The sequence below is a fragment of the Peromyscus californicus genome, unplaced genomic scaffold (assembly GCF_007827085.1).
Source record: "Peromyscus californicus insignis strain IS unplaced genomic scaffold, ASM782708v3 Scaffold_17__1_contigs__length_78620276, whole genome shotgun sequence".
NCBI lineage: Eukaryota > Metazoa > Chordata > Mammalia > Rodentia > Cricetidae > Peromyscus > Peromyscus californicus.
In genome coordinates this window covers 49,290,069-49,359,372 of record NW_026294469.1, presented here as the reverse complement: position 1 = coordinate 49,359,372, position 69,304 = coordinate 49,290,069, and the positions used below count along the sequence as shown (strand labels likewise).

Below are 69,304 nucleotides of genomic sequence, written 5' to 3'. Positions count from 1 at the left end.
TGATTTTTGTTTGTTTTGTTTTGTTTTTCGAGATAGGGCTTCTCTGTGTTGTTTTGGTGCCTGTCCTGGATCTCGCTCTGCAGACCAGGCTGGCCTCCAACTCACAGAGATCCGCCTGGCTCTGCCTCCTGAGTGCTGGGATTAAAGGTGTGCACCACTGCCACCTGGCTTAGTGCTCATGATTTTAACAATGCTGAAGTTTTCGACTTTGAAATGTATCAGTGCCACTTGCCAAAGCACTACTGTCTCAAGTCTCCTTCACTCCTGGTTACTACTACATGCTGCCTCAGCCCCTTCTCTGGGGATCCTCCCAACATCCCCTTGGTCCAACCTCTATAAGACTAATATGACCTCAGAAAGCATTTGTGCACAGGCGTGCATGTGCGCACACACACACACACACACACACACACACACACACACACACACACACACACGGCTATAGTTATTACCTGGTTGCCTGGATCCCCTACTTCCTACTGTTTGTTGTTACGTTCACCCTGGAGGAACCCTGACTCACATGCACAAGAGAAGAAGTGCACAAGGTTAGTCATAGCATTGATGTTTTCCCCAGAAGCAGCTCCAACAACCACAATAGCCAAACCATTATAAATAACCTGCCTTCTTCGGATGGGAGACATGGGCCCCAGCTGCTTCCTGCTGTCAGCTTACACATGCTCTTTTGGGATTCAGGGCAGATGGAAGGCAGCAGTCCGTCTTTCAGGGGGCCCCCAGTCCCAGGCTGAACAAAAAGTCCTAAGAGCTCTCTCTGGGCTGGTGCTATGTGCCGTAGGGTTACATCTTAATTTGTCACTTGGCTTAGCAGTTAACTACTCCTGGTGTTGCTTTGAGGAGAGGAGAAGACAGGACATGCCCAAGGCCACATGTTGAGCTGGGACTTGATCTGTTGACTCGAGAGCCTAAGCTCTTCTTCACCACTGTGAGTTCTTAGGGTTCAGGACTGTTTTTGCTTGGGACCCCAGCATGTAGCACAGAGTCTGACCCATGGAAGAAAGATCCAATAAATCAGGCCCTGATCCCTGAAGTCTGGACCAGGCGTCACTTTGGCTCCAAGTTCCTTTGTTCCCCGACATGAACCTGGATGTGAGAAATGCACCTTCATTGAGATCCCCCCAAATCTGTTTGTTGTTTTCTGACAGGGCCTTGCTACGGAGCCCAGGATGACCTAGGATTTACTGTGTAGACTCGGCTGGCCTCAAACTCATAATCCTCCTGCCTTGGTCTCTTAAATGCTTCACTATTCTAAATATTTAAACGCAAAGAATGTGTCTTCGTTAATTTTCCCTTTTGTTCTTGGTTCAGATGTATTTGTGAAGCACAGAGGTAAGCTTGTGAGAAATGACAGTGACCAGACATGGTCCCTGCTTTCTGGAGCCCTCATCTTACGCTAGGTGACCCCCACCATGAAGCCACATTCCCAAGGAACTGTACACTGCAAGAAAGTGGCTCTTCCATGTAGCAAAATGGAGCCCAGATACTCAGCACTGAAGGACTTGGGTGTCTTGACACTGTGTGCCCCTTACTTGACCTTTCACCTGAGAACAAATTTATTTTTGCTCTTAGAAGAGAGGTATGGCTGTGGGAAGTGCAGTGCGCTCCTTTATTTGTTTGGCTTTGCTAATTTAATCTCTTTAACAAATAAAAATGTAATATGTTTGCCCAAATGCCGACAGGCTCTTCCTGAGTTGTTATTCTTATATTTTCCAGAATTAGAAGCCAGCATGACTGCTAGTGACCCACTGCCCCTGGTAGCAGAGGACAAGAAGGCTGAGGGATGATGGTGGAAACGTCAGTTCCCCTCCTCAAGGCTCCTTCTCCACATTTAAAAAAACGAGGGAGCTGAACGTGCTGATAAAGATGACTTCCGCATCCACTGTCTCTTTTGACATTTGTGATATCCTGGGCTGAAGGTAATTGGAGTCCTGTTTTCTTTTTTTGTTTGGTTGGGTTTTGTTGTTGTTGCTGCTGAAGCAGGGTGTCTGAGTCACTGTTCTATTGTGGTGAAGAGACACCATGACCAAGGCAACTCTTATAAAAGAAAACACTTAATTGCTTGCAGTTTCAGAGGGTTAGTCGGTTATCCTGATGTGGAGCGTGGCAGTACTCATGGTGCTGGGGGAGTAGCTGAAAGCTACATCATGATCCACAGACAGAGAGAGCCTGGGCCTGGTATGGGTTTTTAAAACCTCAAAGTCCACCCCTGAATGACATTTCCTCCAACAAGACTGCACTCCTAATCCTTCTAATCGTTCAAACAGTTCCATTCCCTGGTCACTACGAATTCAAATTTATGAGCCTACAGGGTCTCACTATGTAGACCAGGCTGTCCTAAAACTCACAGAAATCTGCCTATCTCTGCCTCCCAAGTGCTGGGGTTAAAGGTGTATGCCACTTAGCTAGCCCTATTTTCTTGGTAAGGAAAAGCAGAAAAGACAGTGGAGTCCCAGTGAGCCAAGGAAAAGAAGGAAGAGGAAGGACTGTAATCCAGCCTCTTGTCCTCCCTGGGATTTCTCAACTTGAATAATGTACCTTAGAGCTCTCTTTGAAGAGTTCTCTCAGAGCATGTTCAGGGATCTTAAAGATCTCAGACCCAAATCTGAGTACCTACTCTGTGTGACATAGTACCCATTAGTATGAATAATTTTACCTTGTTATGTATCCATTCAAAGGAAGAACCTGGCTGGAGGCGTAGGTAGCACTGTGGGTTGTCATGCAACTGTGCTGGGTTTGGACTCTAGCACCCAGGTACCAACCCTGCATGGTCTTGCATCTCTGTGAGGCGCAGAGACAGAACCATCAGTGGAGCTTGCTGGCTGCAAACCTGTCTGGGGACAAAACAAAACAAAGAGGCAGCCCCAGGTTCAGGGAGAGACACTCCCTCAAAGAAGTAAGGTGAAGAACAATAAATAACCTCTGGCCTCTGCACACATTAGCATTAGCAGATGCATACACATATGCACATAAACTACACACACACTCACACACTCATACACTCACACATACTCACATACACACTCATACACTCACATACACTCTCACTCACACACACATACAGTCACACACACTCATACACACATATGCACACACATACACACACTCACATACATACAGTAACACACACACACACACACACACACACACACACACATACACACACACTTGCTCAATTTGATTAGCATCAAAATCTCAATTTATGCCAGGTGTAGTGGTGCATGCCTTTAATCCCAGCACTTAGGAGGCAGATCTCTGTGAGTTTGAGGCCAGCCTGGTCTACAGAGCAAGATCCAGGACAGGCACCAAAACTACACAGAGAAACCTTGTCTCAAAAAACCAAAAAAAGGGCTGGAGAGATGGCTCAGAGGTTAAGAGCACCAACTGCTCTTCCAGAGGTCCTGAGTTCAATTCCCAGCACCCACATGGTGGTTCACAACCATCTGTAATGAGATTTGGCACCCGCTTCTGTATACATAATAAATAAATAAATCTTTAAAAAAATCTCCTTTTAAAAAACAAAAACAAAAACAAAAACAAAAAAACCAAAAAAAAAATTCACTCCACTTCACTGTGGGGAGGGGTCTATCAATGTCAGACTCTGGTGCTAATATGATTGTAATAGAAACACCAACACGATTTCCATATCACATGACCAAGGGATGTTTTATATATAAGGTAGATTGTCAAAGTGATCCAAAAATATGATACCTAATTGTTCCAGATTATCACTGAAGGAAATTTAAAAATTAAAATCTTGAAGAACTTGTGGGGAGCTCCCCCTCCCCATGCTGAGATTCTGTCTTGCAGCTTCACATTGCCCCAAGCCCCTCCTCAACCCAACAGTTTTCAAGTTTCCCTGGTAACCATCGCTGGTGGAAATGACAATGAAGCTGTTCAGCTGCCTGGTTCTCCGAGTTCCCCCATTATGGCTCCATGCCAGGGTCAAGAAGGCCTGGATTTATCCATCTACACTGACATGCTGAAAGAGGAAGAAACTCTGGAGGCCAGGGATGAGTCGAGAAACACAGAATATAAAAGCTTAAACCTGGGTGGGCATCAGGCGCCCCGTCCACCACCCATCCACTCATCCAGTCGTCATTTTCTGATGCCTATTGTATTCAAGTTACTAAATTCAGAAAAGACAAGAGGGGAAAAAATAAGCAAGGTTTACCATGGATCTATAATGCTCCCCATCGATGTTATAGATGTACATGTATAAAATCTCTGGCAACACTGCTTCCTGCTGGGGAGCTGGGGGCCAACATGAGAGGCAGGAGGTCACTTTTCTCTGCACCCACTTATGCATAGGTATTATGACACAAGCTTCCATTTTAAACAACTTTCCTCACTACCGTGAAGCGTTCTGGTTCCTTTGAGTAGGCTGACCACTTAGAGGTGGTGGCAGCAGGCTGATTTGGGGACAGTAAACCTATTGACCACAGAATCTGTAACATTGTCCAAGAGGCTGCTGACCCTAGAGGCTTCTGTCTACCCTATCCCCAATATGGTGTGCGCTGTGCCCAGAATGAACTACTTCAGAGGTGACAGAGGTTTGTGAGGGCTAGCCTGGATAGGAATGAAAGTGACTGAGCATGTGTGCGCTTTTCTTTCCCCAGACAAATATTTTCCTTGGAGCCACCCGATACTGTCTCAAGTGTGCCACCGCAGGTGACCAAGCAGTTTGAGCATGTGGGTTCTGTAGAGGTTATGAGCACACCCTTCCTCCTAGCTTGCTTTCCAGAGAGGTCAGCAATGCCTGTCCAAACAGGTCTGTGTCTCCTGAGCTGAGTTCAGAAGGGACCCATGGACCTAGCAGGGCCCGTCAGGATGGGGATGTTGCACCAGATGGCTCTCTCAAGAGTAGCAGCTTCTCTCAAGGCTTTGTGTAAGTCCTGCTTTCTGTGGAGGTGTCAGAGTTCCCTCGACCTCCCTTTTACAGCCTCTTAACATCCTTGGGAGCTGGAGGCTGTACCTGTCTCTGGCCCATTAGTCAGGAAGCTGAAGCCCGGGGGGATACAACTCATCCAAGCTCCCTTGCCTGTAACTCACTCAGCTTCACCCCTCACCATACCATGCTGCTGTCGACCGGCCTCAGCTTCATGAGGATCACAATATCTCACACGAGGACATTCATGGGGCTGAAGAGAAGGCTCAGTAATTAAGAACACGGGCTGCTCTTCCAGAGGACCTAGGTTCAATTCCCAGAAGCCACAAAGCAAGTCACAACAATCTACACCTCTCGTTCCAGGGTATCTGACACCCTCTTCTGGCTTCTGAGGTACCAGGCATACATGTAGTGTACAGACATACATACATGCAGACAAAAACCCTTATATTTTTTTTAAAGAAGACGCTAATGCTTTGTGCATAAAAACAAGCAATAGCTGGACAGTGGTGGCACACCCCTTTAATCCCAGCACTCAGGAGGCAGAGGCAGGCAGAGGTAGGCAGGATCTCTGAGTTTGAGGCCAGTGTGATCTACAGAGTGAGTTCTAGAACAGCTAGGTCTACACAAAGAAACTGTGTCTTGAAAAACCAAAAGAAAAAAGAAAAGAAAGAAAGGAAAGAAGAAAGGAAGGAAGGAAGGAAGGAAGGAAGGAAGGAAGGAAGGAAGGAAGGAAGATGAGGTCTTATGTAACCCAGTCTGGCCTTGCACTTCTGTTTTTGAATTGCATCCCCATGCCTGTCTTGTTACTAGTCTTCCTTCCTTCCTTCCTTCCTTCCTTCCTTCCTTTCTTTCTTTCTTTCTTTCTTTCTTTCTTTCTTTCTTTCTTTCTTTCTTCCATTCATTCATTTATTTATGGTGAGACAGGGTCTCTCTACATAGCCCTGACTGTCCTAGAACTCCCTACATAGTCCAGGTTGGCCTTGAACTCACAGAGATCTGCCTGCCTCTGCCTTCCGAGTGCTGGGATTAAAGGTGTGCACCACTCAGACATTCATAGTGGTGCATGCCTTTAATCTCAGCACTTGGAAGGCAAAGGCAGGTGGATCTCTGAGTTCGAGGCCAGCCTGCTCTACAGAATGAGTTCTAGGACAGCCAGAACTGTTACATGGAGAAACTCTGTCTCAAAAAACCAACCAAACAAACAAACAAAAAACAAACAAACAAACAACAACAAAAACTTGAGTGGATGAGAACCACATCTGTCATCTCAACACTTGGAAGGTAGAGGTAGGGATTTCAAAGCCCAGCCTGAACCACATGAAACCCTGTTTCAAAAAAAAAAAAAATCCACAAGAATCATAATCATTTGGCCTCATCAGAGTGTCAAACAGTTTGAAACCTGTCAAATGCCAGCAGAAGCAGCTGGGCCACACAAGTCCTCTCCAGGTCCATAAAAGACACATGTAGGGAGTAGTCACAGTGGGGTGGTTTTTATTGTGGGAAATTAAAAATGACTTCAATGCTTACGCACAGAAGGATGGATTAGTAAACCGTGTCTCACACACAATGCAATCAACTGGATACTGGGAATAAATAATTTGCCGGAGCTCTGCACATCACCACAGATAAATTTCAAACATAATGTGGGGTGAAAATGAGAGGACTGTATGTATTATAACATTTACCAAAAAATTGAAAAGAATCTGAAAGCAATACTGTCTCTGTTTCATGAGCACACCCATAAGCAGCATGAGTGTGAATCCACCTACAGGAATGATTCCTTCACTCTCAGAGAAAGGAGTCAGTGAGCCTCTCTGGGCAGGAGAGAAGGGAATGAGCAAGAAGGTCCTGGTTACCTTTAACATCTTGTTTCGTAATCTGGACCATGGGGATCTGTCAGCTGCCTCGCTGTTACTATTGTTTTATTCAAAATATGTCAAGTATCTCATGATTTAAAATGCAGCCGGGAGCAGGACAGTTGTCTTAAGGTTAACTGACTTCAGGGCCACTGATCATTGTTAGAAAGTTCCCCCGGTGCTGGCCGTAGTAGCTCACACCTTTTCTCCCAGCGCTCCGGAGGCAGAGGCTGGTGAATCAGGCCAGCCTGGTCTACATAGTCAGTTCCAGGACAGCCAGAGCTACATAGTGAGGCCCTGTCTCAAACAAACAAAGCAAAACAAAAACAACTAATAAAAAAGAGAAAAAGGGAAGGAAGGAAGGAAGGAAGGAAGGAAGGAAGGAAGGAAGGAAGGAAGTTAGTTCCTCCTAGAATCTGCCACCTATTTCTTAGTCTGGATTCTGTACTGTAAAAATCCCATGTGAACCCCAGTCTGAGTGGTCTACATACACTGATACACTGACCCTTGTCTTTGGTAGGCTGGCAGTCACTATGAGGAAGCTATACCTTTTAGCCACTGTCTCCACTGGCACCCCCAAAGACCCCTTTTCCCATCACCACTTCTCACTACCCCTCTGGCCTCTTCAGCAGATGGCTGAGAAAGTCCTTGACCAACCCAGATGCCAGAAAAATGGAAATAAACCCCATTTGCCAGAGGAACGCTCTGTGTCTGGGTAACTGCTATTGACTTGCTGGGTTCAATAAATGACACAACCTCTCTGATCTTCTTCTTGTCCATGGGAGAGATATGCTGATGATCGCAGTGGTTCCAAACCCAGAAGCCTCCAGATTGCCTAGGGGGCTGCTAAAAATACAGATGCAGGGGGGCCCGGGATGGGAATCGCTGCGGTGGAACTTCGAAATTGCATTTCCCCTGGGTGGCTCGGCGATTCCACACAACAGCCAAGCCTGGGAATCATTAGACAGTCGTTCCAGGTTGGATGCGCCTGCGTTCAGGAAAACACTGTCTACCTGCTTCCTCTCCTCAGCCCCAGTGCTTCTCCGCGGCTCTGTTCATCATCACCCTGAATAGCTTATGCCAAGCAGGGTGCTGAGTGAGAATGAGGGAGCAGATGAGCTTCCAGAATGCAGCCCCTTTGAGCCTCCCACTCCCTGGTAACCGCAGGGAAGCTGAGAAAGAAGGCGGAGGGGAATCAGCACTCAGCCCTCCACGCACACAGGTGGAGGAGGGTCTGGGGTGGGGGCGCAGCAGGTACAGCTGCTAAGCTCCTGCCCTTCTGCACCAGGGCCAGCATCCTAGCTCCTCAGACAGCTCCTCCCTGCTCTTCCACTCCCACCAAAGGCAGACATCCCTGCAGATCAGTCCCTGAGGATCACAGCATCCAGAAGCTGAAGGCAGACCCATGATGATCGCAGCCATTCACTGCTGGCTTTCCATCTGCACTATCATTTAATTGGTACTTTCTTTTATATTGAATCACTGGGTTTTCTTTTTTTTTTTTATTTGAATGCCTATTTAGCCCCATCCTAAGCAATAATATCTGCAAAATAACAGGTTTGATGTGCTGGTTCTTTTTTGTCTAATACGCATTAAAATAAATACATAATGACTTCCATTTAAATGTGTCCATCTATTTCTCTCCTGAATCCGCATTGTGTATTACCAAGCTTTCAGAAACACTGAACTAGCCCAACCCAGTCACTGCTTAGAGATGCAAACAAACCAAGGTCCCAGGGAAGAGACCCAGTTTACCAGAGGTCATGGCCTTGGGGTTGAACCTTGTATATCCGCAGCCATCCGTGTTGGAGAGAGGACTAGACAGACCCTAGTGACCTTGACCTTTCAGAGACCTTTCTTTGGTTGTGTACTGCCCCCTCCTGGCTAGTCCTTTGATAGCATGTGTCTGGAAAGGAGCGCCAGGAGGAAGGGGGCTTCCTCTCCTGACCAAGCAGAGATGACAGACAGGGCCAAGGTGGGAAGCTTGGGGCCTCAGAGAAAACGCTGTGGAAGAAGTGACACTTACATTTGGCTTCGAAGTGGAAAGAAGAAACAGTGCAACTTCAAGGAGGAAAATGGCAGTTCTACCCAAATGGGATGAAGGGAGTGAGATGTTCTGAACACAACCTGTTCTCAGGATCTGGGTGCTGGTGCAGTTGGGAAGACACACACCAGAGAGTGACTGTTAAGAAGCTGAGACCCAGCTGCAGGGATGAGATGGCTCAGTGGTTAAGAGCATGTATTGCTCTTACAGGGGGCCTGAGTTTAGCTCCCTGCACTCACATCCTGCAGCTCCCAACTGCCTATAACCCTAGCTCTAGTGGGATCTGACGCCCTCTCCTGGCCTCCTTGGGCACTGCACCAATGTGAACAAACAGACCACGCACACCTATGTACATAATCAAAAATCAGAAGAAGGAGGAGGAAAAGGAGGAGGGGGAGGAGGGAGAAGGAAGAAGGGGAGGAAGTAGCAGAGGGGAGGAAGGGGGGAGGAGGAAGAGAAGCAGCAGCAGCTGGGACTTTGGGCCGACAATATGGCTCAGCAGGTAAGGGCATTTACTGCCAAGCTTGAGAACCGGAGTTTTTTTTTGTTTGTTTGTTTGTTTTTTGTTTTGTTTTGTTTTGTTTTTTTGGTTTTTCAAGACAGGGTTTCTCTGTGTAGCTTTGCGCCTTTTCCTGGAACTCACTTGGTAGCCCAGGCTGGCCTCGAACTCACAGAGATCCACCTGGCTCTACCTCCTGAGTGCTGGGATTAAAGGCGTGCCCCACCACCGCCCGGCCTGAGAACCGGAGTTTTATACCCAGAACCTACTGAAAGGCCGCCAGGAGCGGAGCCGCGGGCAGCGCAGGCCGGGCCGCATCCCCGTCCCCGCGCCAGCCGCCCGCGCCCGCCATGCGCGCCCCGCAGCCGCCCGCGCGCCCGGGCCCCGCGTCGTAGCGCGGCGGGCGGAGACCGCAGGCTCCCAGCCCGGGCCCGCCGTGTCCTCGAGCCCGATCGGCGCCGCTGCCCGGCGCCAGCGCCCGGTGCCGCCGCCGGCGAGGGTGGTGCGGGCCGCGACCCGGGCGCCCGGGGCCCTGCGGGATGGAGCAGGCCAAGGGCCGGGGACCCTCCGGGCGGTGCAGACTGGGGCCCGGGTGCCCCCGGGGTGGCGCCGCTTAAGGACTTGGGGACCCTGTGGGGGTGGCGCGGCCTGAGGACTGGGGAGCCCTGCAGGGAGGTGCAGGCCGGGACCCCGGGACTCTTCTGGGGTGGTGCGGAGGGGCCCCAGCATGCTTGCTGCGCCTGACGCCATCTTGAGCAGGGCCTGAGGAGTACGGGGAGGGTTCAGTTGGAGGACATGGGCGCAGGAACGAGCGGGGTGTCTGCGGTTGGCCACCTGGCCCCAGAACAGGGAACTGGAGGGTCGGAGGGACAGTTTGTACCCTAGATAAGAGCCAAGTCAGCAGGCCTGTCGAGCTCGGGAAAAACCACGAGCTGTCCTGAGTTTGAACCTGGCCTCATATGAGTCGTCCAATCAGAACCCTGTAAACCATGGCCTCATATGAGTCGTCCAATCAGAACCCTGTAAAACATGGCCTCATATGAGTCGTCCAATCAGAACCCTGTAAAATATGCTTCTTGCTTCTGTACCCGCCCTTCTGCTGCCCGACCCTATAAAAACCCTCCACTCCAGCCCGTCGGTGGCCAGTCTCTTCAGTCTCTGGAGGGACTGTGTTGCCCCGGGTACCCGTGTTCCGGAATAAAGCCTCTTGCTGTTTGCATCTGACTTGTGGTCTCGGTGTGATCTCTGGGCGAGGGTCTCTCCAGAGGGAAGACTACCTTCGGGAGTCTTTCACTACATGGTGGAAGGATAGTATCAACTCAAAAGTAGCTGTCCTTTAACATACACATAAGGCTCGCTCTCTCTCTCTCTCTCTCTCTCTCTCTCACACACACACACACACACACACACACATACACACACACACACACACACACACTAAATAAGTTGGCCCATGCTTCTAATCCCAGCACTTAGGAGATAAAAGCAGGAGAATAAGAAGCCCAAGATTATCCTTGGCTGCACATCAAGTTTGAGCTCCATGAGACCCTGTCTCTAAAAAAAAAAAAAAAAAAAACCCAGCAGCTGTGACCTGAGCCTGTGGCCAATAGCTCTGATGGGGAAGTCTGATAAGCAGAGATGTGCTGTGAGGCCATTTGTGTGGAGGAGGGAAGGGAAGAGGAAGAAAAGCAGCAAGAAAGGAGAAGAGAAGACAAGCGCCCAAGGGAAAAGGCCAACTGGTCTACCTCTGCTCCTTACCTGCCAAGGACCTTGCCCAATCACTTTCCATCACTAGGCCTGGTTACTTAACCATAAAAGGATGGAGCTAGCTAGGTGCTCTCCATAGACCCTTTCTAATTACCTTCAAAAGAAAACCACACACACACACACACAAAAAAAAAAAAAAAAAAAAAAAGAAAGAAAGAAATCATGCTGAGGAGACCTCGCTTTGGGCAATTAAATTGGTTCAACCTATTAAAATAGAATATGTGTCTACCTGTTGCCCAGTGATTACATCTGCAGAATTAAGACTTCAGTCCAAGCCTGGCAATGGTGGCACATGCCTTTAATCCCAGGAGAGGCAGAGGCAGGTGGATCTCTATGAGTTCTGAGTTCGAGGCCAGACTGGTCTACAGAGTGAGTTCCTGGGCAGTCAGAGCTACATGGAGAAACCATGTCTCGGGGGAAAAAAACCCAAAAACTTCAGTCTATAAGTATGTATTTCTTGCTCTTCATTTTTAGGTTAATCATACAGCCTATGTCCCACTTCATTATCTGTGTCTATGGTCCAACCTGGGTCAGGTTAACAGGCCATGGCAGCTGGCAGCTGCCCAAATCCTGCTATGTACCACCAGCAGTGGCCAAGGCCTCCACCTCTCACTTCTTCATCAGCTAGCAGGGTGGTAACCAGTTCAGATGTTTTCTATGGTGCTAAACTGATGAGTGCTTATCAGCCTGGAGGTCTAGCTCTGGCTCACCGAATGTGCTTCACAAAAATGAGCCCCCTTTGAGTCCACTTCTGAGCCTATGCAGACCTCAGTGTCAGGAGAAATGGGATCTGACATATTATTATGTAAAACAGAGGGTCACAGGGTTCTGTGTATACTGTGAACATCCTAAGTAATAAAAGAAGGAAAGGAGGGACAGAGGGAGAGAAAGAACAGGACTCGAGTCAAAGGGAGGCTGTATTTGTGGGAACAGAGCAGGGATGTGCTGGACCGGAAGGACTGCAGTGTGAGGCAGGGCCCGCCCTCGGAGGGTGGGGGTGTTGGCAGAGGCGGTTAACTGTCTTGGATACTTTTTGGAGTTGCTTAACCTGCTACTTTAGTAACAACTTAATGACCTTCAAAAGCTTTCTCTGGATTGAAAACCAACAAACAGAAATTGCTGTCCTGTGAGAGAAGGAGCTGGGAAAACTACGTGCCAAAGTGATGCGAGGCAGGGAGAACCTGGAGGACGGAGAAAGGGGGCTGTCTTTTGAGTTGGCCTAATGACAGGCACAACCTTCTCAGATAGGCCCCTCTAGGGAGTTCAGCACAACAGCCTTTGTTCACAGATCCATTTAACACAAGGTCGTTTTGGAGGACCAGAGAGGACAAGAGACTGGCCTAAGGCCCCACAGCAGAATTTGGTCATAAAAGCTCTTTAGTGGTCCCTGGTCCTGCTACCTCTCCTCTGTGCCACAGAAACATTCCTGCTGGGAACAGGATAGAGAGCCCCACCTGCTGAATGAACTTTCTTTCTTTCTCTTGTTTTTTTTTTCCAGAGCTGAGGACCGAACCCAGGGCCTTGCACTTGCTAGGCAAGCACTCTACCACTGAGCTAAACCCCCAACCCCTTTCTCTTGTTTTTCTCTTCTTAAAAAAAATATTATTATGCTGGGCATAGGGGTGCACACTTTTAATCTCAGCACTTGGATGAAGAGGCAGGCAGATCTCTGTGAGTTTGAGGCTAGCCTGGTCTACATCGTGAGTTCCAGGACAGCCAGTGCTACATAGTGAGACCTTGTCTCAAATTAATTAATTAAAAATTAAACGATTACTGTTATTTTAAATTATGTATATATGTATTGGGTATGTGCCCACGAGTGGAGGTGCCCAAGGAGGCCAGAAGAGGCTACTGGCTTCCCTGAGCTGAAATTACAGGCAGTGATGAGCCACCTGATGTCGGTGCTGTGACTCAAACCCAGGTCCCCTGCAAGACCAGTGAGTGCTCTTAGCCACTAAGCCATCCATCCCTCCAGTCCAGTTTTCCTTCTTTTCCTGACCTGCCTGGGAACCTGAGGTGACTAAGGCAGGCTGCTTTGCCCAAGGACACTTAAGTTGAGTGCTCTGGAAGCTTCTAGCTTCTTCCGTGAACAAAGTCAACTTTTCCTAACTGGTAGAGAAACGCTCCAAGGCAAATGCTTTTAATGCACATCTTTGTTTGCTTTTGCCTTAACCGTTGCCATGTTATGTATTATGGGTTTTAATTTTGTGCCTGGGTCCTCGGGCAACTCACTGAAGGATATGATTTAGAAAATCCGGGAAATAAAGAAGTTGTCCTCCGAAGAGGCATCTGACAATGAATTTTATTTGGACAAAACAAAACAACCTGCCACCAGACTGAGGTATTAGAGCGTCCTGGTTTAGTGTAGGTTTGGTTTGTTTTAATTTAATACTAGCTCTCCATTCCTTCCAGGGTCAGCTGGGGATACACACTCGGCTCCTTCTCTGCTCACACTCCTGCTGGTAAAAGGCACCCTGACCTCTTCTCAAGGCACATGCCACGACTGACCAGAACATACTGTGCGCAGCCACCCAGCTGGGGTGGGGGGCAGGTCCTTGTGGTGGGACAGCATCACAAGGCCCTTTTAAGGGTGTTTTCTTTATCATTTGGGGTGAGAATGCCCTGGAGGAGGAGAAACCTGTGAGGAGAGGGTAGTACAGGTCTTTGAATCTTGTCTGCTCATCCTTCACGCTCATCATGCACCCAGCTGTGCAAGCAAGCAGACTCCCCGGGCATCATTCACCCAGCTGTCAGCTTTCTTAGGTCCTGGTCTCTAGTTCCCCAGACCTAAGGTGGCCCCAGTCTCTAAAGGCTGAATTCCTAAAAACTGGCCCTTCCCATCCCTCCCTCCTTCGTCAGCTTAGTTCTTACGGCACTCTGGTCTTTTGGGAACACCTTAGACGTCCACACCCTTTTGTTTTCTGGCCATTTGACAAAACCCTAGCCCTGGATACACCCTCTGAGTCCGTTCCTCGCCTGAGTCTGGACAGCTGAGCCCTGGCCACAGAAATTGTTCGGCAAGACGGGTTAGGACACAGCACGCTGGCCTCTATCAGCCCAATGGGGTCATCAAATCCAGCAGGCTACCCAGGATCTTGTGGGTAAGTTGCTTGATGCTCTGAATGATTACTCTCCCTCCTTCCAACTCCTCACCACCTCCTCTTCACTCTCGGCAGACCTTGCCTCCCACTTCCAAGAGAAAAATAGAAGTTCAAGATGAGATCTCCCTTAACATCCCACTGCAAACCTACATCCACATGTGCACCCATTCTCTCCAGGCTCCCCCTTTGGGGTTCTATTGAAGTCCTGCCTCCCCCTCTCTCAGACCAGCCCTCCACCCACAGCCTGATCCCTCCCTCCCACACGCCCTCAAACATCACTTCCCAGTTCTTTCCCCAGCTTTTCCACCAAAAATGCCGCCCTCATCTCTCTCCCTTGGGTCTGCATCAGTTTTTAAACCAGCTTAGGTCTCTTCCAACTCAAAACACACCTCCTCAAATACACACACACACACACACACACACACACACACACACACACACACACACATACACACTTCTTTTCTCCCCTCCACACAAAACTTCCCAAGTCAGTCTTCCATGATGCTAATCTGACCAAGTGTGATCCATGTCCATCTCCTCTGGCATCTCAGGGCACTCCCCACCATTTCACATTATTGAAACTCCTCACTATTGTTAAGGGCCTTTTTTGTTTTGTTTTGTTTTTGCTTTTGTTCTTTGAGACAGGGTTTCTCTGTGTAGCTTTGGAGCCTTTCCTGGAACTCACTCTGTAGACCAGGCTGGCCTCCAACTCACAGAGATCCGCCTGGCTCTGCCTCCTGAGTGCTGGGATTAAAGGCGTGCGCCACCACTGCCTGGCTTGTTAAGGGCCTTTCTAAACATTTCTGCTTAGAATTCTATTCCCCCTCATGACAACCACTGGAGGTAGAAATGGTAATTATCTCCACTTCACAGATAAACTAAGGCACAGAGAAGTTATAGAACTTTCAAGCCCACTTACTAAGAAACAAAGCCAAATTTTTAAACCCAGATAGTGTGACTTCTGTGTGGCTTTCAGACACTATACCATTCCCCCCAAGAAAAGGCTCTCCCACCCTTCAGTGTATGCTATGGCTATTTGTTTAGCATGTGCCCGCCTCATTAGCCTTGTAAGCTCTGCGGGAGTACAGACCATCTGGTTTCCAACTAGGTATTCAATATTTGCTCAATGTCTGAATAGACCAGTCTGTTTCCTCACACGCTACATTCACTCTGGTGACCTGGTCCTCTCTGCTTCTCCCTAGACTGTGCATTTGCCACTTTTTTTGTTCCTGTAACCAAATATCCGGCAAGAAGCAACTTAAATCGGAAAGGTTTATTCCGGCACAGCCCACCATGGTGGGAAAGGTATGGCGGCAGGGATTTCAGTTACATGTCAGCAGACCAGGTAAAATGCAGGCAGGCCTTTGTTAGGCTTTCGGACAGGATGCCCTACCCAGACACGCCTTACCAGACATGCCCACTGGAGTATCTTCTTAGGTGATTCTAAAGTCCAGTCACCACTGAAGAGTCATCATTGTACATGCTTACGTGGGTTCTGATTTTGAGTGGAAATGTATGTCGACACATATAACATTCCTAGCGTGAAAGCTAGCAGCAGATTTCCAAACAGTCCATGAAATTAAGAACAGCTGCCTCAAATCTGCCCAGGCCACTCCCATTCTCTCCTTGTCAGTGTCCCCTCATCAAACACAGCAGCCCACACTGGAGTTCCTTGTTTGTTTGCTTGTTTGAGACAGGGTTTCTCCTGGCTGTTCTGGAACTCGATCTGTAGACCAGGCTGGCCTCCAACTCAGAGATCTGCCTCCCAAGTGCTAGGTAAGCAAGCAGTGGTGGCACACGCCTTTAATCCCAGCACTCCGGAGGCAGAGGCAGGTGGATCTCTGTGAGTTCAAGGCCAGCCTGGTCTACAGAGTGAGTTCCAGGAAAGCCATGGCTGCTACATAGAGAAAACCTGTCTGGGGAGGTGGAGGGAGAATGAATGATCCACCTGCCAGCATCTATTTTTATATTCTCTTGGAGCATGTCAGAACTCTGCTGGGAGAAAGATACTAAAAGCCTGATTCTCTATCCTCCAGTGTTCGGGACCCTCTTTTTCATAACTCCACAGCATAGCAGGATAGAATTCTGTTTGGGGTTCCCTTACCAAGCACCAAAAGAGGTTCCTCACATTCTGACTTATGCAGTACCTGCAGCCTCTCCTCTCCTCTGTGCTCAAAAGTTTCTGCTGTCGCTGGACAGAGATAGCATACGCCTTTAATCCCAGCACTCAGGAGGCAGAGGCAGGCAGATTTCTGTGAGTTGGAGGCCAGCCTGGTCTATAGCTCAAGTTCTAGGACAGCCAGGGCTATACAAAGAAACCCTGTCTCAAAAAAAAGAAAAAGATTAAAAATATTTTTCAGCTGTGTTTGAGTCTACACTTAGATGTCTCTTTGGGGTTAGCTGCGCCTCCTCCATGCTTCCATGGGCTCTGCCTTATCTAGACAAGGTGCACCAGACATCTGGACTGTAATCGTCAGGTTATTCATTGAATCTCCTTCCTGCCTGGGTGACCCTTAGGTCAACTGCTTGTTTTGTTTCTCTTTCCATGTCCCCAGCCTAGCTGGGTGTTAGCGTATGGGGCTCAGGTAAGGATTTATTTAGCGATTCAACACACTAATGACAACTGATGCCTGGTTCACGGGTCCTAAACACTGTGTGAAATGAATGAGTAATTGGAAGCTGGGGCCAGTGATCGGGAAGTTCGAAGATGAATAAAGACGTCGCAGCTATCATAAGACCAGGACAGTAAACCCCTTAAAGGAGTAAACCAAAAAAATTAAGATGAAGGTTTCATGGCCGTCCCGAGGGCAGGTTCCAATCAGGCCACGCCTCCTAGCCAATGGCAGAGCTGATTAGCCTTCGTGGCTCCGCCCACTCGCACAGATTGGCCCATTCCAGCTACAAGACTACACTTCCCAGCGCGCCGCTCGGCTGAGTGACGCAGAGCCGGAAGTGAGGAACATGAGGTCCTAGGGCGCGAGGGAAGAGGCTGGCGGGGGGCGAGGGGGCGTGCACGTGAATAGGCTGGCGGGATCTCTGGCATGGCCGAGGCCAGGAAGCGGCGGGAGCTGCTTCCCCTCATCTACCATCATCTGCTGCAGGCTGGCTTCGTCCGTGCGGCGCGGGAAGTGAAGGAGCAGAGCGGCCAGGTAAGCGGCTGAGGGCCGAGTGCAAGTCCTAGAGAGCAGGAGCCCGCGCCCCTCCCAGGAGACCCGGCCAGAGCGGGTCTGAGATGCGGGCCAGGGGTGCAGGAGGAGCATTGAGCTCTGCCCTAGCCCCTGCGACTTCCAGCCACCTCCCGGGGCTCAGTTTCCTCCTCAGTACAGTGGGCGGGCAGGAACCTCTGATCCGAGGCATGCAGCTTCGTAATTCCCGCCCCGCGGTTTCCCCGGTAGCCGCAGGTTTAAGTTTCCCTAGTCTCAGGCCACGTGGCTCTATGCAGTTTTCCTAGGGCACCCAGCTAGCCGCTGGTCTTGGGGTGGATTGTCACCACTCTTGTTGGGAACGCCGAACGAACGAAGGCGTGCAGGCCCGTGACTGTCTTTGGTTATGACAAGACTCGAACTCCTGGTGCAGGAATTTCAAAGTTCTTTTCACTTGGCAACTTTCAATTTGGCCCTGAGGTGCAGATGATGATATGGGGAGCGCCAGTCTCAGGCCCCTCTACCCAATCTCACAGCCTAGTAGAGGGTACAAAAAGAATCACAAAAGTGACTGTATGATTAGCATTGTGTTAAGCTGTAGAATGGGAGATTTGAGATACTAAAACATGGGTGGTCGAATCTGGGTGGGGAATATCCAGGACTGCTTCCCTGAGGATGTAGTTAATTTGAGAGCTCAAGGTAGTTAGAGGCGCTGATACCCTGAGGTTGGAGTGGAGCTTCTGAGTGTCCTCGCCTCCAGAAAATTTGCTGTGCCTGAAGTTTGAAATACACGACTGTAGAGTCTCCCAGAGAGTTGGAGGCAAAGCAGACAGGTTGGAATGATCCATGATGGGTAGGTAATTCGCAGAAAAACAGTGGTAATCAGTGGTGAGATGGATATTGACCTGGTTAGTCACTACCACTTTAGCTACAGTGAAAACTGCAGGGGCACCGGGTGTGGTGGTCCTTGCCTTTAATCCCAGCACTCTAGAGCAGGAGGTGGGTAGATCTGTTGTGAACTCATGGCTAACCTGGTCTGCATAGTGTGTTCAAGGCCAGCCAGCGGCTACATTGTGAGACCCTGTCTCAAAAACAAACTAACTCAGCCGGGCAGTGGTGGCGCACGCCTTTAATCCCAGCACTCGGGAGGCAGAGCCAGGCGGATCTCTGTGAGTTCGAGGCCAGCCTGGGCTACCAAGTGAGTCCCAGGAAAGGCGCAAAGCTAGAAAGAGAAACCCTGTCTCGAAAAACCAACAAAACAAAACAAAACAAAAACCAAACTAACTCAAAACCGAAGAAGGTTGCTAGGCCCTAAGATGTTATCTCTGGCTTTTCTGGACCTTGGTTCCCTTCCCATTCGTAACTCCAACTATATAACTTAACCGATAGGGCGAGTGAGACATAGTGCCCATCCATGGTCATGGTTTGTGTGCCCAAGCAAGAGTGTCCTGCTCTCACAGAGCAGACACATAAAAATAAGCTTGTGGATTAGCCTATCTGGATTGTGGCAGCTGCTGGCCACAGGGAGGCTATGGGATGTCAGGCTCCAGTTACAACTAAGGTGGTCAGAGAAGTCTTGTGGAGAGGATGACATTGGAGTGGACTAGAAGGAAATGAGGAGATGGTAACAAGAATGGCAAAGGGTGCGGCCATGTGTTTTTGTTTTTCCTCTGCATGTGGCTCTTTTGACTCCCATTGGAGCACTTCGGCTGTTTGCTCTCGACGTTCACACAAGTGTGTTCTCAGCCTAGGCCTGGTATCTGTTTTCCTCTGTTTTAACTAAGACCTTTGCACCCACCAGGCGGTGGTGGCGCTCGCCTTTGATCCCAGCACTCAGCAGGCAGAGGCAGGTGGATCTCTCTGTGAGTTCGAGGCCAACCTGGTCTACAGAGTGAGTTCCACGACAGGCACCAAAACTACACAGAGAAACCCTGTCTCAGGGGGAAAAAGAGACCCTTGCACTATTTGGGCTAAGTCTCTTTCCAGACATCCAGTAGGCTCCAGTATGTCACCTGGAAGCCTTCAGGATTTGGGCTGTCTTGTGTTTGGGGGAGATTGACTAGCCAAGCCTTTGAAAACCATCTAAGAGGTTAGGTAGGGAAAGCTCTGCCGTCTGGCTTCCATCCCCGGACTGTGCTAGGGATGCCGAGTAATGCTAGTTTGGACTGTTCACGTGCCCAGCCCTCAAAAGTACCTCTTACCATTGTGTCATATTGAAAGGTTTGTAACTGGAACTGTTTGCCCTTCTTGACTCTGGAAGCTTTTGAATGGTGCTGGTAACTCCAAGTAGATATCTAAGAGCAAACAGACCATTTTTGAGGTACCTGTTGCAGGCCCAGGGAGGGTGCAGACCTATTGGATTGGGTCCTTATTGAAGCTATTTATTATTTCTCTACAGAAGAGTTTCCTGACTCAGCCCATCACCCTCCTGGACATCTATACACACTGGCAGCAGTAAGTCTGGTGGAAGGGATGGAGCAGGGTCTCCCCAACTGTTGTCTTTGCAACAAGCCAGTGTACTCACGCGGCCTAAGATGAGACCTGATAGCCCACTGTGGACATACTTACCCCCTTCAGAAGGCGGGTGACATCACATGTATGGGGATTTCTCTGTGTGTAGTTTGTCATAGGGGAGACATTCAGAGCTGGATGTTCAACTCTTTTCTTTCTTTTTTTATATTTGTTTTATTTTGTTTTTGAGACAGGATCTCACTATGAGACCAGGCTGGCTCCAGTTCTGGGACTAAAGGCATGCTGAACCACGCCCAGTGAAAGCTAGAGCTCTTAAGAATAAAAGCTTGTGGTGGCTCAGGCCTTCTTTAATCTCAGCATTGGGAGGCAGAGGGTTCAGGGCTAGCCTGGTCCTCACATAGTGAGATCCTGCCATAGAAAAACAAACAAAAAAGAATTGAGAGAGCTGGTTTCTTTTTCTTTGTTTTGTTTTCTTTTTGTTTGTTTGGACTTTCTGGTTTTTTTGAAATAGAGTTTCCTATGTATCCCTGGCTGTTGACCAGCATGGCCTCAAATTCAGAGATCCACCTGCCTCCCAAGTGCTGGGATTACAGGTGTGGGCCACCACCGACCGGCTGGTTTCTTCTTTCTGGTCACTCACATTGTAATCGGGGAGGCAGGCAGGAGTCAAAGGAGGCCATGGCGGTAGTAAGGGCAAGTGAAGGTGGGTGCCTGGCACCGGACATGAGCACTTAATCTGAGTGCTCCCTCATGACAGCTCTGAAGGCAGGGGATGCCAGGCTCTGGGGGGAGCTAAGGTCCCCCTCCTATCCATATTTAACACTCCTCTGCTGCTTGGCGAGCACAGGGCACTCACCATCTTGCCCAGGTGTGCAGATGCTACTTACGGTACTTCCTTCCCTGAGCTGCGCCACACACTATTTCCTGCCTCTGGCTCCCCCTGTGGGTGAGGGGCACAGAGTGGACCAAAGATCTCACTTGCCAGATCCAGCCTGGACCGGTGATTACCTGTAAAGTCAAACCCAGACATTAGCCGAATGACCTTGAGCAACTTCTGTGAGCACCTGATCTGCAAAGTGAACATTGTTATCTCATTGCATTGTGAAGCTCAAACACGGTGGTCTGTTTAGTGAAATCCCAGAACTGGCCAGTGGAAACCCTGCCCGATACTCTCCTCAGATACCATTCTTGATAAATCGGAGAATGAGAAAGAAGATGGGAAAATCTCTATTCTTGTGAAACTCACGTTCTGTTGGGAGGAGAGGGGTGGAACAAATTGATACATGTAATAAAAGCAGCTTCCTGACAAGTGGCCTCCTAAGAAGAAGGGACCTTGACAGCACATCCCAGACTGACAGAGCAGTGTCAAACCCAGCTGGGAAGAAGGGGGCTTGGACAGTGGCTTCCTGCAGCGGGGAGGGGGAGGTCAAAGTTCAGGGGCCTAAGCTGTCTTACACCACACACACACACACACTCCCCACCCCACCCTGCTTCCTCCTTGACCCAGGCCAGTTCCATAATGGATCCTTTCTCCAGGTATACACCAGGCTCTGGGGGACTGTAGTGAGTTGCTGTCCTCCTCTCTGGCGCCCGTTCGTACAGGGTGGGGGACTCATCCAGCAAGCAGTCTGCAGAAGACCGAGAAGGAAATGAAACTGGATGGCCGTGCAGAGTGCTGTGGGGGAGGGGTGTTAGTTAGCAGAGACACTTTGCACCACACTCAAGTTCAGGAAGGGAAGATCAAGGACCCCAGCACAAGAGGAGGACACAGTTCTAGGGTGAGAAGAACCTGGATGGTTCTGTCCGGTGCCCCATGGGCTGTCGCCAGGCACCTGGTGGTTGTTAGCTGCTGCTGTTCTGTCGCGCTGTTGGCTGCCTGTGACACTGAGAACAGTACCTTAGGAAGTGGGTGAGCACAGACAATTCCACACTGTGCTGGTGTCGCTAAACTCTCTGAAGGCTGAGTAGATGAGGAGTCTGGCTTCCCAAATCTCATGGATATGTCCTGTCTTCTCTGTCCTGCAGGACCTCGGAGCTTGGCCAGAAGCAGAAGGCAAAAGATGATGTGGCCCTGCAGGCCAAGAAGTTCCGGGTGTCAGACCCCATTAGTAGCTCAGAGAGCTCGGAGGAGGAAGAGGCAGAACCTGAAGCTGCCAAAGCCAGTAAGAACCCTTCCTGCCAGGTGTTGTGTGGGGTTTGGGCCTGCCCCTGGAACCACTGTGGAGTGCCAGTCTGCTCCACAGCAGTGTTCCCCTCCGAATCATTCTTTAGTGTAAGCCCAGAAAAAAATGGGGCTTTTCAGAGGGAAGTTAGAAAGTTCCAGGGAGCCCTTCCTTTGTGGCAGACATTGTGACCCCAAATTCTGAGGATCCAAAGGAGAATCATAAGATCCCAGAAGGCTAGATGTGGTGGTGTGTGGTGATACTTTGTACTCTAACAAAATTTGCCTGAAGATCGGAGGACAGAGCCAGCCACTAGATTAAACATAGAGGCCAGGCAGTGGTGGCACACACCTTTAATCCTAGCACTTGGGAGGCAGAGACCTATCTGGATCTCTGTGAGTTCAAAGCCGCCCTGGACTACATGAGATTAATCCAGTCTAAAAGAGAAACAGAGCTAGACAGTGGAGGCACACACCTTTAACCCCAGCACTAGGAAGGTTGAGACAGGAAGTGATATGGCTGAGCAGAGAAAGGAATGTAAGGCGGGAGGAGACAGGAGTTTGGTGCCCTTTTGGCTGCGGGCTCATGGGCATTTAGTCTGAGGATTTGTGGAGACAGGATCTTCCCCTTTCAGCTGAGGAGTTGGCGAGGTGAGAAGTGGCTGTGGCTTGTTTCCTCTGATCATTCAGCATTTACCCCAATATCTGGCTCTGGGTTTTTATTATAAGACCAATTAGGATTCGTGCAACAGTGGTACACACATATAATCCCAACACAGAGACAAATGAAACTCTGTGAGTTTGAGGCCAGCCTGGTCTGCGTAGTAAATTCCAGTCCAGCAAGGACTACAACCCTGTCTCAAAAAAGAAAAAAAAAAAAAAAAAGGTCCACACAGCTGTTCGGTTCACTCCCCAGGAGCCGTTTTTCAATGCTACTGCTAAAGATGGGAAGGAGACCACATTTGTGCAAGTGTTGGGACCACTTCAGAAGGTGTTGACGGTTCCCTCTTATGAGTGGCCTTGGGGCTGCTTCAAGAGTTGCTGGTTGTTTTAGTTACTGTTCTATTGCTGTGAAGAGACACCATGAGCAAGGCAGTTTATATAAAAGGAAGCATTTAACTGGGGGACTTGTTTACAATTTCAGAGGGTTAGTCCATGATCATCACGGTGGCAGGCAGGCAGGCATGGCAGTACTTGAGAGCTTTACATCCTGGTCTGCAGGCAAAGAGCCAGTGTGGGCTTTTGAAACCTCAGAGCACAGCCCTAGTGACACACCTCCAATTCTGCAGTCTTGTCTTTAATTTATTTTTCTTTTGTGTGCCAGATGTTTGAGAGGATACTGGATATATATTTTATATCTTGATCTTAAATGATAAATGCAGAGCAGGTCCAGTGTGTATATAAAAAGCATACAGAGGAAAAATGCAGGCTTTCCTGCCCTCATCCCCATCATGTCCTGCCCATGCCCCTTGGTGGGCAGCCTATAAGCCTGCCCTGTTTCTTCCAGTCAAACAGGTGTCCACCTATGTGCATGTGGACAGAATCCTGCTTCAAACAGAAATGGCAAATGTTTGTACTGCCTGGGTATTTAATAGTAATCAATTTTTTTTTTTTTTTTTCCCCTGAGACAGGGTTTCTCTGTGTAGCTTTGTGCCTTTCCTGGAACTCACTTGGTAGCCCAGGCTGTCCTCGAACTCACAGAGATCCACCTGGCTCTGCCTCCCAAGTGCTGGGATTAAAGGCGTGTGCCACCACCGCCCGGCTAGTAATCAATTTTTAAACAATATCTTTTATTTATTCTCTGACAATTTCATACATGTGTACAATATATGTTGATGATCGTACCCATACCCGACTCCCCCAGGACGCCCCCAATATGCCCTCCCACCTAATATCCTCTTTTTCTTTTTCATGTTTGTTTTGTTGTGATCAATCCACTGAGTCCAATTAGTGCCGCCTGCTTGAATGTTGACCAGTCTTGTGTAGTTAACTCTAGCAACAGTGAGGTCATGAGAACGACCTTGTCATGTCCACATGACAGCACTTCACCAGCTCTTGCATCCTTTCTGCCTGCTCTTCTGTAATGTTCCCTGAGCCTTGGAGGCTTGATCTGCGTCCCGTTTAGGACTGAGAGCTCAGTCGACACTTACTCTCAACTTTGACAAGTTATGGGGTCTCTGCATTGCTGCCCGCTGTAGAAAGGTGAATACACACACACACACACACACACACACACACTCGGGCAATTTGACATCAAAACAACAGTAGTAGGTCCCGTCCCATATGTGCCACCCCCCACCCTGCTCTGCAATCCCTTTTGCCAGTAATCAATTTTTAGAACTGTGGTGATGGACTTGTAGTTGACTTTTTACATTTTGGGTTTTTGTTTTTTGGTTTGGGTTTTTGTTGTTTTTCCTTAGTTCTTCTTGAGACAAGGTCTTGTTATGTAGTCCAGGCTGGCCTCAAACTGAGGAACATCCTGCCTCGGCTTTCTGAGTACTAGCATTATAGGCATGTGCCACCACATCTGGCCAAAGAGTCCTCTTTGAAGTATTTGTGGGTGACATGACAGGATGTCAAGCATTTTCTTCAAAATAATGTGTGATGTGGAGGGGGAACATGGGGCGGTATGTGACTAAGATTGGCCACAAGTTGATAGGAAGTCACAATAAAGGCCAGAGCTATGTGGTTTTTTTTTTTTTTTTGTATACTTCTATGAAGTGCCAGGAACTAATTCAGTCGTGCTGTCCGTTTCGACAATTGTCCCTTTAATGATAACATCCCCTGTACCTGAGATCTAAGGTGACCGTTCCCTAAAACCGTCCATAGTCTGAATCTCAGTATCTCCAACCAGGCCCAGCTCCTGGGTCAGCACCATTTCCACCAGGAAACCACTTACCTTCCACAGAGCTTTCTCTGTCACCTGGGGCTGGCCGCCTGATCACTGCCCTGCCTGCCAGGATTATCAGGACTGAGGGTTGGCACCCTGTGCAGAGAGCGCTGGCCAGAGTCAGGCGTCTTTTGTGGTAGTAGGTGGTAGGAATGTAAGCCTGTCCTTTCCCTGGGGGCCTCCGAGTCTCATGCCATGGAGCAGCTGGGAGTCCCTCAGGGGTGCCGACCTGGTAAGCAAGCTGATGCATCACAGAGCTCTCTCATGGTTCTGGGCTAGGCCTCGGGTCCTCATACTAGCACTAAGCAGCAGTACCAGTAGGACTGGAGATGGGGTGGACTCTGCTCATCTTTCCCAGATGAGAAGAGGCCGCCTTGCTCACAGCGTTTGTGTCTTCCAGCCCCAAGACTGACATCTGTCAATTCCTCAGCCATGGCTGCAGCTTTGCCGTCAAGCATGAAGGAAAAGGCCCAGGTGAGTTGTTTCCGAGTTATTTGTTGCCTGTGGGAGTTACATCCAGTAGAGCTTAGTTTCCAGTGTCAGGATAGGGTGGTAAGGCTCAGTCTGTGTCTTCACCTATCTGGGCCTCGGGTAGGTGCCTCTTCTGTGAACTAGAAGTGATCCTCGTTACCTCGAGCCACATGGCACATGGGCGTTTCCTTCCTCCTGCTACACTCACCTGCTTCCTGAGTAGCTCTTCTCCAGTACCTCGTGTGTTGTGGGCTCTGCTAGGCAGTGGAGTGCCATCATAAATAAGATTTCTGTGTTTGTACCCTCTACACATTTTCTAAAGCAGAAAGTACTTAGAAAATGTCATTTGTCAGTAATCTGCAAACATTGTTGCAGTTACAGAAATGATTATGTCACCGAAACCAGAACATAGCAATAATCTGTAAATGTAATGATGAAATAAAGATATCACAATGAACTATTGCTTAATGCAGAGCAGGAGCTACTGTGACCCAGGAATGGTAATGCACTTAACGCCTGAGAAAGGCATCTTCATCCACTATAAAGACAAGGTGACAAGTCACTTGGCTGTTCCAGGCCAGAGCTGACTGCCCTTAGACTAGGGAAGGAGGTGGGAAGTGGCCATGTTGGGCCCACATGTAAGGGGGGTGGGGGTGGGCGGGCTCTGTTTCTCACGTGTTCTGTCATGACAGAGTGCTCATCCCTCTCGTACTCTGTAGGCAAAGACCAAGACAGCCAACAAGATGGTCAACTCTGTGTTGCATCCTGCATCAGGAAAGGCAGTGGTCCACCTGCTCTCTGGGAAGTCACCCAAGAAGTCAGCAGAGCCCTCGGCTAACACTGTCTTGGCCTCAGAAACTGAGGAGGAGGGCAGTGTCCAAGCCCTCGGTGCCACTGCCAAGCCTGGTGAGAGGCCCCCAGAGCCTGGGACAGGGAGGCAGGCCTAAGCACTGGTGTGCTGTTTGAGACATTCTGAGCGCAGGTTTGTCTCAGTGACAGTCAGGGTCTGCACCGACAACCATTTCCCCCGTTCCTGACCTCCTAGGTCTGCTGCTCAGACAAGACGGGCTTTTCAGAGGGTGGCATTTCCTGCCTTCTCTCTCGGGTGGGTTACAGGGACCACTGTGGCCACTTAGAAACTAAATGGAAAGGCATAGGCCTGTTTGCATTTCTTAGGCAGAATAGGTATGTGCCCAGTCTGTCCCCCATGCCCCAGTGTGATAGCCAAGAGTGACTTGATTAACCATCGAGTGCTGCTAGAGAGGCCTCGAGAGATGTAAAAATGGGTAGTGAGGGTCCCCACCCCAGCTGGGGGCTGGGTCAGAGCAGATAGCTAACTCTGTACAGGTGAGAAAGTGTTTGGCACCTAGATTTGACTAGCAGCTGGCATGGGGGTTCTGGGAAGGGAGGTGAATGTGGAAAGGGTACTCAGTCCCCTGTGTCCATCCTCAGGAATGTTGTCAACGGGCCAAGCCAGCAGTTCCAGTGAAGATACCTCCAGCTCAAGTGATGAGACAGATGTAGAGGTAATTGGCACCCATCCCCAGGCAATGCTGTCTTGCGGCCTCCGACCCTCCCAGAAACCTTGCTGGTGTTCAGATCCCAGTTATCCGCTCAGCAGTCATGTCAGCAGCTGAAAAGGTTACAGCCGAGGCTGAGCAGTTGTGGGATGAAGAACATGGTACTGCTCAGGATGTGCTGAGCATCAGGGTCCAGTGTGATGAGAGGGAGACACCCTCCTGGGTGGTAGGCATGGAATGCTGGGAGAGGAAGACATGGGATCAGGAATGTAACTGACAGGGTCAGGGGTAAGGCTGCCAAGAGGACTCTGAGCCTAATGGAGAATGTAGGTGCTGGGCTAGAATTTGGCAGGACCCTTGGTCTGCAGCCCCGTCTCTGAATTTTGAATACTTAACACCAGAACTTGAGTCTACAAAGTGAGCTGGGTAGGCGGACTTCCTACCTTCGTGGGGAAGGAAAACAGAAAGCCATAGGGGTCCGCCTGACACCCGGTGAGCAGATGTGGCAGAAGTCACCGCACCAGCAGAGACAAGTGGAGGGGGCTTGTGTGTCTGAAGCACATGGATCTGCAGTTTCTTGCGTGAGGGGAATGTGGCTCGAGAGGAAGTTAGACAAGGCAGAGCCTCAGTTCGCTGTCTGAGCTAGCAGGCCAGTGTAGGTGTTCGGGGTTATCTGTAGGGTCACTGAGGGGCCGTCACAGGGTTTCAAACACAAAACTGAGGTAGTGAGGACCACTGGAGGGCTGACATAACAGTGACAAGGTGTCCCATTTAGAAATAACTGTTAGCAGGTGTAGCCAACCCGCAGCCCGATACAAAGCCATCATCTTATATAAAACATGAGGGTGTTTTTATTTCGGTTGTTGGATCCTGGGCATGAACTTTGTAAATTACAGTGTTGTATCATAATGTCAAATGGTTGGACAGTTTAGACGGAGGACCAGCAGGAGCCAGGGATAGATTGATACAGTGCCTAGGGTGCTGCTCCACCAAACGCAGTGACCCTGTGAAGGCTGAGCATCCCCATCTATCCAAGATGTGGCCACAGGCTGCTCCTTACCTTCTCTCTTGCTGTTGGGCCCTGAGTATCATAAGGCATAAGGACACCTCTGGATCCCCTCACTCCAGGCCTTGCTCCTGGAGGTCTAGCACCTAAGTATACCACATTGGACCAGAAACCAGTGTGGATCTCTGGCAGCAGTGAGCTGTTTGGGAAGAACAGGATACTGAAAGGTCGTGTGGGGCATGGGATGCACAAGTAGAGCAGGGGCTGACTAACGTACCAGTAACCTTAGGCTGTCAGTATTTTGGGACACTGAGGAATTCCCAGGAAGAAGCTCATGCCAGTGCAGATACCAGGCGCCTCTCCCTGGATAGCTACCACAGGCAGATGCTTTTTAGTTTGAGGGTCCCCTCAGGATGGACCGTGTTGTGTGTCAATGGGCATGGTGGCTGAGTTCTGCCTGAAAGGTAGCCAGGGGTCCTATAAGCCTTTGTGCTGCCCTTGAACAATCTGTGCCTTTTTGGAAACAGGGAGTAAGTTCTGCCTGCCTCTGGGAGAGCATGTGCTTTTAGGAAGGGGCTTGTAGTGGTTACTTTTCTGTTGCTGAGAGTGGCCCCTTATAGGCTCATACATTTGGATGCTTGGTCACCAGGGAGTGGAGCTGTTTGAAAGGATTATAAGGATTAGGAGTTATAGCCTTGTTGGAGGAAGTGTGTCACCACTAGGGGTGAGCTTTGAGGTTTCAAAAGTTTCAAAAACCCATGCCAGACTCCATTTCTCTGCCTGTGGATTAGGATGTAGCTCTCAACTACTTCTCTAGTACCATGCTCCCTGCTGTGGTGATAATGGACTAAACCGTTATGTCTTAGTTAGGATTTCTATTGCTATAAAGAGACATCCTGACCACGGCAACTCTTATAAAGGAAAAACATTTAATTGGGGTGGCTTACAGTTTCAGAGGTTTGGTCCATTATCATCATGGTGCAACAAGGTGGCATGCAGGCAGATGTGGTGCTAGAGAAGTAGCTGAATGTCCTACATCTTGACTTGTAGGCAACAGGAAGTGGTCTGAGACACTGGGCATGGCTTGAGCATATATGAGACCTCAAAGCCCGCCTCCACAGTGACACACTTCCTCCAGTAAGACCACACCTACTCCAACAAGGCCACACCTTCTAATAGTGCCACTCCCACTCCCTATGAGCTTATGGGAGCCAATTACATCCAAACTACCACACTCTGAAACTGTAAGCCAGCCCCCAATTAAATGCTTTCTGTTACGAGTGTTGCCTTGGTCATGGTGTCTCTTCATAGCAATAGAACAGTGACTGAGACACCAAGGCAAGTTATAAGAGTTTAATTGGACTTACAGTTTCAGAGGGTCAGAGTCCATGATGGTGGCGCAAAGGCATGGCAGCAGGAACAGCTGGGAGCTCACAGTGTGATTCAAAAGCAGGAGGCTGAGAGGGAACACCAGGAATAACACGAGTCTTTGGAAACCTAAGCCTACCCCGATCCTTCTCAAACAGTTCCACCAGTTGGGAACCCAGTACTCAAACATGAACCTCAGGGTGCCCTTCTCATTCCTGTTGCCACAGAGCTTGACAGCAAAGGGGAAATGGTTTTCTTCTGCTGCTTCTGTCTCCTGCTTCTAGGTGAAACCTTCGGTAAAACCAGCCCAGGCCAAAGTGTCCCCAGCCCCGGCCAAGGAGCCACCAGCAAGAACAGCCCCAGGCCCTACCAAGTTAGGGAGTGTGACGCCCCGGCTCCAAGAAGGCACACCGGCTGCACCAGGGAGGACTGCAGACAAGGAAGAGTCGGAGAGCAGTGAGGAGGACTCCGAGAGTGAGGATGAGCCCCCTGCTGGGATGCCCAGCCAGGTGAGCCCAGGGAGGGCTGTCCCTTGGCCCACTGCCTAGGGCTCCCGATGCTGGCAAAGCCACTGTGTAAAGAGGGCCAGAGTTCATGGAGAAGAGTGGGGGCGAGTTAAAAAACAGCCAGGGGCCTTCAGTCCTGTGGAAATGGCCCCTTGGGCCCACACTGCAGCCAGAATGGCTGACTCCTGGGGGGCAGGTCCTACACTCCGGTGATTACATTATTTGCCTTGGTTTCCATAGTGGCGAGTGTACAACTGTCCTCAGCATAGCTGGCCCTGCTGGGTCTCTAACTCACGCCCTTACTGTCTCAGCCTCCCACATTCTGGGGTTCCAGGCATGTACTATGATGAGACACCATCACAAAGGCAGCTTGTAAAAGAGAAAATTCAACTGGGTGCCCACAGTTCGAGGATTAGAGTCCATGACCATCATGGGGGAGAGCAGGGCAGCAACCAGGCGTGGAGCTGGAGCAGCAGCTGAGAGCTTAGATCTGATCCACAAGCAGAAAGCTAACTGGGAAACCTCAAAGCCAGTGACACGCCTCGAACAAGGCCCCACCTTCTAATCCTTCCAAACAGTTCCATCAGTAGGGGACCGAGTATTCAAACCTGGGAGCCTGTGGGGGCCATCCTCCTTCAGACCACCACACGTGCCCGGGGAGTCTTGAGAAGTTTGAAGGTCTTCTCTCGGCTTTTCTCGCCAAACCAGACCCTGAGCAGTCAAACACTGGAGAGAATCTCTTCTGTTCCTGTTGGGTGGGGTGGGGTGGGAGGCTTTCCCGTGGAGTGTAGTTCCGTTAGCAATCTCATGACCCTGAACACACCCTGGGATGAGCAAAAAGGTCTAGAAAGCCTTTACATTTAGAGCAAGGAGGAACAAGTAGGGCAGTCCACATCTAGGACTGGGGGTGGGGAAAGCGTGCGTGCAATTGTGAAAATGTTAAAGACAAGCTGGTTGACGATGTGAAGTGGCCAGGGAAGGCCCCAGAAGGAGAGCTATAGCCAAGGACCTGAAGTTGAAGGGGGCAGGGGAAATAGTTGGGCGTTGAGGCTCTGGGGTAAGTTACAGGTGTACAGACCCACCCTGCTCGGGGCTACATTGTGGGTGCTGGTTCAGATCTGTAGAGACAAGCTGAATGCAACTTGTGAGGAGTCACTGCTCCTCACAGAAGGTCTTAGAAGGTCCAGAGCCACTTTCCAGGAAATTTGGGACAGGGTGGACAAGACCTTCATGAGAAGACAAGGCCTGTGGCCGCCCTGCCACAACCTAGAGGCAGTGGCGAGCCTTTGGCTGAGAACAGTAGGGAGAGTGGATAAAGAGGAGGCCATGTGGGAACTGGATCTAGGAGGCTGAGGACAGGCTTTCTGGGGTCCTGTTGCTGTCTACCACAGGAAGCCCAAGGAAGCTTTACTTTCCTGTGTTCAGGATATCCCTTACCAACTACCTTTGCATACCCCGTCTCTGCCCTGAGCCCTGCCAGCTGTTCATGAACTGTCCAGACTCAGAGGCCAGTGCCTGTACCCACAGAGCGGACTTTTCCAGCTAAGGATCTAACCACTTACGTGCAGGGGCTGTCCATACCGGTGTCACTGGGGGCTAAGGATGTAGTGGCCAGGTGAAATGGGTCAGGTCTCTGGTGCTAAAAGGATACGGAGCTGGTCATTGCCAAGGAACCAGAGGGCCAGGGTAGCTAGGACTCCGGTGAAGGTGAGAAGGGAAATTGGTGTCTCGGGAACCTCTGGGCTTTTTCCTGATGGCATCACCAGAGGAACTTAGAAGAGTGAATTGGTTTGTCTTTCACAGGTAAAGGCCCCTGGGAAAGCTCCTCAGGCCGCAGCTGCCTCGGTTTCTGCCAAGAGCTCTGGAAAAGGGCCCATCTCAGCACCACCAGAGAAGACTGGGCCCACAGCCGCCCAGGCCAAGGCAGGAAGGCCAGAGAAGGACACAGAGAGCAGCAGTGAGGACGATTCTGACAGTGAGGAGGAGGAGGAGCCGCCAGTGGATGTCTCCACCCCTCAGGTGAAGCCTGGGGGGGGACATCCCAGCCTAGACCCAGCAGGCTGCTGGACCTGTCCACTCAGCGCGTCCCAGCCCACCTGCTCTGTCAGAGCTTTGCACCTACCTACCTTCTGATTCACTCCTCACTTTCTCACACCAGGCGAAGACTTCCGGGAAGAACCCTCAGGTCAGGAGTACTTCAGCTCCTGCCAAGGGGTCCCCCCAGAAAGGGGCTCCTCCAGTCGCCCCTGGAAAGGCAGGGCCTGTGGCAGCCCAGGCCCAGGCAGGGAAGCCGGAGGACTCGGACAGCAGCAGTGAGGAGTCCGGGAGCGACACCGGGAAGACACTAGCCGCTGCGACCCTGAGCACAAGTCCTGCCCAGGTGAGGCCAGGAGCCCTGTGCCCTGCCCAGAAAGGCCTTCTGGCTGTACTCCTCACCCTTCAAAACCAGGCCATCTTCCCCTGATCTCGCCCTCTGTCACTCACAGATGAAACCTTTGGGGAAAAGCCCTCAGGTCAGACCTGCTTCCGCTGTGAGCCTGGGGTCCTCCGGAAAAGGCGCCCAGCCACCCTGCCCCGGGAAAGCCGGGTCAGCAGCTCTCAAGGTCCAAACGGGAGAGGCAGAAGAGGACTCGGGGAGCAGCAGCGAGGAGTCTGACAGCGACGATGGGGCTCTGACCCCAGCCAAGGTGAGCCCGTGTGGCCGCACGCTCCAGACCCTTCCCTCCAGGCGTCCCTGTCTCCGTCTCCAGTTGCTGCATGTGTCCTTCCTGGGGCTCCCCACTGATCTCGTGTGTCTCCCTCCAGGCAAAGGCTGTCAGGGGGAGGGCTCCCCCTACTGCACTCCCTCAGAAGGCGGCACCTGTGGCCACCCAGGTCAAGAGTGAAGGGTGTAAAGAGGACTCGGAGAGCAGCGAGGAGTCGACGGACAGCGATGAGGAGGAGGCGGCGGTACCAGCAGCTTCCGCTCCGTCTCAGGTGGGGAGCCCGAGGAGCAGAGAGGGGGCCTGGCCGGTACACCTCCTCTCAGAGTTATGTGGGTTCTGGTTGGCAGGGAGGCCAGGAGGAGCTGCATCCCAGAACAGATGTGGCCTGTGAATCAAGGGGTCTTCTCCAGCCTTCCTCTGTGCTCTCTCCACAGGCCAAACCAGCTCTGGAAAAGCAGGCAAAGGCTTCCCCGAGGAAAGGCACCCCCACATCGGCCACAGTTGCCCCTGTGCTAGTGAGCACCTCATCCTCTAGTGAGTCTGAGTCAAAAGCTGCTCCTGGCGCCACGAGGGTACAGGTGAGGCCCGCATTTGCCTGGGTGGCTCACTGCTCTTCCCCAAGGGGCATCTCAGGCCCCTGTGAAACCCTTTCACCCCCTTGTCATTCTAGGGGACGTCTGTGGGGAAGGGCCTCCAGGGGAAAGCTGCTTCGGGACAAGGGATGGCCCCAGTGCACCCTGGGAGGACAGGGACTACAGTTGCCCAGGTCAGGGCTACAGCTCAGGAAGACTCGGGGGACAGCGAGGAGGAATCCAGCAGTGAGGATGAGAATGAGACCCCCACAGCACAGGTGAGGTAGGGAGGAGCTAGCCTGGACCAAGACTGAGGATGGCTCACCTGAGGCTGCTCTTGGCCCAGGGAGCACAGCATCCTGGGGCTCAGACACAACTGGGCTTCAGGTTCCCCTGCCCTCTGTTTCCTGAGCCCCCGGCTCTAGGTTCCCACAGATCTGGCTGTGTCCCATGCACTCTGCCTACTGCCGTTCTAGGCAGGCGTTCTGTGGCTTTGGCCTTCAGGGAGGTCCCACCTAGACAGGGTGTGATACTGTGCACACTATTCCAGCAGGATGAGGTGGGGCTGTTTGGCAGTGTTTTGCAGTAGGACTAGCCAAGCGTGGCACCTCAGATATTTTAAGAGGAATGGCATATCAGTGAGGAACTGAAAGTCACCTGGTGAAGCAGAGGGGCGGCTCTTCAGCTAGAGAAGCAGCTGAACAGAAGCAAAGAGCTGGCTTTTGTAGCACCACAAGCAGGGTGGGTGGCAGAGGCCAGGGGCGGGTTACCTGAGTTCAGGTGGTGGTGTTTGCTTTTGCTCTTTTCCGGGGGCCCACCACCCAGCTCCCATATAAATCACACATGAAGCTTATTAATTATGAATACCCAGCCTTAGCTTGGCTTGTTTCTTGCCAGCTTCCCTTAACTTTAATTATCCCATCTAGTTTTGCCTCTGGGCTTTTCCCAGTCTCTTACTTCTGTAAACCTTACTCTTACTCCATGGCTGGCTGTGTAGCTGGGTGACTGGCTCCTGGAGTCCTCCTCCTTCTCTGGCTTCTCTTTTTCTTTTTCTCCCAGATTTCTCCTTCTATATATTCTCTCTGCCTGCCAGCCCTGCCTTTCCTTTCTCCTGCCTTGCTATCAGCCATTCAGCTCTTTATTAGACCATCAGGTGTTTTAGACAGGCACAGCAGTAACACAGCTTCACAGAGTTAAACAAATACAATATAAACAAAAATAACACACCTTAAAATAATCCACAACATTCAGGTCCAGCTGTACAGCCTGGTGAATGGTGCTATTTCTGGGGCCTTGGCTACCCTTCTGTCAGAAATCCACCCTTGTGGGTATCGGTAGGACCTCACCTGCCCATCTACTGCCCAGGGACCTGCCTTACTGGCTCAGATTCAGGGAATCTGACCCCTCTTCTGACGTCCATGGGCATCAGGCATGAAGGTGATACATAGACAGATGCATAGGCAAACACTCATCTGCATCTAAAAAAACCTTTCAGAGGAAAAAGGATGAGGTTAAACAGAAAAACCCCTAGGCTTGAGCTCCTCCCGGAGTATATATAAGTTTGAAAACAAAATTAAAAACATAATAATTTTTTTTTTAAAAAGAGAGAAAGAGAGAAAGAAAAAACCCGAAGCAATGTCTTGTTCTGTTGCCTCCTCCTCGGTTCCTACTTCATGGCCTGAGGCGGATGCTTGAGCTCCAGCTCCATCTGTATTCCAGGGAGAAGACACAGTCTTCTTTATACAGTACTCAACTGCCATTAAGTAGAATTTAATGACGTGGCGCCTTAGCTGAAAGGGAACCTAAGAAACAGTTTTGTCTGGGTAGGATTGTACGTACTGGCTTTACAGTGTGGGATTTGAGTGTTTGTTAGTGACGCGCACTGTGTTAAACATGCAATCTCCTATTTAATTTTTGCAAAAATCTCACGGGTGTGTTTTATTATATACTCCTTTTATAGAGGTGAAAGTGAGGCCGAGTAAACTTATGTGATTTCTCTTTTGTTTGTGGTTTTGTTTTGTCTTGTTTTTGTAGACATGTCTCACTATGTAGCCCTGGCTGTCCTAGAATTCACTCTGTAGACCAGGCTGGCCTTACACTCACAGAGATCTGCCTGCGTCCGCCTCCTGAGTGCTGGGAATAAAGGCGTGCACCACCATGCCTGGCTTGAGTGACTTCTTAAGTTCACATTGCTGTTAGTTGGGAAGAGCATCTGCACAGTGTTCTTTGTTATTGCTCTATGGCAGGTCCTCTTCAACCTTACTAATTCCATTCCTTCCTTCCAGGCCAAGCCCTTGGGGAAACTTCCTCAGGCCAAAGCCAACCCCCCTCCCACTAAGGCGTCTCCAGCCAAAGGGCCAGCGTCTGCATCAGGAAAAGTGAGCACTGTAGTTGCTCCAGCAAAGCAGGAGACCCTATCCAAGGCAAGTTGGGCCCACAAGCCACGAAACAAGTTGGGCTAAGTCTAAAAGGGGGTCCGGCTGTGACCTAGCATCGATCACACTCTGCACAAGTAGGGTACCCATAGCCACACACTATAGAAGCGTGACCAGGAAGGACCTACCTGTCCCCTTCCTCCTCCAATACCATTCTCACCTCTCGATTCAGGGAAAAGCACCCGTGAGTGCTGGTCAGCACAGTGCTGTCTCTGCAAGGGGCCAGTGGTCTGTTGCAGCCGCGAGAAAAGCGGGGTCTCCAGCGACCCAAGCACAGAAGACCCAAGCACAGAAGGGGCCGGTGGCTGGAGCGGGGAAGGACTCGGAGAGCAGCAGTGAAGAGTCTGACAGCGAGGAGGCGGCCCCGGCCCAGGTACCCAGGCAGAGCGGGGGTTACGGTGGTGTTTCGGCCCGGGCGTGTAGGCACAGCTTTGTATGCCTCAGCGTCTCCCTGGCTTCTCCAGCTCTTTCCCCTAACTGCTTCTCCAGATAAAACCTGTGGGGAAAAGCTCTCAGGTCAGAGCTGCCTCAGCCCCTGCCAAGGCATCCCCTAGAAAAGGAGCCCATCCGGGAGCCACCAAGAAGACAGGACCTGCAGCTACCCAGGCCCAGAAAAGGAAGATGGAGGACTCGGAGAGCAGTAGTGAGGAGTCCAACAGTGACGGGGAGATGCCGTCAGCCGTCATCCCAGCCCAGGTGAGGTCTGCCAGGCCTGAGAGTCACTGTCACCAACTCCTTAGTCACAAACTGACCGTGGCCTGGTGGTTGGGAAGAGCGGGTAGAAGTTCTAACTCCAGGATCCCTTACCCCAGGTGTCCCCCATGTTCCTGGATGAAATGTGCTGGAAGTCTCAAACCAAGGCCACTCTAGTGTAGGACATCCTAGGTTACTCCTGTAACATGCAGGGCCTCCACAGCACTGGCCACAGCAGTCCATGCAAGCTGAGGAAGGTCCTGCCAAGGTGTGTGAGGCCGGCCTGCAAAGATACCCCTATCGGAGAGCTACGAGGCCAATCTCTGTCCAAGGAGGGCCTGTCTGGCTCAGTGAAGCCTGGGCCCAGGGAATGGGGAAGAAAGAGAAGCCGCCTCTTACTTACCCAGACCGTTGTCCAGTCTCGTCCTGGTTACAGAGGGCGGTGAGGCTGGCTCTGTTCAGGTGATGGGTCTAGTTTGAGCTCGGGCATTGTTGATGCAGCCTGGTAGACCTGATAGGCGATGGCATCTGATGTGGCACCTTAGGACGGTGGCAGCAGAGATCATCAGAAGAAATGGTCCCTGTCAGTTTCCGCCAGTCATGACCTTATAGAAAGTAGGAAGTGTCACGTACAAGTTGAGATATTCTAGCTTCTCTTGAGAAACTGGCGGCCTAGGTGTTATTTGCTGAGTGAGTACAGTCCCATCCGTGCTGGGAGAATAGAGCCCCTCCTGGGCCTCCCCTGAGTTGGCATCACCACCAGCTCTTCCTCACTGATTGACAGTTCCATGACTTGGGACCACATGGTCCATGAAGCCTGTTCTTTTTGTTTGTTTGGTTTTTTTTTTTGTTGTTTTTTTTTTTTTTGGTTGTTTTTTGTTGTTGTTGTTGTTTTTTGTTTTTTTGAGACAGGGTTTCTCTGTGTAGCTTTAGAGCCTTTCCTGGAACTCACTCTATAGCCCAGACTGACCTCAAACTTAGAGTTCCGCCTGCCTCTGGCTCCTGAGTGCTGGGATTAAAGGCGTGCGCCACCACCGCCCAGCCAAAGCCTACTCTTAAATGGCTCATGCAGGAGGTCACACTGTCCGCTGGGCAGTGGTGGCACCTGCCTTTAATCCCGACACTCTGGAGGCAGAGGCAGGCAGATCTCTGTGTGTTCGAGGCCAGCCTGGTTTATGGAGCAAGTTCTAAGACAGCCAGGACTACATAGAAACCCTGTCTCAAAAAACCAAACAAAAAAAAGGCCACACTGTCCTTGGAGACTCAGCACAAGAGGTGCCATGTTTCTTCCTCAGCTGGCCACCCTTCCCTGTCACATGCTTATTCAAGTCTTATCCCCTCCAAAGGATGGTCCCTCCCAACCTGCCAAAAGCAAAGCCTCAGCGCCCGCACCCCCAGAGAAGAACGTAGAAGAGTCCTCAGAGAGCAGTGATGAGGAGCTGCCGTCTGCCCAGGTAGGTTGTGACTCCTCTAAAGGCTCCACTGGCCAAGCCAGGCCGTCACTCTCTGGGAAGAGGGTCCATCTTTCCCACAGGGCAAGCCTCACCACATGCAGGCAGCACTTCCCAGCCTCTGGGCTCTTGTCTGTCTTCCGATACACCCCTCTGATGGGGATAGTCCACAGGGCATGGTAGGACGTGGGCTTCACACCCCCAGGTGGCTTCACACCCCCAGCCCCACCTGCTGGGCCTGGATCCTCTTATGATTCGGGTATTTTGTGAAAATGGAGCTGGTATGCTCACTGTGTACGATACAGGTGGTCCGGGTCCTTGACTGAGTCCCCTGCCTGAGTAGGGATGCCTGATCACTGTTAGGAAGGCAGTCATCCCGGCTGCCTGTTTGGCAGGCCAGGGATTAGGATCCCTTATCTTCTCATAAAGAGGCTAAAAGAAGCCAGCCCTGCTCCCCAAGCCCCTTTGGTCCGTGTACTGTTGGGGACCTAGAGCCTTGCCTGCAAGCCTGGTTGTAGTCTGTGGGCCTCACCCCAGAACAAGCCTGGGCAACCTATTGCACCTCATTTTCTGCTGTTGCCTGTTCCTGCCTGGCCTTGTCCCCGTGTGAGGCCCAGGACACCTTCTCTGGCTTCAGAGGCCCAGTATAGCCAGCAAGATGGTACGCGCTACATGCTGTTTGAAGGAGAGGGACTGTAGCTCAGAAAGAGCTCTGGGAATGGTGTTTAAATCCTGGTGGTCTGCGCTTCCCCCTGCCCGGCTGTCCCTATAGTCCGCTTTCACACTCTCCCAACCCTCAGCGGTCCCAGTCCTGAGCGGGTTGGCTTTGTCACACTGCACTTGTGTCCCAGCACCTGCTGGTCTCAGGCCCGTCATCTCATCCCTCAGGATTTCAGTGTGCTGCTGTGCAGTCTTTCTGCGGCACCTCCCTCACTCCTAAGGGACACCACCCAGCTCGGAGGGAAGGCTGCCTTGATTTTCTCTGTGTGAGTGGACTAGCACAATGAAAATGGCATTATGCTGAAACTGAACTGTTAAATCAGTGCATTAATCTTGAAGATCTGCAGTCTCTGTTTTGAAAAAACAAAGCCTGGAGTTTCCGGGTTCCCAGAAGGATTCAGGGAAGTAGGCACAGCCTGGGAAGCCATCATTTTGCCCCTCTGGGAGAGTCCTAGCTTACATGTGATTGCTGTCATTATTGGGCATTTATGGAACACTTCTCTATTGATAACTAGAACTGCTCCTGCCTCACCCTCCCAAACTGGGGTGTGTGTGTGTGTGTGTGTGTGTGTGTGTGTGTGTGTGTGTGTGTGTATGTGTGTGTTTGGTTTTAATTAGCCTGTCAATGGGGAAAAAGGCCGGGTACCAGGGCAGTTGCCCAGCTCCAGATCAGTGTTGACCCCAGGTCCCTTCCTGCAGTTCACCCCTGTTGTGTGGTGTGTAAACCCCGAGACTGGCTGGAACCTGGGGTGGGTACCAAATTAGAACGTGAACATGTGAGGTGATGCCGACATTAAGTAGCATGGATGATCCATTCTGTGTTGTAGCCTTGTATCACAGCACATCATACACCATAGTTTTTACCGCCCACTTAAATTAGTTCTAAATGTAGGAGTGATTGCCACATTTGTGCCTGGTGCCTGTGGAGACCAGAAGAGGGCGTCAGATCCCCTGGAACTGGATTTATAGCCGGTTGTGAATTGCCATTTGAGGGCTAGGAATCAAACTGAAGTCCTCTAACCTCTGAGCCATCTCTCCAGCTCTCTGAAATTATTTTAAAGGCTACTTCATCTGTCATTTTGCCAAAACAAAGGCATAGGCCCTGTCCTGAGTCAGAACAGGGAACTTGTAAAAATCTGAATTGTGTTATTTAATTAGGCTTGCGTGATTAGGTCTAGAAGGAACTCCTGCCTGGTCCCTGGACAGCTGTCTTCCAATCCTGGATCTGAAGCCAGTTTGCTGGTCTTCCTGGCTGAGGTGCTTGCCATCTCTGATCATCAACCTCAGCTCCTGGGGTGAGGTTGGGGCTTACAAACCTCAAGTCTCCTAGCTGCAGCCCCAGAAGTGTCATTTCCAAGTCCCTCCATAGGGTTTTTTGTTTTGTTTTGTTTTCTATTTTTCTTTCTTTGGTGGTTCTAGGGTGGGACCCAGGACCTCATAAGTGCTGAGGACACACCCTGCTGCTGAACTGCCCCTCCAGCCCCACCCCACCCCCACTTTGCCCCAGATTTACTGGAATAAGGGCACAGTAGGTACAAGCCCAGCTGAGACAGCAGGCAGTGGGCGCTGCCCAAAGCACCCCTTGTTTGCTTCTGTGAGCATCATTCCTGCAAATGGGAAGGGCATCCCCCTGCCCTACTCTGCTCCCAGCACCCACGGGCAGCAGTGAGATGCCCTGGTGAAGGTGAAGTCCTCTTTCACTGTTTTTCCTCTGTCCAGTTCCTTGATCAAAGCACAGTCCACATCTGCTGGGCTTGTGCGTTCCTCGAGGTGGGCACACCCAGGTGGGGGCTGGTCGCAGCCCTTCCACAGATGGGCACCTGGATGACAGAGTGGGGGACAGCTGCCGCAGACCGAAACACCGCCCCCTGTGCTTAGCCTGCCCTCTGCAGCCAGGCCACGCCCACCTCCCTCTCCTGCCCTCCCTGCACTGGGATGAGGCGGTGTGGGCAGGTGGAGCTGGAGGAGGCTGTGCCTCCGCCACCGTGGAGCTGCTTTTAACTTCCCAAGACGCTATTGTTCGCCTCAGTGGGTTTGCTGCCTCTCTTGGTCCCCAACAATCTGTTCTCCTGTCTTCTCACATATATATAGATCCCCCTCCCTCCACCACAAGCCTTCTCCCACTTTCCATGCTTCTCCTTTTCATCACGTGGGAAGGAAGGCTCTGGAAGTGGCAGATCAGAGCGGCCGCGGGGGAGGCTGTTTGGCAGGGTAGGAAGGGCCTGAGTGCAGCAGCGTTGCGGCTCTTGGTGGGTACCACAGCGCTAAGCTGGTCGCTGTCTCACGGCCCCTGGAGTAGGGGGAGCCCGATGAAGCGCAGCAGGTGGGCAGAGTGTGGTAGTGGACCTGACTGTCCCTCTGTGGGCCTCAGGCCGCCCTCCACTGGCCAAACACAAACAGCCTTGACCCAGCCCTGACATCTGGAGAGTAGAAAGTAGAATTCAGTTCCCTGGCTCCTCACCCTGTGCCTTCATCAGCTGGGGCTTTGGAAGGAAATAGACCGAGAGTCCCCCGGTGTGTGGTGACACATTTGGGAGTCTGTAGTTCACTGCCAAAGTGGCCTTCCCAGTACTAGGATCTGCTGCTGCTTTACCACCTCGGTGAACTGCAAAGCAGACCCAGAGGTGAAATGATGAATCAGGGCTGCAAGAACATGTCTGTAATCCCAGCGTTTAGGAGACGAGGCAGGAGGGTCGAGAGGCCAACCTGGTGGGCCTCACAGCGAGACCCTGTCTCAGGATTTAAAAAAACAAAGTGAAGTAAAATGATGACCCTCCACACTCTCCTAACCCTCAGCAGCCCCAGTCCTGAGCGGGTTGGCTGTATGCACACTCTGCTTGCTTTCCAATGCCCGCTGGTCTCGGGCCGTCATCTCATCCATCAGGATTTCAGTGTGCAGCTCAAAAGGAGAAGGGTTTCCTTTTCCTTTTCAGCACAACCACAAGACAGTGTGACAGCTAGAAAGTTGACCAGCAGGCAGGGTGCCTGTTTTCTCCAAAGTAGCTGATGAATGACTTTTTTTATGCTTGTCCTATTTTAGGATCCAAATAAGGTTAGTGTGTGGTGGTGCAGTGACTGGTCTGCAGAGCAAAACCTGTCTCAGATAAGGCCACACACACTACATTATGTTCTTGAACCCTTTCTTACTCTGTTGGTTTTTCCACTACCCATCGACCCTGTTACCCAGGGATGTTTGTGTACTAAAGAAACTGGATCAGTATAGCTGGGGGCTGCATGCTGGGCCACACACCTGTATCAGGGTCTCTGGGGAAGGGGACAATGAGACTTCAGGGAAATCATATCTTATAGCCAGGCTCCTTTAGGAAATGCTTTTTAGAACTTCCCACTTAGCAGGTGGCTGGACATCTGAGATCATCAGAAGAAAGATGTTAAATTAGACATTCTAGCTCGCGCCTTGCTTCCGATCTGGCTGTGTGGCCCAGGCCCTCCTCTTTTCTTCTCTGGACTTAAGGCTTTCCCATGTGTCCAGTGGCATGCATACTGCTTACCTTGGGGGTCACTGTGAAGGTCAGCTGGGCTCCTATGAGAGCTGTGAAGTGCTATGCTGGGTGTTAGTTGGTATGGGGTGGGAGTGGGCTGCAAATGCCCAAGCTCCTTGAACTTCTTGCCTTACTTATAAAACCCTCCCTTGCCGCACGCCTTTAATCCCAGCACTCGGAGGCAGAGCCAGGCAGATCTCTGTGTACAGCCTGGTCTACAGAGTGAGATCCAGGACAGGCACCAAAACTACACAGAGAAACCCTGTCTCAAAAAAGAAAGAAACAAACAAAAACAACCCTCCCTCACCCATTTCCCATTCCCTTCCCCGGCCAAGCCTTTAATCACTGGGTGTGTGTGTTTTGTTTTTGTTTTTCAAGGTGATTAAATCCCCTCTGATTTCTGTCGACCCTAATCGTAGTCCAGCTGGCCCAGCTGCTACCCCTGCACAAGTCCAGGCTGTGAACACCCCAAGGAAGGCCCAGGCCTCAGGCACCACAGCCCAGAGCTCCTCCTCTGAGAGTGAGGATGAAGACATGATTCCTGCCACCCAACCCACCACTCATGGTGAGTGCTGCTGCATGTGCTGCTCAGCTAGAGGGGGCTGCTGCCCTGCATGCCTTCCCCATTGAGACCAGAAGGAACCAGACAGTAACCAAGTGGCCTAGCAGAGGCATTGGCCAGGAGGACTGGGGGCTCAGCCTTGGACCCTGCATTGTTACCTTGAGGGTAGCTCATTTGCCTTGTTTTGAAGGAATTCTATTCAAGGCGTCTGTGTGTCGTCTCCAAGCCTGAAAGAAAGCCTGAGCATTTTGGTGGCTGAAAGGGACCAGCAGGCTAGTCTAAGACAGAGCTCTGCTATAGCCAGCTAGCTGTGGAGTGGGCTATCAGCCCGGCAGTGAGCTCCCATCCCCTGTAGCACAGAAAAAGAAGATGGGTAACATTTTATACTTGGTCTCGTCCCCAGACCTAAGATAGACTAGTGTATTTGTGTGTGGCAAGGCCCTCTGGAAGCTCAGCCATCTTCAGTTGCATATTAGGACGCTGTGACATTTCTGTCATTGAGTACAGACAGTACGATTCCTACTGGCAGCAGAATGGTGCTGTGTATTTGGCTAGTACATAATGGGGACATACGACCTTGTTGGGCTGTGATGGGCATGTCTTCCTCAGCACCCAGCAGCTCCCCCGCTGATTCCTAACTGCGAGGAGTCTCTGGCACCATGATCTAACTTGTTGCTCAAAAGGAAAAAGATGAGGCTGAGGCTTGGAGTGTGCCCCTGTAGCCATTTGAAGGCGCTGAGCCTTGTCAAATGACGTGATGAGAGCTGCCTGGAAGGCTTGGGGAGGAGAGGAAGCTAGCTTCCACTTTACGATCCCTAATTCCAGCACCGGGTCCATGGGAATGACTGGGAATTGGGGAATGCCTTGCTGGAGAGTCATGCGGCTTCCGTACCCTGATGTGCCTGCCCCCTCTTCTCCATTTCAGCCATTAAAACCAGTGTGACTGTGCCCACATCCCTCCCACGGACAGCCCCCCAACCCAGCAAGAGTGAGCAGTCTAGTCGGGTGCCGAAAGGCAAGAAACCCAAGGCAGCATCCTCTCAGGTACTGTCGGGTAAGAGAGGGCTGTGGGAGGGTCACTGCCGCCTCGGTGTGTGCTATTAGGTTGCATGGCAGTCGGTGGCTTGCTCCCAGCACCCTGGCAGTGTCATTCAAGCCTTGGCTCCCAAATCCCCATGATGTTGTCAGGAAGAGCAGGCTAGGTGTCCAAAGGCAAGTGGAATCCCTCCTCTTCCCAGCTTGGTGGACTCTGAATTCGTTTTCTGTCGACTAGTTTTGAAACGCTGTAGATAGGAGTTGCTCACCTCGCCTTTCTTAGTATTCAGAATGGACATGATCTTAGAGCATTTTTTCCTAGCCATCCCCAGTCTCAGTGCATCGTTAACTAGTAGGACAAGGTTAGTGGACACTGTTCAACTAAAACTAAGGGCACACCCCACCAGGGTCAGTCCAGGCCAGAACCTGGGTCTTCCAACTCCCAAGTTCATTGCTCTGTGGGCCCAGTGGGGTTTGTTAACTCTCATGTGGAGAGAGAGGAGTCCACTGCACACCCAACCTCCTGAGGGCAGGAGAGAGAGAGCTGTGCTAAAGCATTGGGTATCCCCTGCTTGAGGGGCTACTGTGCCACCCCATTACTGGTGCGTTACACGCTGTAGTGCCAGAAGGGCTTCTGAAGCGTGTGGCTGTGAGAACTAATAGGCAGTGGTCATCTCAGCAGATGGTACTGGACATCTGCCCTGCTGGGCACTGAGGCCACAGCAGGTACAAGGCTCTCCTGGGGCTCCCGAGTCAGCACAGAGACAGCCATTAAACAGGGAAAGCAAGATAAATTAGTTGTCAGCCAGGCACACGCCTTTAATCCCAGCACTCGGAAGGCAGAGGCGGGCGGATCGCTATGAGTTTGAGGCCAGCCTGGTCTGTGAAGTGAGTTCTAGGACAGCCAGAGTGGTTACGCAGAGAGACTGTGGTGTCTCGAAAAACAAACAAAAAGCTGGTAAGCAGGCTGGGGAGACGGTTCTGTGGATAAAGTGTTGCCATGCAAGCATGAGGCGCTGAGTTCATTCTCCAGTACCCACAGGAAAAAGCCAGGCATGGTGGCAGGGGTTTGTAATGCCAATGCTGGGGTGCCTGAGACGTGTCAATCCCTGGGGGCACACTAGCCAGCCAGCCTGGTCTAATTGGTGTGCCCCAGGTCACATGGAGAGACGTGGAGAAGGTGGATGGCTTCCTGCGAACACCACCTGAATTTTACTTGGAGAGTCAGTGTGAGCATGGGTGTGCTTGAAGTGCATGCGTGCGTGCATGTACGTACTTGTGCATGTGCATGCCACGTGAGTGCCAGTGAGACCCGGCTAGGACCCAGCCTTCAAGTGCTTTGTGTTTGGGGAGCTGTGTAGACCACTTTAACCCCACTCTCCTCCCACACATGTGGCCAGGTTCTCTCTGCCGTGCCTCAGTGAGAGCCCAGCATGGTTGTGTGTCCTACACCAGCCCTTACTCTACCTGCCTGGGCCTCAGTGTCCTGTACATAATAAGAAGCTGCAGTGCCCACCCGAGAGCTGTGGGGCAGATCATGGGAAGGCTCATGCGGTGCTTCCCACATGGGGCCTGGCCCTATTACGTCCCTCTCTGTACCTTCTCTTGTACTCTTCCTGTTCCGAATTAGATCAGCAGTGCCGTGGAGACGCCCTCCGTGATGCCCCCCCAGAGTACACCTGTCCAGTCCAGAGCAACCAATAAGCTCAGAAAACCCAAACTCGCTGAGAAGCAGCAGCCTCCCCCAAGCTACCCCAGACCCTCCAGGAGCTCAAGTAACAGCAGTGATACCTCTTCAGAGAGCGAGGCGGATGCCAAGAGACCCCAGATGGCCAAGGCAGCCCCCAGACTGGGTGAGGATTCCAGGAGGGAGGGCAGGGGATGAGACACAGCCCGGGAGAGCTGTGGGCTCTGGCCTTCTCACCCCACCCTGGGCCTGTTTATCCACTAGTGGAATAACTCCACAACTTAAAAGACCTGAGTCCTGTTTGACTTCTGGCAGCTTCTTGGTATCAGGCTCCCATTATTGAATGCCCCAAGTCTCGGGACTTGGCTTCCCTTACAGGGGAAAGCAGAGAAATGGGAGCCTCAGGAACCAGAAAGGAAACCTGGCATTCAGATGTGTCAGGCAGGGTGCTTTGGATAACATCAGTGGGTGAAAAATGGGAGGCCTTGTGCAGGAGGAACAGAGACCCAGGCTTTGCAGCCTTCCTGAGGAGCTCTGCCTAGCCTGATTAACAGGGCCACCAGGGACCCACACCCAACACGAAACCTTTGCTTCTGCACTAGATCCGGACCCTTCCCAGAAGGAGATTGTGGTGGAGGAGACCCCTGATGAATCCAGCGAAGATGAGTTGGTGGCCCCCTCACAGGTAACTGCCAGGGTAAGGGCTAGAGCTTGGAGCTGCAGCTTTAGACTCCAGCCACTCCTTGGATCAAGTGTCTAGATCCCATTCCCAGGGCCCTGGTAAGGTCCTGCCTGTGGGATGCCCTTAATCAACAGAATAGAGCCTCACCTGCTGCCCTGGGGTCGAGGGAAGGGATTCAGATGGATTCCAAGACATGCCCAGATAAAGCCACTCCTTAGGTCTCTCTTAAGGCTCTCCTCGGGCTGGAGAGGTGGCTCGATGGTTAAGAGCATTGGCTGTTCTTGCAGAGGACCTGGGTTCAATTCACATGGCAGCTCACAACTGTCTGTAACTCCAGTTCCAGGGGATCTGACAACATCACAGACATACATGCAGGCAAAACACCAGTGCCATTTAAAAAAGGAAAGGAAAGGAAAGGGAAAAAAAGGCCCTTCTGTACAGGACAGACACTGAAGATTTCCTCATTTGTGGGGAGTGTGTGGGGATCAGAAAACGACTTTGTGGAGTCTGTTGTTGTCTCCTTCCCCTCTTATGTGGGTTACTGGATTGAACCCAGGCTTTTGGGCTTGTACGGCCATCTTAGCAGCCCCAAATGCTAGTGCTGTTCTGTCATGGTAGTGGTCCATTGGCAGTAAGAAATCCTCCTTTTAATGGGCCATAAATATACATCGATTCACATAGTTTAGAAGCACACACCGAGGGCCTGTGGGCTCTGTGGGCTCAGTGCCACTTTGCTGCCTGACTAGATTAGCCTGGTCTTGGGGCACTGCGCTGATCTCCTCAGCAGGCCTTGACTCTGGGGTAAGGGGAGGGGCGCACTGCGTCTTTCACACTGGGCCTCTTCAGTCTCTCCTCTCAGGTTATGTGACTCCTGGGGTGACGGTGGCCGGTTCCCAGGCTTCAAAAGCCACTCCCAGGCAAGACTCCAACCCCTTGGTTTCCTCTGCTCCGGCCACCAAAGATAACCCAGATGGCAAGCAGAAAGCAAAATCCCAGAACGCAGCAGACACCACGCTCCCTAAAACTGGTGAGTAGGGGATGTCGGGATGTGGAGGGCCAGGCTGCTGGTCCCTGCTTGCCGTCGGAAGCCGTCATCTCACCACTGTTGGCCTGGGTTCCATCAGAGTCTCCAATGCAAGCCTACGGGGTCCTCTGTGGGAACACAGCTGGGGGCCAGGCCCGGGTTTCCAGCTCTGGGCACCCTGGGAGCGGGTGTATCCGCCCCTCTGGAGCTGGCGAAGCTGTAGCAACTTCTATGGGCTTGTGGAGGAGGCCTTGGCTCCCCAGCTGTCCCTACTGACTTTCTTATTTCCTTAGTTAGTGGGCCAGGGTATTGGGTAGAGGGACTCGGAATGACTCAGACTTGGCCGGCAGCCCTCTATGGAGGACTCAGTATATAGAGGAGACCCTAGGTGATGGACTGGTCCCTGGGGTGCTCTGACTCACTCCGTAGCCAAAGCTCCTGGGCCCCTGTGTCTTAACCATGCAAGGCAAGAGCAATGCCACCACGTACTGTCAAAAGTATAACACACAGAAAATTGTCACATGACATTTGGTGGGACCCAGGGGAGGGGACTGTCAGGAGTGCCTTACATAACACAGAACAGTACATCCCACCTCCCCACTCCATTCCAGTCAGCTTTTCCTTGAGGCAAACACTGCTAGGGTCCAACCCCTGAGCTCAAAATGTAGGAAGTCTGTGCTGCGGCTGCGGCTGCGGCTGCGGCTGCTGCTGCTGCACAGAGCGGTAGAGACTTGCCCGGGCGACCTGGGAGGTGCGAAGTGGATAGAGATGGGAGCGATAGCTCTGGGCTTGTAGCCCCAGCTTTCCTGCGCTGGGTCAGAGGCGGGGTTGTTGCTCACTTTCTTCTCCAGTGTTCTTGTCGGTGTGAGAGGCGGGTGTGACAGGGAGACATTTTCGAGGGGGCTGTGGAAGGTTTTTTTTACACGTGTAGTCAGCACACAATTATCAAAGGCAAGCAGAGGCGTGGAAAATTCTAAACAAAGGCTGCACCAGAAGTCACTCTGGCAGGCAGTAAACCTGCTTAGTCAGCCGCCACATGCATACACAGCAAGCACACCCAGAGTTCCCCCCGCCCCAATCTGCCTCTTGCCCCAGCCTTCATGGGCCAAGGACCCATTGTCTGTCCACAGACAGGAGCTGAGTTTCAGTCCTCAGGACCTTCCCTTGTGTTATGAATCTACAGCTCATGGCAGAAGACACTATAGCTTCTTGTTGTACAGTGGGAAACAGGCCTTGAGGGACTGTGACCTGGCCAAAGCCTTACGGTGTGTTGATAAAGGCAGACCTAGAACCTGAGTCACTTGTGTCCCACCTGGTGTCCCCTCTGTCTCGCTGGCAGACTTCAGGCCCTCTCATTAACATTCTGAGATCACTGTCCATCCCCAACTGTAATTGGGTAGAGTTTCTGATGTGAGGACATAAAACAGAGCTGGAAGTTAGAGGTGAGATTCCTGTTTAAGGCATGAGCATAGGAGACAGATGGGGCAGAGTGACCCCGGGGCCTCAGTTTCCCATCCATACAGTTGTAAGGAGATGCACTCCCTCAGTCCTCATGTATTGTGTAAGATCTGTCCCTCAGCTTTCCAGACCTGTGACCTCCGAGACCTGTGATTCACAGGTAGGAAAGAGGCCTCCCCAGGTGCCACACCTCAGAAGCCCAAGAAGGCCAAGAAAAGCACCCAGACCTCAGCAGCACCCACACAGGATCTGCAGAACAGCATCACCCAGCGCCTCCGGGAGCAGCCGTGGCCCCTGAGCGAGGCGCAGGTGCAGGCCTCTGTGATAAAGGTCTTAACGGAACTGCTGGAGCAGGAGAGGCAGAAGGCCACGGAGGCCATCCAGGAGAGTGGGAAGAAGGGCCAGAAGCGGAAGCTCTTGGGGGACCAGCTGGCAGCTGGGACCCCAAAGAGCAAGAAGAAGAAGCAGCTGGTGGCTGGGGCAGGTGCTACTACCCCAGAAAAGACCTCCAGGACTTCCAAGGCAAAGGCAAAGCCAGACAGAGCGGATGCCGATGGCAAGGGGAAGGAGTCACCTGGCTCCCGAGGGGCCAAGGAGAAGCCGGAAAGTGAGCTGGGGTTAAAGGTTGAGAGTGGAGAGCAGGGTGACGCAAAGAGCAAGAAGGAAAAGAAGAAATCCAGTAAGAGTAAGTGACTCCTTTCCCGGGCGTGTGCTGCGGTGCGGGACAGTGGAAGCTGGGAAGTGGTTTGTCCAGAGTGACGGGGGCCTGGGGGCAAAGCCAAAAGTAGATTGTGAGCTCATGGGCCAGTACTTCATCCCGTCCTCCCCACAGCCCAGGGTCCTTACAGTGCCCAGCAGTTCCACCCACGTTAGCCCCAACTCCAGCTTCACACGATGGAGAACAGGAGCACTCCACTCCAACCTAAGGGACACCAGAGGTCCACTGCCGGTCCCTGGGGTGCGGAGTGTGCCTGCATCCTCCTCCAGAGCCCCTTTCCTCTGGAATTCAGTTCCTCAGGGAAAGCAGCTGCTTAATTGCCCTCTAGACTGGAACCCTCACCCAGTGGGCCTTTTGAGTTGTCCTGCCGACCCTGGGCGGTGGGGAGTCTTGCTTTCCTTTTCTAAGTGGAAAACAGACTCTGAGAAGAAAAGGACACTTTTGCTGGGCAGTCCCCTCTTGCTTTGTTTTGAAACAGGGTTTCACTATGTAGCCTAGCCACCTTGAAACGTATTATGTAGACCAGGCTGGCCTCCGAACTCACAGAAATCCACCTGCCTCTGCCTCCCGGACACTAAGATTAAAAGGGTGCACCACCACGCCCAGCAAGGAAATCCCCCTGAGTTCTGCCTGCCCATCTGTGGCAGGAGTGGGGGAGAAGAGGTATCTGGTCATCTGATCCTCCTACATAAGGACCTGCTGCCCCTCGATGTCCAGAACCTATGGGGGTCCTGTGTTTGTTTTTGTTTTTTTGTTTTTCGAGACAGGGTTTCCCTGTGTACTTTTGGTGCCTGTCCTGGATCTCGCTCTGTAGACCAGGCTGGCCTTGAACTCACAAAGATCCACCTGGCTCTGCCTCCCGAGTGCTGGGATTAAAGGCGTGTGCCGCCGCCGCCGCCGCCGCCACCACCACCACCTGGCTATCTTTATAAAAATAAATATGGGGGGAGATGTTCTTAAAGTGAGTTCATTCAAGACTGGTAAAGAACTCGCATAGCTGGTCTTGAGGCCCTAGATTGTGTGGTCCACAGACAGGAAGAAGGGAGCCCTGGCACCTGAAGGGTGTCCTGGCCCCACTGGGGCCTGTTTCCCCATGGTGTAGGAGCGGGGAGCTGTCATGAGCCTCCTGACCCTGACTCACTCAGTGTCAGTATCTGTTGCTCAGGAAGCTCGCTTTCTTCCCTCAGAAAAAAAAGACAAGGAAAAAAAGGAAAAGAAGAAAGGAAAAAAGACCTCAGTCAAAGACCCTGACTCGCTAGTCAAGAAGAAAAAGAAGAAAAAGGTAGATTGAGTTCCTGGGAGCTCTTGGGCCAGAAATTCAAACCCTTCCTCTTCCCCTCCCACTCCCATTGCCCTTTTCCTTTCCCTTCCCCTTCCCCTTCCCCTTCCCCTTCCAACACCTAGACCTGTTCTATGTCACCCTTCCAATCTAATGGACCTTGTGAGGAAGAGCAGGGGAGGGGGGATAAGAGAGACCCCCATGGGCAGACAACTGGGTAAGCTACAACCAGCTTCCAGGTGAGAAAGGGTAGGAGGAAGAGCCTGGCCTACATGTCCTGGCCAGTGGGGATGCCCACTGAAGGAACAACCATCCATTTCATGAGGTCAAAGGCTGCTTGGCCCAGGGCTGGTAGCACAGGATAGCCTAGCAGTGGAAGCTGCAGGGGTGTGGCTGCTGAGACAGCCGGTGAGGTACCACCCCTGCCTCCAGGGAGTCCTGCCCCGTGCAGGTGGGACGGCAGTGGTGAGGGCCCGCAGACTGAGACCTTGTTGCCCTTCTCTCCTCACAGAAGAAGACAGCCCAGCCTGCCGTGTGAGGCCCAGCACAAAAACCAGGTACCTGACTCTTTGTAGCTTTCCTGGGCAGCTGGGTAGGCCCAAAGGGAGGGAGCTCGAGAGGCAGCGACTCTCTCCCCCAGGGTCAGAGGGACTGAGGGGCCTTGTTAGCAGGTGTGGAGCCCGAGCAGATCTGGTGCCCTCCCTTGGCTTTCTGTTTTCCTCCGTGGATATAAAGTTCAGGAAATCTGACCTGGTTTGTTTTCTTCTCCTAGCGTCTTGTCAGAGTGTGGCCGTCCTCAGACCTCTGACCTGGCCAGTGTGAGTTGGGACTGGACTTTTTAACTTACCCTCCCTCAACAGAAGATGATGGCCGTCTCCAGCTCGTGCTGCTGGCCAAGCCAGTGAGCCTGCGAGGAGACGGCAGTCCCAGGAGGAAGTGAGATGAGACACACCCACCCCCTCTGAGTGCTGCATAAGATGTGTACAGTATATATATTTTTTTAAGTGACCTGCCTCTCCCCCTTGAAATCCAACATGCCCAAAGGCCTCAGGACCGACCTCCCTCTGCTCTGCAGACCCAGCCAGGTTCTGCTTGCAGTTCATCCCATTGCCTGGATCCCTGGCTTACCCCAAGGCCTTGTCCTATCAGTTTTCCAGCTCTTTTGGGTTTGGTTTTTTTTTTTTTTTAAGAACTCAAAATAAAAGACTTGAAATGTAAAGGTTCCCTGTGCATCTGGACTCATCCTGCTACTGACTGCTTAGGGAAGACAGTGTGGCGACCGTGGAAGAGCACAGGCCAGCACTCGGGGCTCCTGCCTGCCTGCACACCAGTGTCCTACCGTACTGTGGGTAGGACAGTTTGCTAAAGACAGAGCCTTGGTGAAGCTCCCCAGGGGCCCATGTAGGGAGGGCTCCCCGGAGGAGATGGCCTCCGAGCTTGAGGAGAGTTGAAGGTTGGTCAGATACCAGAGTAGGTGGCACAGGTGACCGAGGGGCCTTTGGATGTTTGAGAGTTAGGATGATGTGGTGGAAAACGTCGGTGGCCGGTGTGGGAAGAGCCAGTAGACTGGGCCCTGAGTCGCCCCCTCTCCAGGGAATAGTTCGGTGCTGGGGAAGGCTGGAAGTGAACAAAGCCCACGTATGTGTTGGGGCATCACTGGGGTAGACTGAGGGAAAAGGGTGGCAGCACGCCTTTGCTGCCTCTGCAGAAACATCCAGAAGCCACCTCAGCATAGCGCCCTGGGGGACGGCCATTCCCGTCATTCCATGTTGGTGTCAGAGAAGGGTCTGCAGAGAAGGGTCTCATTGGCTGTGCTGACGCACAGTAGTTAAACTGCAAAACGGACCAATCTCGCTAACGTTCGTTTCTGACTCCTGGGTGGTAAGGGATCTGCTCCCTTTCCCGGTGACAGTGGACTGGAGCTGAGTAGCCCTGGGTCCTGCAGACACCCATCTGGTGGCAGCCCCCATTCCCATCCATTCCTGACACTAGGCCCCTGTGTCCACTGCCATCTGTCATCACACTTATGCTGTTAGTACAGAAATGGAATCCGGGACATGAGGAATGGAAGCTGGGGCAGCTATGCTTTTAAAACTGCGCAAGAGCCTGTTTCTGAATGTAAAGCAGGTACTGAGTGTCTGCGGCCATCACCCCAGGCTCCACCGGCCCTGGGTACCTAGGTGACCAGGTTGAGGTTTTCATTGACCGTCTTAGGGTAAACTAATTGGATCCCAACAGAAGAGCCAGGAGCAAGAACGTTCTACTTACTACCTTTTATTGTCACATGAACCATGATCCTATAGGCTGCTGACAAGCTTGGCTGAGCAAGGGACCTGGGGATTTTGGCAGGAAGTGAGGAAGAGTTTCTGGAAGGAGGGCCTGGGTTCTTCCTTGAGGAGAAGACAGCAGATGTGTCCAGTGTAGGTTAAGGGTGGAGCACCCCTTATCCCTGTCTGTGGGCCTACATCTCAACGCCTCACGTTGTTGGAGACTGCTAATGGGTCAGAAATGGGGGTCCACCTAGCATTGCCCACTCTGAGCTTTCTGTTCCTTTCGATAGGGGTGGGCAGCGGGGCCCTCCAGCACCCTCATTCTCTTCTGGTTGTATTGGTCGTGTCCAGGGATGAGGAAGCGGACACCAGCCTCAAGCCCCAAGGTGCAAGGCGGCAGGAAGTGGGATGTGACGTCAGGGAAGGCAGAAAGGCTGGGGCACAGGAGGACAGGAAAGCTGCTGCTGTGCAGAGCTGGCCTCTGCCTTCACATAACTGGAAGGGAAGCAGAAGTCGGTGTTGTTGCCTGGCCTGTTGCCTCTGCCTCTTCCCAGCCTCTTGGAACTTGGGAGCAGTCAGCTCCCGCCCCCATTGCTCCCCTACTGAGCTTGGGTCCTCTGCCTCCAGCAACCAGCCCATTCTGTAAAAGCCAGCCCAGTGTCATGCTGTACCACGTGAGTGTGAGTGTGGGTGACCCCCTTACCCAGATCCTGCTTGGTCACACCCAGGCCGGAAGACAGGTCCTCCATGTCCAGTGGCTCTGCAAAGGAACCATCATGCTATTCTTAACCTCGCCACACACACTTGGTTGCCATTGGGCCCAAAGGCTTATTTCCCAGTCAGGTATGTCCTTGAGCCTGGGAAATGAGGCACCATGGTGTATAGTGTGGTTAGTGGGTGTGGTGAGATGGGGGGGACTCTGGTGTGGGACAGCGTGTGGAGAATGTGAGAGGAGATAAGGTTAGAGGGACACGCAGGAGTGCGCAGGTAGATGAAGGGCCAGATGCATGACTGACAGCGGCTGTCCTCAGGGCACAGCCAACCCATGTCCTGACCCCATGTTTACTAGGAGGGCCCTCGGGACCCTCACCTTCCTAGTGCTCCCTAATCCTTTAGATTACTGGCATGGTGGCCCCTGCTTACCACTGCAATTATGGCGCCCGCGGCTCTTGGTGTGAGGGACCTCGGTGCCGTTGGGGAACACACACCAGCAGTAGCCAGTGCTCCCGTGGCACTGGAGTGGCAAATAGTTACCGTTCTCATCGCACTTGGGACGGAACGCACCCGGATGGACGTCAGGGACGTGGCTGACCTCTTCCTGGCACTTGGTCAGCACTGACGCTACAGGCATGATGAAGACAGTGAGTGAGTGGGCTCTGGGCCGGGGTCTCAGCAGAGCAGAGACCCACACACCACTGCCGTGGGCCTAATGCCTCTCCAAGTCGCTTTCCTCATTCCTCCCATGGTACCGATGGGAAAACTGAGGCCCAAGACTGAAACCAGTAAGGTCCAAAAAGAGGAAAAGCGTGGCTGGAGTCATTTGCCTCAAAATATTTCTTCTAGCACTCAGATTCTATTACAGTTAGTAATTACTCCTGTGATTCTGGTTTCTGGAGGGACAGTAATGGGGACACCTTTGGGAGCCTGACCTTCCTGTTACTGGGATAACCCAAGTAGAAAGAGGGGCTGCCATTTGTTGGGGATGCTGGAGAGGGGATTCAAAAATCAGCTAGAAGTTGGTTGAGATCGCATGCAAGCTGTCTTCTATGTATGTATCCGAGAAACGGAGTTCCAAGGGCAGTTCGGGCCATTAGCCCTCCGTTTGTGGGACAGGCTTGTCAGGCTCTGCACAGCAAATTAGAGACAGCACCAAGGTACAAGCAAGGCATTCCCCAATGCGTTAGGTCTCAAGCCTCCTGTGTGCTGGCATGGCTGGTGAGTGAGAAGTGCCTAGGGCTCTGGGCATTCGCTGACTCAGTGGCCCTCTGCCTCATGTGTTGAGGCAGTGAGTGCTGGGGAGGTGTCCTTCCGAGGACTCCTGCCTGGTATGTGTTGAGTTGGTTTTGCTCCAAGACAAGGATAAGAGGCCTCTATACTCTGGATGTGTGTGTGAAAGAACAGACCCACAGACAGGATGTCAGCGTTTCCAAACCCTGAAGGAACAGGCAAGAAGAGACAGTGAGCTGAGAGGATGGGGTGCTGCTGTTAGCTTCGCTGAAGCTGCTGGAGGCTTCAGCAGCTCCAGGGAGCCCTGGCACCCTGAAGTTCCCATCCTGCTACCTTTAGGCGGAGCTTCAGTAGGCTTCTCCTCCAGAGAGTTCTTGCTCATTTCAAACAAAAGCCACTGTTTCATCCAGCTCTCAAAGACCTGAGAATAGAGGCAGGTCATCAGGGTCAGGAGTCAACACCCTACCTTGACAACACTCTTGGAGGATCCGACAGGCCCAGCATCTGGAGTCCAGCTGCAGCCCGGGTACCTCTTAAAGACCCACAAGTTTTTTGTGGATGTTAGAAGACCCTCTGTAGCCCAGCTGTAGAACAGCTCCCCTAGCCCGCCCCTTGCCACTGTCTAGTCCTGAGGCTACTGTGGAAAGAGGAGAGTCAACAGAAGCTTCTCACCTTCCAGTTCAGACCATCCATAGAGTTCTTAAGGTGTTTCAGGTTCTCTGGAAAGCTCCCCTTCAGCTGTGGGTACTCCAGGGGTCCAGACCTCTGCAGAGTAGCAGGGCGAGAGGAAGTTAAAGAACTCCATGATAGCAAGGGGAAATGTACACCCCATGTTCCCAGGTCTTCATTCTGAGGAATGGATGTTAGCCACAGCAAGCCTGGACCCTGGCTTCAGTGACAGAGAGCAGGGGTGAAGGGGTGAGGGCCACCCAGCTATGTAGCTCCTGTCAGGGTCCACACCAGCTTTACAGCACTCGTTTGCTCCCTACGGATGTCTGCCTGTCTTGCAGGTCTCATCTCTGAAGACTTTCTGACCACCAATAGCTAGACTGGGTCCTCTGCCTGTCCTCACAGCCAGCTGTGCGTCCCTCATCACCTGGTCACTGGTATATTCAAGTTGCTTCCCTGCTGTAGGCCAAGAACAGAGTAGTGCCTGGTACAGAGCAGGCTTGTGAGGTTAATTTTGGAAGGAGAATGGGGTATCATGACCAAGTCACATCCAAGACTTGGACCTTAATTTTTCAAACTCAAAAGTGAAGAGGCTAGAGCCTGGTGTCATGATGCACGCCTTTAGTCCCAGCACTTAGGAGGCAGAGGCAGGCAGATCTCCTAAGTGCAAGGTCAACCTGGTCTACATAGTATAACCAGTTGCAGGACTACGTAGATACTTATCTCAAGGTGAGGGAAGGGGGCTGGACTACGTGAAATATTTAAGGGCCACCTTATATTTCTTGGGGTGAGCAGGTGTTGAGTTTACAGTGAGCCTGGCATGTGAGTGAGGGTTAGGATCCCATGTGGACCAGGGGGCTGCTCACTGGCTCTGACACTCACCAGGAGGAGGTGCATCACGTGGTCCTGGGTCATGTTGCCGTACTTGGTAGCATTCCGCACAGGCTGTGGAAAGGAGAACAGAGATACCAGTGCTAGTTGAGAAGTAGGAGGGACCTGGGAGCGGGGGGTGAGGACAGCAGCTGGGGGGCAGCAGCTGGCGTCTAGTGAGAGTCAGGTCCATGCACTCGCCGGCTCAGCTCTGCTACCTCCTAAGGCTCCAGCTATTCCCTTTCTGCCTCCATATCCTCACTCTGGTCAGGCTGGCATAAGCTCTTCATGGCCTTGCCAATAGCAGTTTTTGCTTTATTTTTTTTTAAGATTATAATTTAATTACTACATTTCTCCCTTCTCTTTTCTCTCTCCAAGCCCTCCCATACGCCCTTCCCTGCTCTCCTTCAAATTCATGACCTCTTTTTATCATTCATTGCTATTGCTTGCATGTGTGTTTATTTATATACTATATATTCCTAAATAAAATCTGTTCGGTCCGTATAATGCTACCTGTATGTATGTTTTCAGGGCTGGCCATTTGGCCCTGGACAACCAATCGGTGTGCTCTTCCCTGGGGAAGGTACCAGTAGTAGTTTTGTGAATAACATTATTGCTCTCAGAGGCTTGGAGGAGGTGAAGGACTAGAGGATGCTATGGAAGGTGAGAAGCTCTGGGACTTGTCTTCTCCCCATCAGGGTAGCCCCAAGAGTTCTGGCCTCCGCCACCTTGACAAGCCTCTCTGAGGTGGACCCTGCTCCTTCCCAGCAGTTAAGACCTTGCCTGCTTGTCACTTGTCAACCTTTGCCCTTCGGCACCTGCCTGCTGCCTAGACCAGCTGGCGTTTCCTCCCTGCCGCCTTCCTTACCCCCTGGAGCATGTTTTCCATGGGCAGTGGCCGCATCAGCAAGGGGGTAGCCATCCGCATCTGGCTGACAGGTTTGGCAGCTGTGGGGCAGGGAAGACAAGACAGCCTGAGTCCAGGTCCAAGGGAATAGGGCACCAGGGGTTGAGATCTGAAACCCAGGGATGGGGGATGGGAAGCGCTAGATGGAGAAACGGGTGGGGCCCGTGAGGTGGTCAGGACAGGTGGAACGCTCACATTTAGGAAGCTTCATGCGAAGGCTCTCCAGTTGCAGGTTCTGGGAGGTGACGGTCAGCTTGTCTAGACGGCCCTGCTGCTGGTACAGGAAGTATGCAGTGGTGGCCTGCCCAGCCAAGAGCAGAGCCACCAGGACAGAAAAGCCTGTGTACAGGGCTCCACGGCTGCACCTGTTGTGAGGAGGGAGTAAGAGAATGGTCCAGAGTGGGAGGCTGGCTGGGAGAGGGGACTTACGCCCCCACCCATGTCCCCTCAGACTAATGTCATGCCCTCCCAATAACCTGGCTATAAGAGAGGTGTGTGTGGAACGTCCCCATCCCCCATCCCACCCCAGCTGACCACCAGTGTCCTTCCTAGGAAGAAATCAGATCCACTTGGAGCCCAAGTTCGATGGGGAAGAATGAGCCAAATCCCTTGCCTACTCTGGGTTTTGGTGTCCCATCCATGTAGTGACGGGATAAAGTGGCGTGTCCTCCCTCTTTACCCTCTGGAGATCTGGAGCAGAGCTGCCCTCAGGAGAAAAGGATTCGGTCTTAATTATTTATTTATTTATTTGTTTGTTTGTTTGTTTGTTTGTTTGTTTTATTTGGTTGGCAGTTGCTTTTACTATGTAAGAGAAAGTAGGGTTTCCATCCCCTGCGTTATCCCCAATCCCTGCAGTGACGTCAGGTTTAAAGAGAAAAGGGAAGGAAATGCGACAGGGACAGCAAAGAACATGCATACCTGAAAAAGAGAAGTGGAGCCTAGACATTTGGGGAGGGGGGACATTATCAGGCTGGAGCAGGGCCAGATGCCACCCACTCCAGAGATGCAGCCTCTGTACCAGTCTCTGGGAATCTTTGGACAAATCTTCCCCAGTCTCCCAGCTTCTGTCACGTGTCACATGAGTAACTCTTACCCCAGCAATTCTAAATCTTGGTTCTTCCCCAGTTTGTGTGTGTGTGTGTGTGTGTGTGTGTGTGTGTGTGTGTGTGTGTGTGTGTGTGTGTGTGTGGTGTGCTACATGTGCATGTATGTATGGGTGCTCGTGTACATGTGTGTGGAGACCAGAGGTCTACTTCAAGTGTCTTCCTCAGTTGCTCTCCACTTTATTTTTCGGGGCAGGGTCTCTCACTGAACCTGGAACTCAACGATTCAGCTAGACTGTCTCGCCAACAAACCCAGGGATCCTCTTGTCTCTGCCTCCCCAACACTAGGATTAGTGCTTGTTTTTCAAATGGGTGTTTGAGACTCACACTCAGGTGCTCGTGCCTGTGTATCAACTGGGCCATCTCCCCTGCACAGTTTTCTTTGAAACAAGCTCTGACTGTGGCCATAGAAGCACCTCGTAGTGATAGCCAAGTGGGGGGAATTCAACAGCAACATAAAAGGCTAGGCCTGGATGAATGTCTCGTGCTCTTGGGTGGCCAGACCCTCAGACCTCAGTGACTGCTTGCAGTTTGGGGCTTTGAATACTGGTTTGGGGGTGCATGCACGTGTTACCGTATAGAACATAAGGATCCTGACTCGAGACCCTGAGAGTTCCTGTCCCTTCTTCCCCCACTTAGCCCTTGGGTGGGAAGAACTATCAGTTCTCTGCTGATGTTTGAACATGTCCCCTTTAAAGGTCTAGTGTTTTAGTGAATGGAGTTAGGCACCCTTGTAAGGAGGATAGAGTATACAGTATATATTATATGTATAATATGTATGCACAGTATATTATAGTAACTCAGACTAAGACAGACTCCATTAGAAATTCCCATGAGGAGTCTTCGTCCTGCCTACTCCAGCAACCAGGAAGGGAGATTTAGGAAACTCCAGAAGACCTGTCTGCCTAGTGACTTACGATGTCACAGACACCGCTAATTTTCATTGGCTCTATGCCTGCCAACCCTCTGTATTTCCTTAAGCCCACGGCTGACCCAAGAAGAGTTATTTTGGAAGGAGAAAGCAAAAACTCTTTGTTGGGGAAGGGAGACCAGACCAGGAGGGGGAATAAGTTCAACTTCCTGGCCTTCTGAAGGAAGATGTAGCTTGGGCTCAGGGTCCTCTGCTTTATTATCTACTTGGGTAACTCATGGAACCCCTGAACCCCTCTACCACCCCATACTCAGATCTAGTCCCAGCTCTACCTCTCATCACATGACCTTGGGGAAGCTTCATCCCTCCCCGTTCTGAACTTCAGTTTTTCAGAAGGCCGAAAAACTCGGGTTTGTATTGAAGATGAGAGCAGCTAGCCATAATTAACATCCAGGCTCTTCTGCTTGCCTAACTCTGGGAGCGTGAGCAAGTCAACACTTCTGCTTGTGAAATGGGCAAGAGCTTGGAATGAGAGGTTGTTAAATAACACAGAGATGGAGGGGGCGGTGGTGGTGGTGGTGGTGGTGGTGGTGGTAGTGGTGGTGGTGCACGCCTTTAAACCCAGCACTTGGGAGGCAGAGTAAGGAGGATCCCAGAGTTCGAGGCCAGCTTGGTCTGCAGAGTGAGTTCCAGGACAGCCAGAGCTACAAAGAGAAAAACCTGTCTCAAAAAAACCTAAATAAATAAAAATAATGTAGAAATGAAACACCCCAACGTGTAACACATCTTTCTCTATCAATAATACTGCTCTCGGGAGGCTAGATGTCAGATCTAGCATCTGCTCTCCTTCCTCTTGTATTAAATTTACTGCTATTTTGTTTTTCTGAGATGGTCTCATGCAGATGAGGCTGACCTTGAACCCCTGATCTTCCTGCCTCCACTTCCCAAATGCTGGGATTATAGGCATGCACAGTCACACCCAGCCTCTTCCGTCTCTAGATTGTCTGGCCCTTGGTTCTGATTGAGTGCTAACTCTTGTCACCTCCTGGTTTTACTTCCTCCTTTCTACTTCCCCCTTTTATAATTAAACAGCAAAAAAAAAAAAAAAAAAAAAAAAAAAGGTAACTGGCTAAAGTCAGAAGCCAATCAGAACTATCGGGAATCATGACACAGATGTTGCCAGGCAGAAGTGTTCACGAGAAATGCCCCAAATCAAACCCTGTCTGGAATGGCCTGAGAGCTTAAGGAACCATCTCTGAACACAGCCCTCCCTGAGTGGCCTGAGGTCAGGGGGCTCCCAGCTCCCCCCACCACAAAGGAGGCCTCTAAAGGACCCACAAAGGAGAACAAACTCAGACTAGTCAGGGTTCAAATGCTGTGTCCAACACTCACCAGCTGAGACAACCTGGAAGTTGCTCACCAAGATAAGCTCAGATTCCTTTTGCGTGAAAATGGGGGAAATGCATGATGGGGAAAATGCATAGTGGCACACACCTTTAATCCCAACACTCGGGAGGCAGAGAGAGGTAAGCAAATATCTATTAGCTCAAGGCCAGCCTGGGCTACACAATGAGTTCCAGCCAGTGAAACCAGTCTTTAAAAAAAAAAGACAAGGGCAAGGATAAGGGAGATAATAAAAATGTCCAACTCCTAGCTACAGTAACTGTAAGAATTAAGATAGAGTCTGTCGCTTGGTTATTACTACAATAACAGTCAACAGTATCTGAGGACTGGTGAAAAGTAAATGCTAGGTGGACTGTTCCTATAGCTATTGCCATTAAGCTGGGACCCAGAAAGGGGCTTGTGATTTTTCTGTGGTCACCGACAACAGCAGTAAAGTTGCCTTGGAATTCCCCACTGCTCTACTAATCTATATCTGGTTACCGTCTTTCCAGAACACAATTCCTCTGCACAAGATATCTCAGAGTCTCTCTCAAATCCCTTTCTGCCTGGAAACAGCTGACGTCACATCTGGTTTTAATCCCCGTAGGCAGCAAATCGGGTCTGTGGGAGCTTGCGGTGGGGGAGGGAGGGCAAGAAGGCAGGTGAATTCTAGTCCTGTTTGGGGTTTTTGGGGTGGAGGGCACAAGGCTGAGGTCCTTTGGGGGCTGGGAGAGGAGCCTGGGGCTATCTGGAGGGCTGGGGCAGCCTCTTGTTGCAAAAAAGAGGTTCGTAGATGGGTCTGACCCAAGGCAGAGCTGAGCCCCTTCCACTGATGTAACAGGAGCCCCTTCTCTCTGAGCAGCTGCTAGGATGGCAGCCAGCTCCTACCCACAGAGAAAGGCTAATCCTGATTCAGGTGTGGACTCCGGTATGGCGGGGACATGCTTATCTAGGCTCATACCGGTCCTCTGGCAGTTAAGGAAAGACTGGGTTGCTTCTACTGTCCTCAGAAATGGTTTCTCCACTGGCATCGGAACCTTTTCCAGATCTGAGGCTAGGAGAGCAAGCAGACTTATTGAGGAAAAGTTGAGAGCTCATCCGAGGGAGGAACACTATGGTCTTCAGTCACGGCCCAGCTTCAGCGGGTCCGTGAAGTCCCTTACATTGTGAAACTCTGAGGAGTGAACCCGGGGCCCTCTTAACACTTACACATCCTAAAGGAGCCCCTCGGTTTACAGAAAGGGAAGCCCATACCCTTAGCAGGTGGGGGTGGGGGGCAGGGGTTCAAGATTACTCAGAGCCAGGCGTGATGGTGCACTCCTTTAATCCCAGCACTTGGGAGGCAGAGGCAGGAGGAGCTCTGTGAGTTCGAGGCCAGCCTGGTCTACAGAGTGAGTTTCATTACGTAGAAAGCCAGGGCTGTATAGAGAGACCCTGGCTAAAAAAAAAAAAAAAGCACTCAGAAAGTCAGTGCTCAAGGCAGCCTTCCTGCAACTCAATGCAGTGTCCCTTCCCAGGCCTGCATTCTGTGCCCTCCGGAACTGAGGGCTCTCTGCTGGTACTCACACATACCTTTCCGGGGCTCTAGGACGCTGGCCCAGTATGGGCACCTGCTCATGGTTAGAGATGAGGTCGCGCTGGTCGTCCATGGTTCCGGTCTCTAGTCTTCTCCACAGGCGCTGCTGCTGCTGCTGCTGCTCCTGCTGCTGGGTGTCTGGGACCCTTGAGCCCCGGGTTCACCTCTTGAAGCTGGTGCAGAGAGGAATCTGATTCGTCCACAGCAGGTCACTCCGCCCACTTGGTAGATGTGGAAGTGAAAGCCACAAATCTGGAAATACCCCACTCACTCAAAGCTGCTCTCCCTGGGCAGGATAAGGGGGAGTTCCCTAAGCAGGTAGAAGGCCTGCATGATCCCATTGGCTGGCCAGGGCTCTCATCACTGGTTTCTAGGCAGACCTCTGGCTTCATAAGGCTCTTTGGATGTTTCTAGAAATAGGCAGTCTCCCTAGATAAGAAGTCATTTTGAAGCAGAAAGTGCCTTTGTCTACCCCCCTTATCCATGATAAATGAGGGAAGAAAGGGGCTTAGACAAGTCCTCTTCTCTCTGATCTGCATGTCCATCTCCAAGTTGGAGACGAAGGTTGGACTGGTGTGAAAGCTCTCAGCTGACACTTGCCTCCCTGACTAAGCCATCTTGGTGAGGTACTGTGATCAGATCATAACTGGTCATGTTTTAGAGGATCTTTCCAGTGTCTTAGAGGAGTGTTCCATCACCCGTGTTTCAGGTGGAGACTGCGGCGTAGAGAGGCTGTGTGTGCCTAGGCTCATACATGCAGGCGAGGACGGATGGAGCCCAGAATGTTGGCCACTCTCTTCTGCTTCCCTATGCTCAGATTGTATGTGTCATGTGACGGGGGGTAGAGAAAGAGGGGCTAGAAAGGGGTGTCGTGAAGACTTGCCTGTACAGACAAGGTTTTATCAACCACACCTGTGCCTACACTGTAAGTACAGAGTAGGCAAGGTCTTTAGCCTCTGCTCTTGGTCTCTGTCAAAAGAACCACTAAGGCCTCGGGATCTAGAGTGCTAAGGGCATTTTGTTATTTTCGATAGAGTCTTATGCAGGCCAGTCTGGCGTCAAACTCACTGTGTAGCTAAAGATGACTTTGAACTTCTGATCCTCCTGCCTCCACCTCCTGAGTGCTGGGATTACACATGTGTACCACCACACCGAGTGTATGCAATGCTGAAGACTGTGAAGTGGAAAAAGGTAGAGAGGGGTTGGGGATTTAGCTCAGTGGTGGAGTGCTTGCCTAGCAAGCGCAAGGTCCTGGGTTTGGTCCTCAGCTCTGGAAAAAAAAAAAAAAAAAAGGAATTAGGTAGAAAAGGCCAGTTATTATTGTTAGATCCGAATTTATTGTTTTTTTTTTTATTTTGTATGTATTGGTGTTTTGCCTGCATGTATGTCTGTGTGAGGGTGTTGGATTCTGGAGTTACAGTTGTGTAAGCTGCCATGTGGGTGCTGGGAATTGAACCCAGGTCCTCTGGAAAAGCAGTCAATGCTCTTAACCGCTGAGCCATCTCTCCAGCCCTGTCGAATTTATTGATTTATTTAGTGATTTATGTAAAGCACTGACTGACTGTACTGCCTATGTGCCAAGAGTGACTTCCCTTGCTACCTGAAACGAAAGACCTGGAAACAATGGGCCATTGCCCCTAGCAACCTGTTGACTGTCATGTACGCTTCTGTTAAGATCTCACTCGCTTGCCCACCCCACCTTGTGGTTTTAGAGCATAAAATGCGAACACAAACTGGACCCGGTATCAAAGGCTTCCAGGAGCTCTCCTGGCTTCGGTCCTCTGTGACATCTCCTCTCTTCCACTCTCGTTAGTGTCAGAGTGCTTGTTCCAGAAAGATTCCCACAACAATTGAACCCGGGGCTTCTTGCATGATAGATAAACACTCTGATCTACATCCCCAGCCCAAGAGTATATCTTTATATGTTAGGATGGAGGCTTGCTGCCAGAGGAACCAACCATTTGATAAGAGGATGAGAACTTGAAATCTTTTCAGAGGGGAGAGGGATGAAGATTGAGCAAATCACATAGGCAGATAACTTAATCATACCTTCAGAAACAGAACTTCCATAAAAACCCAATGGACAGGGTCTGAATAGCTTCCATACTTCAAGAGAGTGACACATCCAACACTACAACACATGTTCCTGTGCCGGGGACCCACCTCACATACCTCGTGCCATGTACCTCTTACCTCTTCATCTGGCCCTCTTAGGATAAACTGGTAAACAGAACGTTTCCCCGAGTGCCCCTTTTATGGCCTGTGATGGTCTGAATGAGTGATGGGAGAGAATGGCCCCCCATTGGCTCATATATTTGAATGTTTAGTCACTGGAGAGTGGAACTGTTTGAGAAGGATTAGGAGGTGTGGCCTTGTAGTAGGTGTTCACTGGAGGTGAGCTTTGAGGTTTTAAAAGCCCACACCAGGTCCAGTCTCTCTCTGCTGTCTTCAGATTAGGATACAAAGCTCTCAGCACCATGCCCATCTGCTTTCTGCCATGATGATCATAGACTCATCCTCTAAAACTGTAAGCAAGCCTCCAATTAAATACTTCCTTTTTTAAGAGTTGTCTCTTCTAAGATGCTACTTCACAGCAATAGAACAGTAATTAAGACACAGTTTGAATCTGAATTGTTCCCCGTAGGCTCTTGTTTGAATGCTTGGCCCCTGGGCTGTGACACTATTCGGAAGGCCTGGGACTTTTAGAAATTGGGGCCTGGCTGACAGAAATTGGATACTAGGGGGTGGCTTTTGAAGGTTATACAAGCCCCTAATTGTTCCTGCTCTCTGTGCTTCTTAATCTGATGTGAATAGCCACTGTCCCCAACTCCGACTGTCATGCCCGAGCCACGGGGTCTTACCTTCCCTGTTATGGTGAACTACAATTCTTCGACCATCAACCAAAATAAAGCTTTCCTTCTGTTGGTTATTTAGTCTCAGTGACCCAGAAGTGACTAACTCAGCCGTCCCATAAAGAAGACTGGAAGTCTAGTCCCCGGACACAGAAGGTTACAAGCTCACCCTGATGCAGAGCATCATCTTCTCCTGTGGTCAGAATGCCAGAAGTTACACTTTCTTCCTCCAGGCCATAGACTGAAGGAAGCTTCTTTGGGGGCCATGACTATCCCAGGGGAGAACATTTGAAGAGTGTGGAATGGTTCCCCAAAAGGACAACCCAGGCAGATAACTATGCCGGCTCTGTCTGAACAAGCCAAGCCCCACTCACCGGCCACAGCCTCCGCTTCAGAAAACTCAAGGGTCATGAGACATTGAAAGAAATGCAAAAAAAAAAAGAAGAAGAAGAAGTAGAAGAAGAAGAAAGAGAGAAAAAGAAATGCACCAGTGTAAAAAGGGAGCAAGGAAAACAGTCAGGTAGGGAGAGTACAAGGAAGAAATAAACTCATTAACCTTCCAGTGCGGCAAAGGATGGAGCTGCACCTAGGATTAAGAGGATGCTAGCCAAGTGTGAGTGCTACAGAAGGTTAAAAGGACCTCTTAAAACTTAAAAGTAAGCTGGGTGGTGGTGGCGCATACCTTTAATCCCGGCACTCGGGAGACAGAGGCAGGCAGATCTCTGTGAGTTCGAGGCCAGCCTGGTCTACAGAGCGCGATCCAGGACAGGCACCAAAAGTACACAGGGAAACCCTGTCTCAAAAAACCAAAAAAAAAAAAAAAAAGCTTAAAAATAGAAGGCAGGCTGTGGTGGCCTAGTCTACAGAGTGAGTAGGACAGCCAAAGCTACACAGAGAAATCCTGTCTCGAAAGACAAAAAAAAAAAAAAAAAAAAAAAAAAAAAAAAAAAAAAAAAAAAAAATTTAATGACCAGTCTAGGAAGGTCAATAGCCAAATGCCAGAGTTCTAGAAACAAGGAACAGAAAAAAAAAAAAAAAAAAAAAAAAAAAGAGTGGGAATAAATTACCAGTGAAGTAATTCAATACAATTCCCAGAAGTCAAGGACGTAAATTTCCAAACTGAAAGGACCCAGTGAGTACCCAGGGTTTCTCTCTGTGTAACAGTTCTGGCTGTCCTGAAACTCACTTTATAGACCAGACTGCCCTCGAACTCACAGAGATCCTCCTGCCTCTGCCTCCCAAGCGCTGGGATTAAAGGTGTGCGCCACCACTGCCCAGCCTCAAAATGCCTTTAAGCTTCTTCATTATGACTCTGGAAACCACAGATGATAGAGTAAAGCCTTCAAAATCCTGTGGGGAAATCATTTCCATCCTAAAATCTTCCCTGAGACAAATCATCACAGGGATGTGTAGTAGCTTCTCATTACAGTGACAAAAATTTCTGATGAGAGTAACTTAAGAAAATGCCAGGGCTAGAGAGATGGTTCAGAGGTTAAGAGCACTGGCTGTTCTTCCAGAGGACCTGAGTTCAATTCCCAGCACCCACATGGCAGCTCACAACTGTCTGTAACTCCAGTTTCAGGAGATTTGACACCTTCACACAAGCGTAGATGCAGGTAAAACATCAATGCACGTAAAATAAAAATAAATATATTGTATAAAAAAAGAAAGTATTTCCGGGTGGTGGTGGTACACTCCTTTAATCCCAGCACTTGGGAGGCGGAGGCAGAGGCAGGTATGAGTTTGAGGCCAGCCTGGGCTACAGAGTGAGTTTCAGGACAGGCTCCAAAGTTACACACAGAGAAACCCTGTCTCAAAAAACCAAAAAAAAAAAAAAAAAAAGAAAAAAGAAAAGAAAGAAAATGTTAATGATTGATTTTGTCAACTTGACAGGACTTAGAATCACCATGGAAACAAATCTCCAGGCAGGTCTGTGCAGGCATTTCCAGATTAGATGAATCGAGGGGAGGCGATTCACACTAAATGTAGATGACACCTTTCCATGGGCTGGGGACCCAGACAGAATAAAAAGGAGAAAGGAGCTAAGTGGTGGCATTCATGGCGCTGCGCTTCCGTACCGTGGATATAGTGTGACCAACAAGCGCCTCAGCCTCCTGGCACCATGACACCACTGTGAAGGACGACTGCCCAGCAAACTGGGACCCAAAAACCAGTGCCTCCTTTCTCACTGGACTCCGTCAGGTGTCCTATCACATCGATGAGAAGAGTAACTGACAGGGGAAAGAAGAGCCTACCTAGGCTCACAGTTTCGGCTCCATCACGGCGGGAAGGCTCTATTACAGGAGTATGAAGCAGCTGGTGACTTTGCATCTGCTGTCAAGAAGCAGGGAGAGATAGCCAAGCGGTGGTGGCGCAGACCTTTAATGCCAGCACTCGGGAGGCAGAGGCAGGCGGGTCTCTGCGAGTTCAAAGCCAGCCTGGGCTACAGAGTGAGCTCCAGGACAGCCAGGACTACACAGAGAAACCTTTTCTCAAAAAACCAAACAAACAAGAAGCAAAGAGAGCCTGGTTTAGTCGCTCACTTTTCAACCCACCACTCAGCACACAGTAGGGAAGGCCTGGTATCTCTGTGAGTTCAAGGCCAGCCTGGTCTTCGTAGTGAATTCCAGGCTAGCCAGAGCTACATAGTGAGACTCTGGCTCAGAAAAGGGAGGGTTAACAAAGAAGTACAGGCAAATAAGGAATAGCCTTCCCCAGGAAAGAGCTCCTCAGTTGGTTATCCAATACCAAGTAGTTAGCCCTAAATCATATACATACAGTAACATTATACAGACAGAGCAGATCGTGTTTATATATTTAAGATATATATACATATATATAATTTACATATCACATAATGCATACAGCTGAAGAATTAGAGACCATGAATTTGAGGGAGAGCAAGGGAAGAGGACACATGAGAAGGGTGTCAGGAGGAAAGGGAAGGGGCAAAGTGATGTAATTATGTTTTAACTTCAAAAAATAAAAAAGAACAGTTGACCGAAAATTAGGAGTGGGGTCTGGAGAGGGGGCTCAGCCGTTGAAAGCACTGACTGCTCTTCCAGAGGACCTGCTCAATTTTCAGCGTCCACATGGCCTTGCACCACAGCCTGTAACTTTAGTTCCAGGAGGTCCGATGCTCTTCTCTGGCCTCCATGTGCACTGCAAACGCATGGTACACATTCGTACACGCCCACAAAACACTCACATACATCAAATAAAATTTGGGTTTTTTTGACATGTCAGTTTCAACTGCACTGGTGACATTTTATTTCTTTTTCTTTTTCTTTTTCTTTTTCTTTTTTTTTTTTTGTAGCACAATCTTTGATTTTATTTGCTTCCCGGTAAATTTGCAGCTTGCCTATTTTCAACTTCTGGTGCTTTTATTGGGATACAAGTCCAACATAAATCAAACCACCCATAGACCTTATTGCCCCTGAACTTTGAACCTGTCCCTTATCAAAAAAAATTTTTTTTGAACATAAAAACAAGTTATAATTTAAAAGTCCAGGGTTATTTAAACAGTAAAATATTTTCTCTGTAGAAAATAGTATAAATGATGACATTTCCCAATAAACCCTTTTAAGCCAAAATAATAGCTGAATTATACATGCAAATATTGATTAGATTCTGGGATACAGGAGAGACCTATCTTCATCTGCTCAGAGAGCTATGGCTCCAAAGCCACACAGAGAAACCCTGTCTCAAAACCAAAACCAAAACCAAAACAAAACAAAAAACAAAAAAAAAAACAACAAAAAAAAACCCAACCAAAAAAACCCCCCAAAAAACAAAACAAAACAACAACAACAAAGAGCTATGCAGAAAATGTCTAAAGTGAAAACTTCAGGAGAGAAGAGTACCAGAAAGTTTTCAGAGATACAGAAGTAAAGTACCAAAAGGAGGTGCCTAAAGTTGGAAGGCTGTGTTATGAAAAGGGCGGTGAGGGAGGGCCTGCTATTTTTCACAGAAAACCTTAGCCTTGTGGAAATATTTGACTCTTTAAACTAGCTGAATTTGTAACTTTGATACAAAGTAAAACTAAATTTAAAATAAAGAAAAAATATTTCAAAGTGGACTGATTCTGAGCTGATCCTGATAAAATGGAGCACAAACCCTTCTCCCTGTGACGTAACTTTGACCCCAAGGTCATCCTTTCCTTGACTCCAGTCAGGAGGATGGGTCCCAACACCCAGGGTGGGCTGGACAATAGTCCCCCTCAAGACTCCTAGCAGGATGAGAGGTCACAGTCCCACCAGGTGTCATACAGACTCACTGCCCAGTGAGGGATCCCTGCTTCGGGGCTCCTGCCTGCATGGAGTTCCCAGGAGCAGGAAGATTTGGATGTCACACCCTCATGGGGAGATGGGTAAGGTAGAATCCAGTTCTCCAACGTTGTAGGAAAGAGTCTGACGTAAAAAGAAAGGGGAACTGACTCCTCTCACACAGCGAGATCCATGGAGCAGGAACTGGCCCCCACAGTGTGGAGTGGAAAGAACTCAGGAGCCCTGGCAGAGGGCCTGAGTCAGTCAGAATGGGCTGGAAAAGAGAAAAAGCAGGTGACTCCGCTGCATCTCTTTCCGCCACAAACCCCCAAATGCTCAAGCTCCTGGGACTTATCCAAAGGA

General features: G+C 50.8%; 2 protein-coding genes across 5 annotated transcripts; one reads left to right on the top strand and one right to left on the bottom strand.

The window, feature by feature from the left end:
• The first annotated feature begins 17,126 nt into the window (after positions 1-17,126).
• Tcof1 (treacle ribosome biogenesis factor 1) lies at positions 17,127-51,153 on the top strand. Of its 3 annotated transcripts, XM_052742251.1 has the most exons (26): positions 17,127-17,319; positions 19,712-19,767; positions 21,811-21,947; positions 25,237-25,310; positions 26,027-26,213; positions 26,760-26,833; positions 29,486-29,710; positions 31,511-31,726; positions 31,866-32,087; positions 32,194-32,394; positions 32,513-32,683; positions 32,847-32,990; positions 33,083-33,262; positions 35,270-35,407; positions 35,592-35,792; positions 35,909-36,115; positions 37,459-37,566; positions 42,162-42,348; positions 43,271-43,389; positions 45,011-45,233; positions 45,670-45,752; positions 46,596-46,776; positions 48,392-48,916; positions 50,137-50,231; positions 50,740-50,785; positions 51,001-51,153. In XM_052742251.1, exons 1-25 carry the CDS (start codon positions 17,212-17,214, stop codon positions 50,764-50,766), a joined length of 4,089 nt encoding a protein of 1,362 aa, XP_052598211.1. In that variant the 5' UTR covers positions 17,127-17,211; the 3' UTR covers positions 50,767-50,785; positions 51,001-51,153. The 3 variants fall into 3 exon arrangements, with proteins under 3 accessions (XP_052598211.1, XP_052598212.1, XP_052598213.1); XM_052742252.1 differs by lacking the exon at positions 33,083-33,262 and having other exon boundaries at positions 17,128-17,319; XM_052742253.1 differs by lacking the exon at positions 19,712-19,767 and having other exon boundaries at positions 17,216-17,319.
• A 1,333-nt stretch (positions 51,154-52,486) lies between these two features.
• On the bottom strand, positions 52,487-62,064 carry Cd74 (CD74 molecule). Of its 2 annotated transcripts, XM_052742249.1 has the most exons (9): positions 61,821-62,064; positions 57,087-57,256; positions 56,853-56,932; positions 55,997-56,059; positions 55,118-55,210; positions 54,779-54,866; positions 53,642-53,839; positions 53,202-53,258; positions 52,487-52,993 (listed from the first exon to the last, which is right to left on the bottom strand). In XM_052742249.1, the coding sequence occupies exons 1-9, from the start codon at positions 61,895-61,897 to the stop codon at positions 52,986-52,988; spliced, it is 834 nt and encodes a 277-aa protein (XP_052598209.1). In that variant the 5' UTR covers positions 61,898-62,064; the 3' UTR covers positions 52,487-52,985. The 2 variants fall into 2 exon arrangements, with proteins under 2 accessions (XP_052598209.1, XP_052598210.1); XM_052742250.1 differs by lacking the exon at positions 53,642-53,839 and having other exon boundaries at positions 61,821-62,050.
• Between the last annotated feature and the right edge of the window lie 7,240 nt (positions 62,065-69,304).

Coding starts and splice junctions, on each gene's coding strand:
- Tcof1 (XM_052742251.1), top strand. CDS start 17,212: ATGGCCGAGGCCAGGAAGCGGCGGGAGCTGCTTCCCCTCATCTACCAT. Junction 26,834..29,485: donor GTGATGAGACAGATGTAGAG/GTAATTGGCACC, acceptor TCCTGCTTCTAG/GTGAAACCTTCGGTAAAACC. Junction 32,991..33,082: donor CTGGCGCCACGAGGGTACAG/GTGAGGCCCGCA, acceptor TTGTCATTCTAG/GGGACGTCTGTGGGGAAGGG.
- Cd74 (XM_052742249.1), bottom strand. CDS start 61,897: ATGGACGACCAGCGCGACCTCATCTCTAACCATGAGCAGGTGCCCATA. Junction 53,840..54,778: donor TACTGAAGCTCCGCCTAAAG/GTAGCAGGATGG, acceptor TCATGCCTGTAG/CGTCAGTGCTGACCAAGTGC. Junction 53,259..53,641: donor CGGGCGCCATAATTGCAGTG/GTAAGCAGGGGC, acceptor GTTCCTTTGCAG/AGCCACTGGACATGGAGGAC.